The 72,089-nt window shown below is 38.1% G+C and overlaps 1 protein-coding gene and 1 long non-coding RNA gene across 2 annotated transcripts; both read right to left on the bottom strand.

Moving 5' to 3' along the window:
• Nucleotides 1-16,960: 16,960 nt before the first annotated feature.
• On the bottom strand, nucleotides 16,961-17,896 carry LOC118803873. The gene is made up of 3 exons (XR_005006935.1): nucleotides 17,832-17,896; nucleotides 17,602-17,665; nucleotides 16,961-17,507 (listed from the first exon to the last, which is right to left on the bottom strand). It is a non-coding gene; the product is annotated as an uncharacterized LOC118803873 (long non-coding RNA).
• A 43,032-nt stretch (nucleotides 17,897-60,928) lies between these two features.
• On the bottom strand, nucleotides 60,929-69,617 carry LOC118803874. The gene is made up of 3 exons (XM_036564404.1): nucleotides 69,377-69,617; nucleotides 61,355-61,519; nucleotides 60,929-61,257 (listed from the first exon to the last, which is right to left on the bottom strand). Exons 1-3 carry the CDS (start codon nucleotides 69,615-69,617, stop codon nucleotides 60,995-60,997), a joined length of 669 nt encoding a protein of 222 aa, XP_036420297.1. The 3' UTR covers nucleotides 60,929-60,994.
• Between the last annotated feature and the right edge of the window lie 2,472 nt (nucleotides 69,618-72,089).

The following is a 72,089-nucleotide window of genomic DNA, read 5'->3' as shown; positions in this document are numbered from 1 at the left end:
TTCTGAAATTTGATTTTTTTTATGAAAAAAACTGTTCTGCAAATATAATAAAATAATAAAACAAGTTGTTGAATGAAAAGATGCAGCCCAACATAACAGATATGACAGTAACGTAATATAATCTACTTACTTACATTTACCACTTATAATTAGCCCAATTTAATGAACATATATGGCTGGACTGAGACTAGCTTCAAGTTTATATGTATAGTTTAAACAGCAATCCACATAAAGTCAGTAGGTGGTGAAAAAAAGTCAGTTGTAGTCTAGCTTGTCTTTTGTCACATTTGCCATAGTGTCTTTTGGGTTTGCCAAACACTGAGCTCCTGTGTGAGTCCAAAAGGAATAGATGAATATTGGGCAATTGAGTAAAATCACAGTTTGTAATTTTTTTTTTTATAATCCATTTTATATAGAAGAATACATCAATTTCCTGAACACAGAACAGCATACAGCTTTTTAAAAGCACTGTTATATTTTTAAGCGTAACTCCAGTTATAGGACTTATATATAACAGTGCCTCATGTACATTCATGATGTCAGTCAGTGCAAACCACTTCACTTCACAATGAGCTGATCAGCTCGCCAAACAGTCAGCACTCAATAGCAGTAATGCCAACCACTCAGAACTCAGTAGTAGGAATGCCAACCAATCAGCACTCAGTAGCAGGAATGCCAACCACTCAGAACTCAGTAGTAGGAATGCAAACCAATCAGCACTCAGTATCAGGAATGCCAACCAGTCAGGACTCAGAAGCAGTAATGCCAATCAATCAGCACTCAGTAGCAGGAAGGCCAACCAGTCAGCATTCAGTAGAAGGAATGTCAACCATTCAGCACTCAGTAGCAGGAGTGCCAACCAGTCAGCACTCAGTAGCAGTAATGCCAACCAATCAGCACTCAGTAGCAGTAATGCCAACCAGTCAGCACTCAGTAGCAGTAATGCCAACCAGTCAGCACTCAGTAGCAGGAGTGCCAACCAGTCAGCACTCAGTAGCAGTAATGCCAACCACTCAGAACTCAGTAGTAGGAATGCCAACCAATCAGCACGCAGTAGCAGGAATGCCAACCAGTCAGAACTCAGTAGTAGGGATGCCAACCAATCAGCACGCAGTAGCAGGAAGGCCAACCAGTCAGCACTCAGTAGCAGTAATGCCAACCAGTCAGGACTCAGTAGCAGGAATGCCATCTAGTCAGCACTCAGTAGCAGGAATGCCAACCAGTGAGCACTCAGTATCAGTAATGCCAACCAGTCAGCAATCAGTAGCAGGAACGCCAACCAGTCAGGACTCAGTAGCAGTAATGCCAACCACTCAGAACTCAGTAGTAGGAATGCCAACCAATCAGCACTCAGTATCAGTAATGCCAACCAGTCAGGATTCAGTAGCAGTAATGCCAGTCAATCAGCACGCAGTAGCAGGAAGGCCAACCAGTCAGCACTCAGTATCAGTAATGCCAACCACTCAGAACTCAGTAGTAGGAAGGCCAACCAGTCAGCACTCAGTATCAGTAATGCCAACCACTCAGAACTCAGTAGTAGGAATGCCAATCAATCAGCACTCAGTACCAGGAAGGCCAACCAGTCAGCACTCAGTAGCAGGAATGCCAATCAATTCACTATACAGTGCACTATTTTGGGGTTCTGCCATTTTGTAGTGGTGTCCGAAAACATAGTGCAGAATATCCAGTGCACTCAAACAATCTCACAGTGCACCGCAATAAGTAATGTACAACTGATGTACCCTAGCAGACAGGGGATACCCTTAATATCAGTAATGAGCAAACCTGCATAATGTTAGTGTCCGAAATTGTTTACTACCATCAAAAATTCTGTTTCCTAATGTTGTTCAATATAGTGATTCAGATTTTTGAATGTGGAGTTTAGTGATTTAGGGGACCATTTCAGACACAACACAGCTCTGCAACTACAAGAGTTGAGCGATAACCCACAGTAGGGTTCCTGGAACAAGTTGCACTCTGGTGCCCTCATTTGTACAATTCAAGAACAAAGTGAATGAAAACCCAGCCTGTTGAAATATCAATTGTTCATTGGATATTAAATTAACATTTTTAACCGAAAGCATTGTTCAAATACTTATGCATTTGTGGGTTAATGGTTAACCAGTTAATTACTAACATCCCTATTTTCAACATATAACTTTTTATGAGGACAAAGGAGATGGTTGTTGACTTCAGGAGAGCACAGAGTGACCACTCTCTGCTCACCATCAACAACTCCCCTGTGGATATCGTTGTGAGCACCAAGTTTCTTGGTGTTCACCTAGCAGAGAACCTCGCCTGGACCCTGACATACACCAGCTTTATAACCAAGAAAGCCCAGCAGCGTCTCTATTTCCTGTGGAAGTTAAGGAAAGCTCATCTCCCGCCCGCCATCCTTACCACCTTCTCCAAAGACACTATAGAGAGCATCCTGAGCAGCTGCATCACTGCCTGGTTTGGGAATTGCACCGCCTCTGACAACAAGACCCTCCAGCAAATAGTGAGGACAGCTGAAAAGATCATCGGGGGCCCCCTTCCCATCATCACGGACATTTACACCACACGCTGCATCCGAAAAGCCACTAGCATTGTGACTGACCCCATACACCTCTCATATGAACTGTTCTCTCTTCTGCCCTTTGGAAGAAGGTATTGCAGCTTTCGGGCCCTCACAGCCAGACTGAGCAACAGTTTCTTTCCACAAGCCATCAGATTCCTCAACTCCCACGGACCCACACACACATATACATAACAGTATGGGACTAACTCACTCCTCACTTCTTGCAGTTCCAAATTATGTCTGGAACGCTGTATTTAAATATAATTACTGCATTTCACTGAAATACTGCATGTGATATGACTGTACTTGCATTTTTGCACATTTTATTTCCCCAAGAATATCTGACTGTTACACTGTTATGGTTAAGCAGGGATCTCCTCCACCTCCACCCCATTATACGTTTTCTTTAACTACATTGTGGAGGTGAACAAAGCAACAGGGGTAATATTTATATCTGGTATCTGTGACACTATATGACACTATATACAATGTCTTAAACTGCTAATATGTTGGATATTTTATTAGAGTATTAATAAACTACTTGTATCTCACAGAATGGATGAGGAACTAAAGAGCTTTTTAAGACAGAGAAAAATTGATGAGGAGTCCATACAGAAACTTGAGAATGAAAAGGTCAGCCATTTTTACAGGGTATTTGAATGCATGGATAAGTGGTTATTTTAATAGTTTTACTAAGTACATTTGATTAAAGTGGTGAAGATCTAAATGGTATACTTTTGTGCTTTTATGTTTTCTGCAGATTGATACAACTGTAATCCCTTTGATGTCTGACAAAGACCTCACTAAATACTTTCCTAAAGCAGGGGACCGAGTATCTGTTGTTGAAGTTGATCCCAACTTCAAGAAAGAGTCTATTTTATCAAGATTGCGAAGTAGACTGAACCAAACAGAAGACACTGACAATCCATCTAAGAAAAAGAAGAATTTATGGATTGGTAATAAAAGTGCACAAAAACAACAAAGATGCATAGAAGTTGGATGGATGGATTTTGATACAAATGAGCAAAGATACAAGCAAGTTAAAGCAATAAATGGGGGTGGGACAAGACAGCTCACAGTAGAAAAAGGGAAAACTGGGGAGGAAATCAGAGACCTTGCTGTGAGTTTGTTTTTCCCCAAAGGTGTGTCCAAGAGGAAAAAGAAGCTAGCTTGCTACACAACAGAAATACAGTCATCTCAGATTGAGGTCAACAGCTCAGATACTGTTTCTCATTTATATGAGAAAAGTAAAGTTAAGATGCTGAGACTCTATCTCTGTACAAAAATGAGGAGAGAGGGGACACCCACTGAAGACCCTGACCTGCAAGATTTGCAGTCAACAGTTGACCTTACAGGTAGTGATGAAAATGGACAGAGCTGATGAAAACCTTGATTTGGAAGTAATAATTGGTGCAGCTGAGAATGATGGTGTATCATTAGATGACACTTTGCCATGGGAAACAACAGTTTACCATTCTGTAGTCCCAGAACTCAAGAAGAGCCAGTCACAGATGCCAGGCAAGTACAGCTATAAATCATGCAAAATATCTATTTATGTATGTAGTGTGTTTATGCATCTGCAGGTCTTTAGTTAAACATACTAGTATGTTTTAACCTTCTTCTTATAGAAGATGCTGTTCCTGTAATACTACAACTCGAAGATAACCAGCCCCAGATGCCAGGTGAATACAACCGTGAACAATTTAAAATGTCTTCATTCATGTACCTTCAAATTTTGGGGCTAGTATGTTTTATCTTTCTTCTTATAGAGGACCCTGTTCCTGTTAGACTAGAACTCGAGTGAATCTGCCACAGATGCCAGGTGAATACATCATAAACTATTAAAAAAACAAAACAAAACAAAAAAAAGAAAAATATGGAGACATATTTGCATGTCTCCACATTTCAGGTTTGGGTTATAAAACAGTAATGTTAATTATCAAAAGCAAACTACAAACAAACATAAAATATTAATACCATGTTTTCAGTCTTGTGTTGCAAATTCACAGATCAAGTCCTCAGGTGTTCCCCCTATCCATTGTGAACACCATTTATGTGGACTAAATACCTTGTCATATTAATCAGTGCTAGACCAGGATTCTTGTTTAAGAAACAAACAGTTTCACTAGGGGAAACTTTTGGATGCGTGAAAAGAGCAATAGATAATAGAGCTTAATAGAGCGTCTATAAGTTGCCTTGGGTAGGGGAACAGGTCTCTTCATTATAAATGTTCTTTATTAAACACTGTCTGTAGCATTGTTTAGTATGACTAAGCATTTCATCCACATGAGTAATGAAAAAAGGTATTATTCTGGCACTTGGCAGAAGCTTGTTTTTAGTAGTGAACACAGATCCTGCTTAGTCACAGAATAATTGTTTAGCAGTAGGGGTTTAATCTCTACAAATGGTGTTCAGAATGGAGCATCTGAGTTTCATTTGGTAAGAGAAGCAGATTTCAGCATGGTATTTCATGTGTCTTCAGTGTAAATAAAAAAGAAATGTAAATATTAATATTGATTATATATAACCAGGCATTTAATGGTGTTCACAGCGGAGCTTCTCTGAGTGGTATTTGGTAGGGGGACCAGATATTCATAACCCATTTCATCAGACTATTTCATCTAAAAGCTGAAATGTAGGCCATCTTTCAGTCTGTATCATATTAATAATAGTACATCCAGTAATATTTGTTAGTAAAAGCAAATGTATTATTTTCTTTTCACATGATATTGAGATGGTTAATAAATATATCACAATTGACATTTTGTGAAAGGATACATATTCTATTAAATTATAATATACAGGAAACAGTCGTGCCGAAAAATATATTTTCAGTGTTAGTGAAATCATGGACCATACAAAAGTACAGTATTACTATATTTTTGTCATAGGTGACCCTATGCATGTTCTTGCACTTGCAGAAGTCACAACGATCCAGCAGCCACAAATGTCAGGTGAGTATGGCTGTGCATCAATACTCTGCTCTATGATGTTATGACACTCCTTGAGGCAAGGCAAGTTATGTTGGTTATTGAAACACATTCTGTATTGCATCATCTAACTGCCTTGAACACCACAGTGATGCATCCAGTTCATGTTCCTGCAACGCCAGAGGTCACGATGATCCAGCAGCCACAAATGCCAGGTGAGTATGGCTGTGCATCAATACTCTGCTCTGTGACTTACTTAAGGCAAGGGTGCTGAATCCTGGTGCTGGAGATCTTCCACCCTGAAGAGTTCAGATCCATCACACCTGGTTCTAATGTTCAGACGTCCTGATCCAGGTAACGAAGGTATTCAGGGCATCTGAACATTTCCATCCCTGCCTTAAAGCAGCAACATGTAAAATTTGGGGATTTGGAGCCCACCCTAGAGGAAAATGTATGGTGGCCTGCTGAATCATATGACCACAGCATTTACAAAGCAAACAAAAGCTGAGAAGACAGCAACATTTAGAGAGAATGCAAATACGAAGTGGGAACGCAAGTACAAAAGAAAGAACGCATATACCTGAAAATGAAAAAAACGCAAATACATTACCAGAAATGAAAAAACTCTGCATTTGCAAAAAAGAAAAAACAGCTCACAGAAACATTAAGCCAAAACACAACAACATTAACTGAAGAAACATTTTGAAAAATGCTGCATTTGAGCGTTGCTCACATTGGAAATGCTATTGGCCACTAGGGGTTGACAGTTTCCTTATGTAGGAGGTGTGTATATTCAAAGATCAGTCAGCCGTGAAATTGTCAGTAAAGCATTTGCCAGTAAATTTGTCTCAAAGTTCCAGTGCTGTGAGTTTTTTTTTTTTTTTACAAATGCAGCATTTTTAAGTGCTTCATTTCTGGTATGTATTTGCATTCTCTTTCTTGTATTTGCTTTCTCTCGTTTGTATTTGCATTCTCTCGTGTGTTCGTGGTTTCTCCTTTGTATTTGTGTTCTGACTTTTGTCTTTACATTCTCCTTTTTGTCTTTGTGTTCTCACCTTTGTATTTGACGAGCACATGAATCTTATGATTGCCAGTGCGTTGAGAGTATTGAAAGAGAACATCTTGTTGAAGGAAGTGCCAGATGTAAGTGAATGATCTACTATTGTTATCATCTCTTCTTTAGTATAATGTTGATTTCACATTTGAGACCTAAACATCAAGCCAGACCTTCTTTTTGAGCCTGTGCTTGTGATGTTAATATGTAAAGACATGTAATGTGAACCATCCATGAAATCCGTCCTGATGCCCCTGACTTTTAAATGATTATTTCCAGCTTTACAGGGTGACATGCAGCAGTGCATACTCACCATATTTTATTGTGTTTTTTTCTCCTGACTCAGCGATGCTGCTTCATTTAATTTTAACCAAAAAAATCTTACATAGTGCTGCTTTAAAGCAAGGCAAGTTACGTTGGTTATTGAAACATGTTCTGTATCATGATGATATTATGTAACGTTACTTGATTAAACCAGCAAGGTGTCCGAACATAGTTTACAGTGGTTTTAGAGTTGGGCCATATAAAAATAACGTGCTACTCTCTGACAGCTACTGAAATATGTAGGATAGGTGTGTGTGACAAAAAAGCAAAATTTTGATGTCAGTTAACGCTGCTTAGTTTATTTAATTTACTTAATTTGGGACATGAAATTTTATTTTCTTACCCCAGAATTGTTTTTGTAGAATTGTAAACACGTCAGCATTTCACAAAAAATCAATCAACTTCTACTCTCGGTTTGGGAAGGTGGTAAGCATGTACAACAGTGATGCCACCACCCTAGCATATTTTTTATTAATGAATATGAATATTAATTATGAACATTAATTTATTAATGAAAAATATGTAATTGGGCATATAGCATATTCACTGTATTCCAAGAACTTAATCATTTTTGCCTTTTAAGGAATGTCTAAATCACCAAAAGTTTATTCACGTGTTTATTTGTTATGTCTTTTCTCTACTCATAGATGATTCTGTTCCTATTGGTCCAGCACAACAGATACCTGCTGATCCTGAACCTGCAGTTGCAACAATAATCATTAGACGGGGACATTGCCTTCTCGACCTGATCCATGCTTTCAAAAATCCAGCCATTCTACACTCGAAGATCTGTGTGAAGATGCGTCTTCCCAATGGACAACTTGAAGAGGGTGAGGGAATTGGTGTTTTAAGGGATTGTTTAACAGAATTTTGGACAGAATTTTATGAGCGATGCACTTTGGGCATGGATGTGAAAGTTCCCTTTATTCAGCATATTATTTATGTTGGCGTCCTATTGTAACAGAGATAGCAAATGATCTTCCTCCACATGCTTTGCATGTTATCCTAAAGAAGAAAATTCCAACTGGAAAGGCCGTGAAGGATCTCCTCATCTTCCCAGCAGAAATGAACCCACCCCAAACCTTAGCAGCTCGGTATCTAAAGAGATACATAGGTGAACTTGATTTGCATACACTTCAGCTGTTCCTCCATTTTTGTACTGGTTCAAATTTGATTGACAGCCCAATCACTATTGAGTTTATCAAAACATCCGACTTTCAGAGAAGACCACAATCACACACATGTGGATGTGTTTTGAAGTTGCCAGTGGGATACCACAATTATCCTGACCTCCGTAGTGATTTCAATAGCATACTCACAAGCTCTGTGTGGGTTATGGACATCATTTAGATCAGATGCAGTGATGTGTGTGTGTGTGTGTGTATATATATATATATACACACACACACTGAATCACTTTATTAGAAATATCTACTAAGAACTGCAGGACCAGGGTTGGGAATCACTGCTCCAGTCTTTAATGCGAGGTCTGTATCTGACCATGTCTGGATATTTTTGGGAGGCTGTCCACTGAACCCAGCAGTGACGCTGATGTTCCTAAAAATCCCAGCAACACATCTGTACCTGTTACATTCATATTGGTGTGTTTGAACATGTTCTACCAACAAAATAATGTCTAGTAAGCAGTGGAACTGTGATAAAAAAATCTGTCCATTGATAAACAGGATGAGGGTGGGTCTGTACACATACTATACATAATTGTACACCTATAAAATACATCTATAAGGTAGGTGGACCATAAAGTTACTAGTGAGAATAAGTACAGGGTAGGTGTTTCTAATGAAAAAGTTTGTAGAATGTCTCATGTCAAGAAATTGCTGTTATTTTGAGGTTCCTGTTGTTTCACTTTATCCTGTTTGACCAATTTCAGTCTTTAATATGAATGTTTTCTAATAGAAGTTCATAACATTTAATATTGAAAATTACATATGAGAAAATGTGATGCAGTAATAAAATCTGAGAATAATGCTTTTATGGAATTATAGTTTTATGGTATACAGTGTATTAGACATGTTTTTTGTCTATGAAAAGATGCCCACTGCATTTGTTTTTCATCCAAGTTTAATATTGTAATACCCATGTGTTCAGTGAAAAGTTACAAATATATCATGGTTCATTGCATCCATCTGTATTTTTCATTCTTAACAGTCAAATGGACAACAGTTTTCAGAAGTAAGAAGTGTTACAAAATGTGTTAATAAAAAAAAAACTTTGACATTTAATTGTCCTTTTTTGGTTTCTTAGTGATTTCTTACTCATCGGGCAATTTGTTATTTTGCTTTTAACTGTAAGAGCATGACAAAGATCAAAGAAACTGTTGGCATATGAAAGTGTATCAGTCAATCTGACTGGTTAGTGCTCAGATTACTGCTCTCTGATTTTAAACTCCCATTACACTAGGAATATTATTGTACCTTCATCAAAAGTTTAGTGATCCTGTAATTGGGCCCGGACCCAATCCTGCAAAGAAAAGTACAATTCAAGTGCCTGTGATTCAGTGGCTGGGAATGCTAAACTTGATTCCTCCAAAAATATGGAACACAGGTCAAATACATCTTCATCGCACGGAACTGAGGTCAAAAACTCACAGCACTCTTTGCAGGTGACAAGTTCATCTTCACAGACTGGAATAAGAAGGTCTTCAGCATCCCACAGATGTGGTGCAAGGTACATGATGTTAGGTATCCCACTTGGTATGTTTGTGTTTGTCGAAGGCCAGATGCGGTGGGCATTCCAAACATCACAAATCTCATTGAGCTCTTCCTGCAAAGACAGTGCAGAAAGTGGAGATGGTGGTGAAGAGTTTTACACGTTAAACCTCTGCCTTTCTTACAAACTGAATTGAACTGAATAGCTTGGTCCAGGTTTATTGCCTACCTGTCTAATAACAAGCAATAATCTGTTATAAACTATTTTTTTGAGAAACCTTTTACAATAGGAGTTCCATATAGTCAGTTAGTCAAAATAAGTCGGAAAATAAGAATTTTGAGTATTTTCTGTGGAGGTTTCAAAAACAACAAGCTGGAAGATCTGAGTAATAGGTGCAATTTACCACTGTCTACTGCGCAGAATAGAGGTAATCATAATCCCATTTATATCACAGCAAATTATACTAATCTTAAATAAACTTTACAAGGAAAGTGGTTCATAAAACATCTTACCTGAATGACTGCCATAAAGCAAAACTGCACTAGAGCTTTGTCCAAGAAGTCGCCTCTAAACAGTCCTTCGTCTTCAAGTTCTCCAAATAGCTGGATCCAGTGCTCCATGCCCGCTTTTCGTATCTGCCCCCACCAGCTTTCAATTCGTTGATTTGCTGTGCTTGTTCCTGTGCTGTAGCTTGCCTCGCCAGCTCTGCTATCCTCGTCGTTTCGCCGCAGAAACGTCTGGATGTCCCTTATTGTCACGTTCTCTGTGCCCATATCAGTACGTACGAGGCGCGGACAACCGCCAACACGTTCTATTGCCTCCACAAAAAAGCCTCCAATAACCTTGGGGTCGTTGTTGGTATAGGATGCCTTTAACCAAATAATCCTGCGGGAGAATCCATCAATACATCCATTAATGCATATACCATATGGTTTGGGTTTGTCATACGAATCAACGTGCCATATAAAGTTAGGGCCCTCTGAGAAATACAGTCTTCGACTGAGACGACGTCTTTGGCGAGCTTGAGAGTTTGTGGGGTCAAGAAGAGCAAGAATAATCCGCACATCTTCTTTCCTGACCCGCATGCCTCTTTCCATACATTTAGTGTACATCCACCGGTAGCCATGAAGTCTTCCAGGACCTTGCAACTGGTCAATCACTTCTTCGATGTTAGCATATCGTCGTCGATAGAGATTATTGACCCTAAGAATCCTCTTTTGCTGCCGTTTACTGATTGTAATGCCGCGCTGTGCAAGGGATGCTACAATGTCCTCATAAGACATACCCAAATCAAAATAAAACCTAATAAGCGTATTTCTGTTCATTATAGTATAAATCTCAGTATCTCGTATCAAAACCTGTCAGGCAGTTTCAGGTAACTGTTAGCAGGACAAATAAACTGTGCGCAGGACAAATAAAACGACCTGTCTCTACCACATTCATTTTATTCCCGCACAATTGAAAGAAAATGAGAGTACGAATTAAGAAAACATGGCCACGAATAAAAGAAAACGTACCCACGAATTAAGGAAAGCGTGCGCACGATTAAAAGAAAACGAGGGAACGATTTAAGAAATTGTGACCACGAATAAGAGAAAACGTGCGTACGAATTGCAAAACGTTCACTCGAATTATTATTATTATTATTTTTTTTACCTCCGTCCCCTCCGGGGCTCCGTACCTTAACAACAGCGCCATGGCAGAAAAAAATTAAGAGAAAATTTCCTCAAAAGTGTGGAGCTAAACTTAAAAGTAAGAAATAAAGGTTGTCAGCTGTGCTGTTTGTAAGTCGACATTAGCTGGCACGGTGCACTTCCTCCATGCGGGAGCATGTGAAGACGAACCTCGGCTCACTGGATGAAGGCGCAAGTAACTATTATTCACAGCGACCCTGTTCACGTTCCAGATAACGGTTACAGTTTTAAACGCCGCATCGTAGTCTTAGCGTCGAGACCACCGGTGCGTTCAGATTCGGCGAACACAGGAGAGCGACCGCAAACAGTTTTCTGTTCTCCGCGAACATTTGGCTACACTCGCTAACAGTTTAAGGAGGTAGTTCTCCGTGAACACACAGGGCAGCTGGACGAAAGGTTGCCGCTGGAATGAAGCGTTTACACAAAATCGTTCACATTTAACTGTTTATAGAGAGGTTCGCCACAAACATTCGCCACTTTCCCATCTGCTCCGTCAGAGCGCGCCTCCTCTGCAGCGGTTAATATCTGCTTTCAGAGGAGGGCGAGACTCTCACAGGAGCACAGAGAGATGATGGCTGTCCTCTGTTTCCATAAAGACCTGTGATTGTAAAATTTAGTTGCAGCAGAGTTTAGACAGATCGCAGAATGCACAGAGCACAGCCTGCACTGTTTATATTTAACATTTAAATTCAGTTTTCTTTTTTATTATTGTTTATTTGATTCAAGAAAAACTGATTTAGTTTTGTCATATTTTATTGCTGCTACTTGGTACATCCTTGGTTATAAATTTTGAGAGGAAAAATACATTGAAGTTTTTTCTTTCTTTTGTTCTAGCAGGAAATTTCATTAAAACAGTGAATTCTTGAATGTTCTTCATCTTTATTGTCTTCATTGTAAGTTAGCAAATGTATAGAACAACCTCAAGATAAAATTAGTCGTTTGTTGCAGCCCTAGCGCTCAGTAATTGCTTATGTATACACTGTAAAGAATTTTGGCAATTTCTACAATAATGCACTGTATAATGTACTGCATATGTTTAAAAATGTTATACGGTATTCCAGCATGCTGATTTCTGGGAAACAATAACAATGCAGGCAGATTATATTGTATCTTATTGTATGGCTACTGTAATATCATTGTAACAATATTATAATAACACATCATAACATACAGTACCATTAGCTAGACTTAGCTTTTAACCTAGAACTCCAAAATGATCTGTATGCATTCTGGACACTCGCCAGTTGTCAGCACACAAGCTGCTCACATATAGCCGTGTGGAGCTAAATGAGGCATGACAGATATTCCAAAAAACTAGGATCATCATCCACATTGCCTGCAGTAATGTTGAGTGTTTGGGAAAAGCTTTTCCTCGCAGCTTTAGTCAGCTGACAAATCCTAAGCTGTACTGAACCAAATTTTGATGAGTCCACAGTAAAATGCTCACTATAGACTCCTGTACTCGGTGTCACTTCAACCAAAATCCAAAATACAGATAATAAGCCACTTAGACCCCCAGAATGTCTTCAAATGGAAATTCTGAGGTGTCTTTGAATATAAACGCATTATGTTTTGTATGATTAATATGTGTAAGGCTGCATTCCCAAACTAGAAAAGAGCATTTCTTAAAGAAGAATTGGTAAACCAAACATTTTGCTTCCATTAAAGCTAGCATCAGTGAGTAGCTGCTATGGCAAGTGAGATGCAGACCAGCCAACATGGGACCTGAATACCAGGGGGTATTTCACACATGGACATGGCCAGTTTGCTTTGATCTCATTATTAAGGATGGACTGCAGAGAGTTATTGAGCTCTCACACACCCCAAAAATTGAGCATTTGAAATCAGAGCCATCATCTAAAGAATTTTCACCTTAAAATGACAATGCTGTCACTGTACAGATGAAATTAAAGTGTGCACATGCTAAATATTTGCATGTGTAGATGGCCAAACGTTTACATCAACAGATGACAGTGCCTGACACCTGTGCATGAGAACTGTTGTCATGTGCAACAGAAATATATTGACGTTAATAGTGGCAAGATTTTATGGGTGTCATTGCTGGTTTAAAGGGGAAATCCACTGTTTATCCTAAATTTCTTTATAAGTCACTGGATAAGATGTAAACAAAGCCATTCAGAGTGGTTTCATGTGACATGCTCCATTCTAGAGAATCCTATCCAGTCAGAAATGTTCACAGTGGTGGTGATAGGAACCAGACATCTAAAGAGTTTGATGCCTCTAAAAGCTACATCACAAAGTTATTACATGAATGAAATGATTATGAACACACTGCCTCATGCCCAAGCCATTCTCCTTTGATAGTTTTTAGATAAACCTTTGAGCTTCAATGTACTGTATTAAAACCATCAGTGGTAGGGAGGTACATGCTATTTTATCTACATCAGCATTAACATATAAAAACTCAGAAAACACGCGTAGGTTCACTGGTGGTTTTGGATAGTAAATAAAATGGCTACATCTGTGCTGTAGGTTTCAGGACCACTAGTTCCCATTGCCACCACAGTAAGGAAATAAGTACGTTTCTCTACAAAATAACCATTTCACATTAAACTACTCTGAATGACTTTGTACATCTTTAAAGCTGTACGTTCTAAAAACGAGTTACCCTGGAATTGCACAGAAGTCCGCTGCTGCTCCCTGCTGGACCAAAGAGGTACTAAAAGCATCTGACCCGCTCATCACATGTATATATAGTATATTAAATGTAGCACATGCAAATTGTGCTCAACAGTATACATACTCAAGACAGCACACAGCATATTTTATGTAAAAATAGGCTTCTACCTTCATCGTTCAGAAAGATGAACAGTGGGCTCCTTATTCATGATTACTTATATTTGAGTGCAGTGGAGGATATATGAGCTGCACGTTTACGTACTACAGTAAACACTGCAATTTATTTTAGGAAGTGAGGAAGAATATATTTCTTTATTTTTATATATTCTTTTTATGTTTAATTTTCCACAATTTTCCAAAACTTCTTAATGCCTTTTATTTCATTTTGTACCCTAAAAACTTTTAATAACACTCTTAATCTGTAGGAGAATCTCTTACTCCTCATGTCTGCTGTGTTGTATGGAGGACCAGATTTGCCAAAATGAAAAATAAATACAATTAAAAATAAATGACTTAGTAAATTAATATATGAAGCAGAATTGCAAAGAATAATGATGATAAATCTAAAAATAAATAAATATACATAACAATTAATATATTAATAAATAAAATCTTATATAAATTAATGTCTGCATTTATTTATATGTCTATTTAGTAATTTCCCCTCCTCACTAATTTTTGTATTTATTTTTTTGTTATTTATATGTTTCTTTATTAACAGTTTTTTGGTTTTTCTATTAATTTATTTTATTCATTTATTTCCATAACTATTAATTTCTATATTTATTTATTTCTCTATTTATTTCTGTATTTCCTTGTCCTTATGCTAATAAAGGGGCTGTCAGTCAATGATGTCACAGCGTCTTAATATTCCTATTGGCTGATCGATGTCAGATTCTGGAGATCGATTGTACATGTCTTGCTCTCTCAGCGGTAACTAAGGACTAGACAGTACAGTAACGGCTGCTCACAGCAGCAGACAGTCAGAGATCTGAGAGTCTCGGCTGATCTGGCTGAAAATGCAGGTCTGGATTATTGACTCTTCCGTTGGAGGCTGTGGGGACAGTTTGCTCCATTTTGCTGCCTCTGCTGATACAGAGGTCGACCACGTAGTGTTCAGAACTTAGGAGGAGGTGGTTCAGCGTCTTTTTCTGCAAAATTCAGATTAAACTCAGACATTTGGACGCCTTTCTCACATACGGCCTGTGGAAGCCATCGAGAGTTATTTATCGGCAGGTGTGTCTGTTCGTGGCACTGCAGCTCTTTATGGAGTTGGTGAAAGAGCAGTTTAACCAGCTCTTCTCTTCTTGGTCTTGATTGCTAAGCCTGAACGTGAAAAACACGCCCCCTCATTATCATATGAACGAAGAAATACAGAAATAAATAAATGAATTAATGAAAAAATAAACGAATTAATGAAATAAGTCAATAAATGGATATGTGAATCAATGAATAAAGTGAACAATTGTTAAAAATATAGATATGGAAAAAATGTAAAAATGGCATTAATAAAACAAAATAAATAAATTGAGAAATATATAACTTCAGAAAAAGGAAATGTGTATAATTACAATCACAATAAGCAATATATACTTTATTTAGGTTTTTTTATTTATTGATTAATTTACTGAGCCATTTATTTTTTTATTTTATTTATTTTTTTTTATTTGGCAAATCTGGTCCTTCATACACATTAGCTGTTCAAGCAATAGAACAGAGAGGGAGTGTGTTATCGCGAAATAACATCACCTGTAGACCATCACAGCAGTGATGTTATACCGATAACACACGACCTCGAGTGTTCTGTTGCTTTTATACAACAGTTAAATAAATAAAGTAATAAATTAATAAACTGGGCCGTGAACGCGGCGTTTCATATGTTTTAATGTTCGCGATTCCTTCCGCCAAATTATAGTTCCTTAACAAGCAGCTCATTGCAACGTCACAGTAACGAGCTCCGCCCACTCGCTGCACAGCCGGCAGTTCGCTCTCCAGCTCCACACAGACCAACTGACAGTTTGGGAATTTGGTGTCGTCTGATCTTCAGAGTCTGACCAAATCGGCTGTCGGTCAAATGTGATCTTAAAAGTGTCCATTTTCTGTTTGTGGCAAAGTAAGCAGTAAAAACATTCAAATGGCTTGAGCGTCACCTGTCAAAGTCGTTGCTTAGCAACGGCGTCTCAGCGGAGTGATACAGTGTTTGTGAAAAACCCGTGATGTTATGGCGAAATAACAGCGCGGTTAGAACGCCTCTCAACCAATCAGCTTGCGTGGCCGGAACTAACTGTTGTATAATACTAGTCAAGACACCACACTTACCTTCTCTGGAGATGAATCTCAAGTTTTAATCGTCTTAAATACGCTTGATGTTTTTTCCAGGGCTTCTCGTCTCTGTGTGAATACCACACAAAGTGAAGTCGTGTATGAGCTTCAATCGGACAAGAGCTCCATTCATGGAATTCAGGTGAAACAGTGTGTTAATTATTCTGGTATAGATGTTTTTGAATCGAGCAGTGAGAGTACACTTAAAGATTTTCAGCCTAGACTGAGTAAATTAAAGAACATATTCAATTGCTGGCTGAAAAAGAGATGTAAATGAAAAGGCGGCCTTGGTGTAAAACTGTAGGAAATCCATAGAACTGTGAGCGGGTCAGATCCTCCGTGTGGAGCTGTAATACCTCTGCGGTCCAGCAGGAAGCAGCAGCGCACTTCAAGAAACTGCAGCGTAGATCATTTTAGACCTACAGCTTTAAAAGGGCGTTAACACTAACAATTCTTCAGACACTCAGGAACTCCTGGCCTTTTTCATACATTGCTTATTTTTTATATGTTCGTGGACTGAACTCCTGTTATTTGTTATCTCTTACCTCTGGTTCTGTTTCTCCTTTTCTTGTTTCTGTCGGGTTATTTATTTATTTTCTTTTACAAACCAAAATATTTTAATAGAGAGCTCTAAATCCAAAAAGGGTATGTGGCAAATGCAGTCATTTTTAAAAATATTAATCTTTGTTGTAATATGTAACCAACACCAAATGAACAAAACTACATATACAAAGCAACAGAAAAAACAAGACGAACAGCAAAAGAATTAAGGGGGGGAGTTGAATTTTATTAAGAATTTGATTGAATAGGGGAAATTTAGCATGTCCAATTGGCCTGACTGCATGTCTTTGGATTGTGGGAGGAAACCGGAGTACCCGGAGGAAACCCACGCAGACACAGGGAGAACATACAAACTCCACACAGAGAGGACTCTGGTCGCCCAGGCCCTTCTTGCTGTGAGGCGACAGCGCTACCCACTGCGCCACCGTGCTGCCCGAAGAGCAAGCAAGAAAATGAAAATAAATCAACTACTGCAACTAACTAATAAACCTAAGGATTTATAGTCAAGAGTAAAATTTAAAAGGTCAAAAATAAAATTGAAATAGTCAAAAGTAAAATTTATATAGTCAAAGTCAAATGACATGAACTACTAAATATCAATCAGTGAAAGAACCCTAAATGCCGTAAAAGTGTTAGAAAGCAAAGGGCAACATTGTATATGTCTTTTGTCTGAGATGTTAAGTTCTTGAAGTTTAGGCTTTCCCCTTCCTTCCAAATCAGCAGCACAGCAAACACCACAAGCACAGCTGCACCTAACAATTTGAAAACATAGCTGTACATAGGGTTCTAACAAGTTTAAGTGATTTCATATGCAAACAAACACAATACAAAGACAGTGTTGCATACCAGCCAACAATAGAAAGGCACGAAAAGGCCATCCATCAGAGCCCTCAAGATTAAGATTTGAAAGCTTGATGTTGAAAGAGAATTCAAAGAGAACTCAGTCAAAACTTGGTAGTCATTAATATTATTAAAACATTTCTAAAAATAGAATTCTTTTAACATAAAAAGCTTGTTCCAAAGTCTGAATTCTAACTTTCTGAATGTACCGTAATGTCTAAGAAAGCTGTTCTTACCTTTAAAGATAGACTTTTTTCTTCATTTTTTACCATTTTATGTTTTTTTTTGTCTTTTTTTTTTTTGAACAGGTTTCCTGTATCGGCGAGCTTTTATACTTTACTGGACGCTGCCCTTTCAAGTTAGATGGGTTGTACAACCAATCAAATAATCATGCATGAAGAGGCGGGCTCATAGGCTGGTGAACTAAAGGGACAACGCCTTAAATCCTGACATGTCATAGCAATAAAAAAACATTTAATGTACTTGTTTTTTAAATGGTTCAGAGCTTTTTCCTGTCATAAACTCAGTTTTGTGCTGCTGTTTTGTGAAACATGAAAAACTGATCATTGTTGCATTTTGCTGAAACAAACATGATATGACTGTCAAAAGGTTCCAGATTCCAGCCTGAACTGCGTGAGAGTGTGTTTAACAGAACAAACTGGCTCATCAGGTAACACCATCATCAAGTGTCAGGACCTCCGCGTTCCCCAGCTTAACCTTCCAGGCACAGCAGAGTGGAGTTGTATAGAGACACTTAGAATGAATCTCAGTTCAGTTTATTTATTTCTCTCTAAATTTACTGTCACTGAATATTCTAACCATCATGTAACTCTGCCACTGGTCTGTGCAGCCAACTCTGGTGTCCTTCATGCTCTGTACTGTCACACAACTTTAATATTATTCTCAGTACAGCTCTCTGTCAAAGTAAAGCTATTCAGCTAAATGAGACTCAAATCTCATCTATGGCTAAAAAGCAATGAATGTGAATGTGGACTGTTCTAAGAACTACTAAAACAATGAAGTATTCAGACCTGGGATATTTATAAGGATTATGTTATGATCTATTTAATCCCAATTAATGAATTAATTGAGATAGTAATAATCAAAATATATACAAAATCATCATTTACAGAGTATTTTCTAATGGGAGCTGTCTGTCCCAAACCCTAATGCCTAAATTTACATTTGTGAAAATAATCAGTTTTTCTTAAAGATCTTTTTTGAGTGAGTTGAAAGATTTAGATTTATCACAAATTAAACTTTTAAATAAAAAAAACTTTATTCAAAAATGCTGTCTCACGTTTTCATGTCACTACAAAAACACAAAGAGTTTCATTCTATAGGCGGAGCCTTCTTTTAGCCATGCCCCTGCATCCCTGTCCCTCATGATGAGCAGTTAGAACCCATTGTTTTGAAGTAAATGTGTCCCAAAGTCTGAAAATCTGTGTGTAACGTTAAGAATCTTCACTACTGAAACACATACAGTCTCCTCCACAAATACAGGCACCCCTGAAAACGATGAGTAAAAAGGGTCAAGAAAGAAATTCTGTTTTGCTGAATTAGCAATAGAAGTCATTTTATTCTAAATAAAAATAAAAATCAATAAATATTTTTTTAAATCATTTTTACCAAAACCACATGTGCCACAATTATTGGCACCCCTAGAAATTCTTAGAAACACAATGTAACTGAAGCATTTTTTTCCATTCATATTTTCCTTTTTTAAGTTGATCAGAGAGTCTAGGAAATTTCAAACAGTAATCAGCGACTTCCTGTTTCACTGGGGTATATATGTGAGGTGACATAGAGGTCAAATTCCCTTGTGTTCGAAATGTCATACTCTGTACTATATACTGCATGTTGCGTCAGTACTGAATACTGCATGCTACTCTTCATCAGTAGTGTACAGTACAGTATCCAGTATATGACACATGCCATGTGCCATACTACAGGGCAGGTGTGCAAATAGCCTTCCAACATCCGGCACTGAGCCAATCAGAACCATTTCAAGACCTGCTCCACTTTCCTCAGCCCTCCAATCACTGCTTAGTAACCGCTGCTAGCTGCTTCTGGTCAAGAGATGTGTGACTTTTAAAAGACACCCCAAACCATGACATAGAGCAGGACATTGCTTTTTACTCATCTCCAAACCACTAATAAACTTTAAAAAATGTCACCTTTGCATTCATCGGTGTGGTAAACCTGTGTGGTTTCTAAACACACCTGTTTTCCTCCATTTGTGAGTTATTTCATTTTCATTACATTTGTAGTTGGTAATCTGAGCTGACTGAATAATAAACAGTGTGACACACGAGCCTGGAAATGTCATGCTGAGTGTATTGTTTGGCAGAGTTACTGTTTGGCCCACATTATGCAGAATGCAGGGCTGGATCATTAGTAGGGGTATGGGGATGAGGAGACAGGGTTGGTTCATTGGTAGGGGTATGGGGATGAGGAGACAGAGTAGGGTTCATTGGTAGGGGTATGGGGATGGGGAGACAGGGCTGGTTCATTGGTAGGGGTATGGGGATGAGGAAACAGGGCTGGTTCATTGGTAGGTGTACAGGGATGAGGAGACAGGGCTGGTTCATTGGTAGGGGTATGGGGATGAGGAGACAGGGCTGGTTCATTGGTAGGGGCATGGGGATGGGGAGACAGGGCTGGTTCATTGGTAGGGGTATGGGGATGTGGAGACAGGGCTGGTTCATTGGTAGAGGTATGGGGATGTGGAGACAGGGCTGGTTCATTGCTAGGGGTATGGGGATGAAGAGACAGGGCTGGTTCATTGGTAGGGGTATGGGGATGAGTAGACAGGACTGGTTCATTGGTACAGGTATGGGGATGAGGAGACAGGGCTGGTTCATTGCTAGGGGTATTGACTTGGGGTGTTCAAACTATTGCATATGACTGTATTCTATCAAAGTGAACAATATGCAACTTTTCATCCACAGCTGCTGATGTTACAGGCAAAAGAAGGAATTTTGAATCTCCCCTCTTTCCACACACTGGATTGTTTAGTGGATCATCTCTGTTTGGCCTCTATATTTCTGCACTCAAAGTCTTCTTTGAACAGTGGGCTGCGATATCACCCCTGCCCTGTGGAGGTTAATGGTGTTGCCAGCAGTTTTTCTTTATAGCTGTCACAATGTCTCACAATGGCTTGGTTTTCTCGCATAGACAGCTCTCTGGTCCGCATGTTGGTTCATCCTTTTCAATAACAAATGCAGTCTTCATAGGCGAAACCCAGGGCTCAAACCACCTACCAGTCACATATTCCAATATTTCTGCTCACTTGAAAGATGGGGTGGGTTCAACCAAACCATGTCATGTTCTGAGTTGTTTAACACATCTTGATGTAAATATCAGGGGATAAATACTGAAACAAGTGGCAAACTTTCCACGTCTTTCCACTGATGAAGTCCTTTGCTGTGTTGGCAGTGTGTTTTGCCTTCTTGTCTTGCTGCATGATGAAGTTCTTCTTGATTAGAGGAACGCTGTGGAGGTTGTTGGTGACATCAATGACTGTCTTTCTCTTCACAGCTCTTACAATGTTTCTGTCATCAACTACTGTTTTCCTTGGCTGTCCTGTTTGACGTCTGGTTGTCAGTGCACCAGTGGATTCTTTCTTTTGTCAGGACATTCCAAATTGTTGTTGTTTGAGCTACGCCCAGTGCTTGAGCAGTGACTCTGACTGATTGGCTTCTCATAAATGGCTTGCTTCTTTCCTAACAAGAAAAATCTGTCAAATAATTGGCCTTGCCATGCAATACTTTCAGAAGAGAATTTTATGTACACACCCAGCTTCATCCAGCACACTTTTGGTTTCAGTGTACTTTGTGTAAATTGTTGGATTCACAGACAATTTACAGAAGTTAGAGTCCACCTGTACACGTGGCATATTTAATTGGCTAGAATGTTTTCACTGGCCAAATATTACAATTTTTCTCTGCTGTAGTCTGATAACATTTGGGTTTGAGACCAACAGATAAATATGAGACGATTGATCAGAGTTTCAGCTCTTATTTCTTGATATTTAAGTCTACATACATTAAACAACATATGGCACCTTTGGTGACAAACCACTCAATGTTCAGTAATAAAAATATAAAACTATCTGTTCCTGTTTAAGTTAAAGTAAATAACACTCAATGTTCGGCTGCATATCCTTTGCTTGCAACAATTGCATCAAGCCTGTGACCCAATGTCATTGCCAAACTTGGTTTCCTTCTGTTGGTATTTGGCCTTTAGTCTCCTCTACAGGAGTTGAATTGCTGCTCAACTGGGATTAGGTCCGGCGATTAACTTGGCAAGTCTAAAACCTTCCTTGTTTTTCCACTGATGAAGTCCTTTGCTGTGTTGGCAGTGTGTTTTGCCTTATTGTCTTGCTGCATGATGATGTTCCTGTTGATTAGAGGAACGCTGTGGTTGTTAGTGTTGTTTATTTAGTGGCGATGGTGTTTAGATGTTGTGAAGAAAAACTCCGCCGACACTGAGTTGCTAGCAAAAGATTTATTACATAGTAAAACAGCATCATATCAAGCACTATAGAGCACCTGGGAGAGGATCCGTGCCAATTCTAAATGTCCTCCCCCGAACAGAATGACCAACAGCATATATATATGGTTCTTGTTGTTGAAACAGGAGACAGAGCATATGGTTCTTTTTAACATGATCTCATCCATTTGGACCTGAGAGACCAAGGGCCCCCAACTCACATTCCTAGCCCCTGCACAAACAGAGCACACAGGGAACTCCTAGATACTTGGAACTTCAGACATCAGCTTATACTCAATGTTAAGAGTGTTGTTGCCTTCTTTTATAAAACTACTTTTCTAAATACACCTCATTAGCGACATCCACTGTTCTTTTTTGGGTTTTTCTTCACAGCTCTCACAAAGTTTGTCATTAACTGCTTTTGTTTTCCTTGGTCATCCTGTTTGATGTCTGGTTGTCGGCACACCAGTTGATTCTTTCTTTTGTCAGGACATTCTAAATTGTTGTGTTTGCTATGCCCAGTGCTTGAGCAATGGCTCTGATTGATTGGCTTCTGATCAATAGCTTGCTTCTCTACTACAGACAGCTCTCTGGTCTTCATTACAGTTTAGCCTTTTTAACATCTAATGCAGTCTTCACAGGCAAAACCCAGGCCTCAAACCAAGAGTAGACATTCAGAGATATTAATTGTTAAGCCATCAATCTAACAGGGCTCACCTGGGCAACTAGAAAAACCAGTTAAAGATCTGGCTTGTCATACAATACTCTTGGACTATATGTCTACACCCAGTTTCTTCCAGCACACTTTCGGTTTGAGTGTACTTGAAAACTGTTGGATTCACAGAAGTATGACTTCACCTGTACAAGTGGCATATATAATTAGCTGTTTTTACAGCCTAACTGGCCAAATATTACAATTTTTTGCTATACACTGAAGACATTTGGGTTTGAGATCAACAGATGAATATGAGATGACTGATCAGAATTTCAGCTGTTATTTCCTAATATTTACATTGATCAGGCATAACATTATGACCATAACATTATGATGGTGGTCCTGACCACTGAAGAACAGGGTAAAAGGGGGCCAACAAAGTATGCAGAGAAACAGATGGACTACAGTCTGTAATTGTAGAACTACAAAGTGCACCTATATAGTAAGCGGAGCTGATAAAATGGACTATGAGTGTAGAAACAAGGTCATTATGTTATGCCTGATCGGTGTATATGTTGATGTTAAACAACTTAGAATATGGCTCCTTTGGTGGCAGATCACCAAATTTTTAGGTAAGCAGAAGTACAGGACCAGATAGAATTAAAGTAAATAACACTTGATAGTTGGTTGCATATTCATTGCTTGCAATGACTGCATCGAGCCTGCAACCCACTGACATCACCAAACTGTTACATTATTCTTTCGTCTTCACAGGCCAGACCCAGGGCTTATACCAAGAGTAGATATTCAGATCTATTAATTGTTTAATCAATCAATATAACAGGGCACACCAGGGCAACAAGAAACACCTGCCAGTCACATGCTCCAAGATTTCGGCTCACTTGCTCAAAACGGGTGGTGTCAAACAAAAGGTGTTGTGAGTTGTTTAACACATCTAGATGTAAATATCAGGAAGTAAAAGTTGAATATATTCTGATAAATCATCCCATATTCATCTTTTAATGCCAAATCCAAATGTCTCCTCTGTGTAGAAAAAAAAACGAAAGAATTTGTCAGATTATTAACGGATTATTGAGCTGCATTGTAAATGTAACTAATGACACACTGTATTCATTTAAAAAAACTTAACCACAAAAAAGAAATCCTGTCCGAATAGGGCTTAAGGCTACTCTCAAAAAAATCTCAATAACATTGTGTCCCATGACTGTTTTATTTATCTTATTTGGTGGCATTACGCTGAAATGGGGTGACAAAACTATTAATGTTAAGGTTAACACTGAGGAAGTTCTAGCGTTACAAGACAGAGACTTGCGAGGCTGCGTCCTAAACCACACGCTTTCCCAGCAAACACAGTTATGTTGTGGCAACGGTGTGACAACCTATTGTTTTGGTGCCCACAAACTGTCACAATGTTGAAATGTAATACCGCAGGAAGTTGTGACAACCTGACAACATTGTGAAACAACATTGTAGCAACGTTGCAAGAAAGTAGACAACGTTGCGACAATGTTGTGTGTTTACTAGGTTGGGACTTTACATACTACTCTACTCAAAGCATTTCTAATTGTGGTGTACTATTTTTTACACACTACTTAGTGTGACAGTGGCAGTTTGGGACAAATAAATAAACTGAACTGAGATTCATTCTAAGTGTCTCTATACAACTCCACTCTGCTGTGCCTGGAAGGTTAAGCTGGGGAACGCGGAGGTCCTGACACTTGATGATGGTGGTACCTGATGAGCCAGTCTGTTCTGTTAAACACACTCTCACCTAGTTCAGGCTGGAATCTGGAACCTTTTGACAGTCATATCATGTTTATCATAGCAAAATGCAAAAATGCCAGTTTATGACAGGAAAGGCCCAACCTCCTGAATAAAACAAGTACTATGACGTGTCAGAATTTAAGCTGATTTTCTTGATTTCTATTTAATATTTAATATTATTTGACTAGTTGTACAACCCGTCTAACTTGAAAGGGCAGCTTCCAGTAAAGGATAAAAGCTCTCTGATACAGGAAACTTGTTAAAAAAAAAGTAAAGAAAGTAAGAACAACCTTGTTAGACATTATGGGTCATTCAGAACTTGGGAATTCAGGATTTAGAACAAGCTTTTTATGTTAAGGGAATTCTATTACTTCATTATTAATTAATTATTAACTGTGTTCCAGGCAAACACAGTTACATTGTGGCAACGTTGTGACAACCTATTGTTTTGCTGCTCACGTCGTCACAATGTTGAAATGTAATTCCTCAGAAACTTGTGAGAACATTTTCAGCAGGATGTCACAACCTCCTAGAATCCTCATAATAAAGCAATAATTCAGGAGAGGCCTAAAACTCCCTTCCCCATGATAAAATCGCAGTAACACACAGCCTCGAGTGGCTTATTGCTTTTTTAAAACGGCGGCCAAAATAAAATGTATTAAAATACACAGTGTCCAAAATGAACATTTGTTTAAGTTTTTTTTATTAATAATAATCGACATAAACAAGTATTCCGCCTAGAAATGTAGTTACTTTAGAGTAGGGTATTGTTGCTAAGCAACCATTGGCCACTGAATGAGGAGAAGGACGTTCGATTGCCAATCACTGTAAACTGCAGACATTTCATAATTTTTTAACAACTTTTTTCATACAACAGCGAATATATGATAACACAGCACTGTTTAATGCAAAACTTTCAGTTTATTAGTACTTTTTGGTCACCAAATCACCACCGTGAGTCTTCCGCCAGTCTGAGGACGCCACTTTTCTCACGCTGGGGCTGAATCTCAAACGGCTCTCTGCTCCCTATGTAGTGCACTAGGTAGGAATTTAAATACTGACTCCTGAAACCCCAACAATGCAAAATATCACTAAAAATGGCCATTTGAGATTCATCCACATTCATACTCGACAGGCAGTCACTGTTTGACAGCTGAAGCTAGAATTTCTAAACTTAATGTTACACAGCGCACTATTTAGCTAGGGAGTACGGAGCCGTTTGGGATTCAACCTGGGTTTGATGCTACTTCTGACTCAAACACGGACATTTGAAGCGTGTAAGACATTCAGGTGACATTCTTTAGTCTTTTATACTGCCATATAGGAAGGCTGAGGGTTACAAACATAGATATACATACGTAGATGACACCTTCCTTGCCTGTTGTTCTCTATCTGAGATGATACGTCTGCGCATCCGCCATGTTGGTGCGGTCAAGATCCGTTGGTGAACAAATTCACCTGTACTGAGAGACGATGAGTCTCAGGATTATATCAGCCACAACTTCCTTATTACTCAACCGATTTTCACCGAATTTGTTCTGTTATAATCCTCAGGTATAGATTAATCTAGACTGCACAGACTGCTCTCTGTAGTTTTTATTTCTTTAATAACAGATCGTGCTAATTAGCCGTCTGGACCAGCAGGAAAGTATTCAGTCTGCACCTGAAAAATCGAGATTAGCCCGAGCTCCGGTAGAAACATCAGCAAACCCATCAATGTGTGAATCACGTCTAATCTTAATACACATTAAAATAAAATAAACTCCCCAAAACACAGTAAGAAGGAGGAAGCTGAATGTCTTCCTATTCGCCAGCTTCTTCGAGTTTTAACGTTTCACCTTAACTTTTTGGCTGCTGAAGCTGCACCATTTAAGGTGGAACGGAAAAACTCGAACAAGAAGCTGGCAAATAAGAAGCTGACTTTAGGTTCATGAAAGAAGGTGCTAACGTTAATCTATTATGGATATCTATAAGGATTAAAGAATGCTATAATTTACCAACAAAGCAATAACCATGACTGTAAATAATAACTAATACATAAAGTTAAGATCCCCTGAATAGACTATTCAATGAAATAAGCTTAATATAAAACCAGAGGAAAAACAATCACATCAACAGGTTCTCTTTGCATCACCAACCACGCGGCCATATCTACATAAACACCACACAAACAGTACACATCACACAAACATGAGCGTGGATCACTGCGTTCCCTCCGTTATATAATCCTATCCTGCTTTCTGAGAGCAATATTCATGAAATAGTATAATTTTGGACAGTATCTTTCTTAAACTGCTGCTCTGTAACGATACTGAATGCAGCCCAGCAGCGATGTTGACCGCCCTAAAATGGCGGCGCTGTTGACGTGCCTAACTGGACCCAACGCGACCCAGCAGAAAGCTTAATATAATGCTCAGTTTAAGCCTGGTTAAGGTAAAGTTTCATTCGTGTGCATGTAATGTAAGTGTACACATAAAGCCCTGTATTAAGGGTAAGTTAACTGAGCTATATCTGTACATAACCCATTAGTTTACCCAGAGCCACATCAGCTTTAGCTCTTGTAATATTTACCCTGTGAATCTCTGTAGGCGTTCAAACCAAAGTTTGTTTTAGCCTAAAGTTTAAAATATAACGTTAGCCCAAAGCAAATGTATTGGAAACCCACATACAATGACTGTAATGTTGATTATCCTTAAGTTCGCTAAGAAAAACCACAAGTGTCGGCGCATGCGCTGAACGCCACTGGTTTGAACCTGCTGGAGTGAAACTACTGGTGTGAAACTGTGGCCAGAGAACTTGTAAAGATAAGAATTTCCACTCTGCAATGTCTTTTGGGTTTTTCTGGAGCTAGAGTGCGCTCCCGAGTGAGTCCAGAATGAATGGGTTGATATGGACCATTTGAGCAAAATCATAGTTTATAAATGCTTAAACATTTTTAATGTAAAAGAATGTAACCATTTCCTGAACACAGAACAGCATAAAACATTTAAACACCGCTATTATATTTTTAAGAGCTTTTAAACTCGAATTATAGGAGTTTAAAACGGCGCCTCATGTACGTCCATGACGTCAGTGAGCGCGAACAGTTAATGAGTTGCTCCGCTCACCAGACAATCATCACACTCTAGCACTAATGCCCGCCTTCTGCTGCCCAAAACCCGTTTGCTGTAGAAAAAAGGAAATACATAGCTAAGATTTCTCTGTTTTTTAGTGAAATACATCCTTCTACTTTCTAAAATTAAAGAAACGTTCTGGATGAGTGATTAGAAACTATTTTAACATTTTTAGCCGTTGAGCTCCGTTTACTCCCATTCATTAAGGACTCACTCGCGGGCGCCCTCTGCTGTTTAGCAGTCTTGTTTTTGATATAACGGGGGAAATAGGAAGTGGCCAGGCTCCTCATAAAGTGGCTTTGCTGTGGCTCTGCAGCCAGATATAATTGTTGTAAATGGAACTCCATGGAATTTTAAGTTGCTAACAGGTGGTCATAACGCCGTATGGTGACATTACTTCATAATGAGGTTGTGACAACATAGTGACAACCTCGTCCAGACAACCTGACAGCGACACCTTTTGACAATGTCGCTATTTTGAAAGAAAGCAGATATATGTGACAATGTTGTGACAATGTTGTGTGTTTGCTGGATTGGAGTTCTCTTCAAATCCTCTTTCAACGTGAAAAAAGATTATCATAACTACTAAAATAGGGGAAATGGGGGTGATGGTTGACTCAATGGGAGCAGCCGTTGGGGGCTGTGATGGGTTGCATTCTCATGTCTTTCCATTGTTGGCTCTTCTGCAACATTGCCTTTGCATATAAAATCACTGAAACTTGTTAGAACCCTGAACTAAAGCAATATTTTTAAAGGACTGGAAACGTCTAAGCGTCCAGCATAAGCTACACTAAAAGAGATACTCAGTGCTGCCCTGCTTGTGAACGTGCTCGGGTATTTTGGGACGCCTTAACTGAGAGATATTTGGTAAAGAGGATGAATACAATCATTCTGTTCATTTAAAAGCCTTTTTATTTGCACGTTATTGCTTATTTGTTTTATGTTTCACTTTGCCTGTTCATCTTATGTTTAAATTGTATTGATTGGTTTATTATCTTGATTTTATTTTATATTTCTCTTTCTTAATCAGATCTTAATTTTTCTCTAAATTATTTTGCTGTCTGTTTGTCTGGTTGTTATTTTAATTTGTTTATGTAGTTTTAGTCTATTGGTGTTGGTATTGTGTGATTTACTAGTGGGTGGAATGGAATATGACTAAACTGGGAAGAAAAACGTTAACAAATGTGAACAAAATGTATAATGTGGTCTTTGTTCTTAGTGTGCTGTCCAACAAATATGCTAGGCCGAATAGATCGATTTCCAACTAACCATAGTTGAAAAATCTGTGCTTTACTTCAGGATGGACATGATTTCATTGACTTCATCGAAAGAATCTTTTTAAGCACCATTCAAACTGTCACACTAATGACAATGAAACAAGTTACATATTATAATGCAGATTAGTATTTTTAAAACTAACAGTACATGTTACATATCCCTCTTTTTTACTTTTCATATCTTCTCTATTGAAATGTTTTGGTTTGCAAAAAAAAACAAAAAAAAACAAAAAAAAACAAAAGAAAAACAGAACAAGACAAGAATGAGATAAAAAAACAGAAAATTAGTCCACAAACATACAGTGCGCTGCTGCTCCCTGCTCGACTGCAGAGGTATTACAGCTCCACACAGAGGATCTGACCTGCTCACTGCTTTATGAGAATGAATGGGAGCATTTGAGTAAAATCATAGTTTGTAAATGCTTAAACATTTTTAATATAAAAGAATACATTTATTTCCTGAACACATAACAACATAAAACATTTTAACACAGCTGTTATATTTTAAACACAGCTTTTTAACACAGCTTTTAAACTCGAATCACAGGAGTTTAAAACAGCCTCATGTACGTTCATGATGTCAGTAAACGCAAACAGCCAATGAGCTGCTCTGCTCGCCAACCAATCAGCACTCAGTAGCAGTAATACTAACCAGTCAGCACTCAGTAGCAGATACTATAACAGTGTGTTATAGGTCATAAGAGACAGTATGTTAGGTATTATGGAACAGTATGTGAGGTAATGTGGGACTGTGTGTTAGGTCATAAGAAACTGTGTTAGGTCATAAGAGACAGTGTTAAGTATTATGAGACAGTATGTGAGTAATATGGGACTGTGTGTTAGGCCATAAGAGACTGTGTGTTAGATATTATAGGGCAGTATGTGAGGTAATAGAGGACAGTGTGTTTAGTCATAAGAGACTGTGTTAAGTATTATGGGGCAGTATGTGAGGTCTTACAGGACAATGTGTTAGTAGGTACGATTGGACATTGTGTTAGGTATTATGTGACAGTGCCTGAGGCAATATGGGACAGCACGTTAGGTCCCCATACAAAAAAGTGTAATGTACTGGAAATATATTGGAAGCATATTTCAGTTATTTTGAAGGGGTTATCTGAGACAGTGTATTAGGATATGGGATGTGTGATGTTTTGGGACAGTATGTTAGATCAGAAAGAAAATAAATAAATGAATGTTTCTTCTTTGATCTGATAGTCATTATACCTGAGTTCACCATGGTTTTGAAAATGAATATAACTGTACGACCCTGCTGAATGCTGCAGCCTGATTTGGATTTTCTCACTTGGGTGCAAATATTCAAGAGTCAGGGACTCGGTCAACCCTACAGGAAAATACCCTGTAAACGTAACATAAAGAATAACCCCCATGAATATGTCCCATGAATGAACACAGTTTGTTATTAGACACTTAATGGCTACTTCTCCTAATCCTAGCCTCATTAACTAATATTATATTATCAATGTATTATAAGCAGTCAAGGAATTGATCTCAATAAGCCCCGTCTAATGTGCAACACTGGAAAAGTATGCGTTAAAAGAAACTTCCGGTTAAGTCTACTGTCTTTACATTTTACATTATGGCAACCCTGTGCCTGTTTTCTCAGGAACTTTAATATCAAGGAGAACCAGTTGCAATAAGGCAAAGAATCCAAGAGGGTGGAGCAGAGCACCATTTCTGTACAGCTATGTCAAGACTCCATTAAAAGGCCATATTTAATGAAAATTTAAATTTTCCTCATTTTTAAAAAAATGAAATAGTTTGGTGTCAGTATGTAAACGTTGTTAAAATTACAAAATATATTGTTCACTTCCCAGTCCAGATATGGAAACTAAGCTGTTTGTATGTTTACATACTATATAACTAAACTTTTAATTTAGAGGGCCCATGTCAGGGAATTAAAAGAGTTTGATATAGTAAGTAAAGACTGTTGAAGTGCCATTTACTCTCCAGTCCATTCATGGAAACTAAGCTGCAAACAGCCTGTTTTGAATTCACTGTTTTTGTGATGTCACATAAACATCATATTTACATATATGCATCTATTTAACCTATAGCAGTCTGGCCCTGCACAGTCATATTGAAGTAATAAGGAGTATTTCAACCTGGACTGCTTTTTGGCACAATACAAGACAGCCAGTCAGAACAGAGGTCATTTACATACATCAGTCACAGTAATAAAAACAGCCTGTTGAATTATAAGAGATGAAAACAGGTAAAAATGGATATTGACTGTTTTTGGTACGTAAAACACAAACCACACAAACATTAGAAAGTGAACCTTAGGGTAAAAAAAAATACAAGAATCATGCAGGACATGGGAAGCAGATGCTGGTCAGTTTTGGTGAAGGTCTGACGGACAGGCTTGGTCATAGTGTAATAAGTAGGGAAACACACGCCTGATAGTAAAGTATACGTGACTCATTGTGCTACATAGCCAGTCGCGTTTTACTTTGGATGTTGCATTTATTGATTCATGTACTTATCTGTATCTTTGCACTATAATAGGTATGTAATGGATTAGGACCCTCTATAAAAATGCAAAGTTGTGCAGGAGGAAGCGCTGTGTGGTTCTGGATGATTTCACACTCTAAGCCTCATGTAAAAATGAATGATGATTGTTTTTGGTACATACAACTACACAAATGTTCATTCCTCATGATATGGGCCCTTTAAATTAACCAGGCTGCCTCAAAATGTTAAGTTGATCAAACTTCGAATAATAAATTAATAGAACAAGTAATCTGTGTCTTACATTGTGTTTATCTATTACATTGCAGAAGAATTGTAGAAGAAGTATACTGATGTGTAAAAGCAACAGAAATTTCATGTGTGTCAGTGCCATTTTAAAGGGGAATTCCACCAATTTATCTAAATTTCTAACAAAATGGCTAAGATGTAAACGCAGTCATTCAGAGTGGTTTGGTGTGAAATGCTGCTCCATTCTAGGGAAACTTACTGAGTCTGAATTGTTCACAGTGGTGGTGATAGGAACCAGACGTCTGAAGAGCTTGTAAAAGCTACATCACAGATGACTATTACATAAAAATCCACTGTTTTATCATCATCAACATTACTTATAAAAACCCAATACGTGTGGGTTCACTGGTGGTTTTGATTAGTGCATAAAATGACTATATTTGTATTGTAGACATTGCGGTCCCTGGTACCTGTCACCACCACTGTAAAGAGATCTGGGTTAGTCAGTTTCCCTACAAGTGAACCATTTCACACCAAAAGAATCCGAATGACTTTGTTTACAGCTCAATAATCAAATTATGCATACATTTTCAAAAATCAGTGGACCTCCCCTTTGAAGCTGTAGGTCTCAAAATGATCTACGCTGCTGCCCCCTGCTGGACCACATAGGCATTACAGGTTATTTGTTCGCTTTGTTTTTTAGCCAATGACAATTGGTTTCAGTAAACTATTAATGAATAATTGTAATAATAATATCAGAAATGGGATGCTGGCCAGTATTGAACAAGTAGCCCAGTGTGTACAGTGAATATACAGTTTGTACTCTCCTGGTCAAATGACACGTCACACAGGAATTAAACTTAAGAACATAAATATGGGATTTTTCTACATTTTAATGCACAATTTGTATTTATTTGCTAAATTTAATATTATACAACATAATAAACTGATATAGTGCATATTTGTAAGTAATGTTTAATCTATTTTTTATGTTCAGTTCAGAAAATACGAATTGTGCTTTAAAACGTGCAGAAAAAGACCATATGTTGAGCTGTAATACCTCCACCAGGGGGCAGCAGCGCAATCCGGGAACCACCAGTGTGGCTCATTTTAGACCTACAGCTTTAAAAGTCGATTTAACAGTTCCTGAATATGTATTATAAGCTCTGCTGTTGCAATCAAGTTGAAAAATCTGCTTTACTTTAGGCTCCGCATGATTTCATTTAATTCATTTATAAGATCAGTCAACAAACAAGAAATACTAAATTAGACAGAGTTCAAATTTACAATGTGCCCACTGTAATGTTTATTCATGACATGTTGCACTGCATTTTTGGTGCTAACATGGTTTACAAATCCCATAGAGACTGAATCCCACAGCTAGCTGGAAATTAACATTATTGCAGCAGTGCTGATCACATACTCACATGATGCTTAAATGATACGTCTGTAATACCTCCACCAGGGGGCAGCAGCACACTTCGAGAAACACCAGACCTTTAGACCTACAGCTTTAAAAGTTGATTTAACAGTTCATGAACATGTATTATAAGGAAATCTGTGATTGGCTGTAGTCAAATTGAATAATATGGAATTTTATGCCACAAAACGTTAGTGTAACAATATTTATTATTATTATTATTATTATTATTATTATTAGTATTATTATTATTATTATTAGTATTATTAGTATTATTATTAATAATAATAATAATAATAATAATAACAATAATAACTTTTTAGGCATTCCTAGCTGATTATATAGCTAGCATATGTAGCAGCATACTAGCATACCTTGCCCCGCCAGTACTAACATAAAATAAAATGTGAGTTAGTGGATTTTGTCTGTTTTGTCGCATGTGTCATTATATAGCATTATATGGCATGTCGTATGTGTCATATATAGCATATAGCATTTTAATGTAGAGATTTTGGAGGTATCATTTAAGTATCCTGTATGTGATTAGCACTGCTACAATAATGCTAATTTCCAGGTAGCTGTGGGATTCAGTCTCTATGGGATTTGTAAAGCATGTTAGCACCAAAAATGCAGTACAACAGGTCATAAATAAACATTACAGCAGGAACACTGTAAATCTGAATTACAGTAACTGGCTGGTAACTCTGTCTAGTTTGGTATTTATATTTGTGGGCTGATTTTCTGTTTTCTTTTATCTCATTCCTGCCACTTGATATCTCTGTCTTTTCAGTGAACCAAATGAAATCAACTTGAAGTAAAGCAGATTTTCCAACTTGATTACAAGAGCAGAGACCAATAAAATCAGTCCATTAGCATATTTATTAGAGAGCACATCAAAAACAAAGGCCATGTGTCACTTTATGAACCATTAGTTATAGATTTATTCATTTCTGCATTTGTTTGAGAACTTTGGCTATTCCTTTACATTCTCCTGCTTTACCATCACTTTCAGTAAAGACAGGATCTATTAAACTGTTTGTTGTTTGGAAGCTTTAAAAACGTTATCAGTGAAGTAATTCACACAAGCCCAGGTCGCCTCCTGAATCAGCCTCTGAAACTCAGCAGAGAGGATCTCTTTTGTTTCAGGAGTTAGTTTGCAGATGTCGGTTAGTTGCTCAGGACTCCAGCTCAGGACCCCCGCCATCAGACCTCCAGCAACAGCACCTAACAATTTACACACAGAGTTCAGAGCTCGGAGTTTAAAATACAGTGATTTTATATGTAAACATATACAGCTGAGAAACTGTGCTGCACACCTCCACTAAAACCTCCAGAGCCCCCAAAATACCACCCAACTGTGCCCCCGATGACTGCCCCCTTTATAGCGTCCATCGTCGCTCCCTTCAGTTCTTCTCCTTCTGCGACGACACATAACATATATGTATGAGAGAGAGAGAGAATGAGAGAGAGAGAGAGAGAGAGCGAGAGAGAAAACTCCTAGAGCTAGTTTCCTGATGATGTGTGTGTGTACGTGGGTGCATATGTGTGTGTGTAGTGAGCTACCGAGCTACACAGAGCGGGACAGCCCCAAACCACAGGTTTACTGAGGACGGGTCCCAAGACTGCAGCCCTGAACTGCGAAAAGTGCACAAACCATGTACTTGAGTTAAAGTAGAGAGACCCAAGGTAAAATATTACTCCAGTAAAAGTGGAAGTTCCTCCCTTTAGACCTCCACTTGAGTAAAAGTACAAAAGTATTTGCCTTCAAATGTACTTAAGTATCAAAAGTAAAAGTACTAAAAGATTAATTATGGCTCTAATGTCCTATTATCATTTTTGTAACAAGACTCTGCTTCATTAACTCATTTTAGGACAAAATACTCCAGTGTCACTCTTGGTAAACCAGTCTTTTAATAGAATGTCATTAATTAGTGACGCTGATGTCTATTAAAATTATCATAAGCACAAAACACTGAAGGCAAACAGTTTCCATCAGGTAGAACTGAGTGGCTCTAAAATAACTTTTTACAAACAAGCAAAGTTTCAGTTTACGATTTATTTGCAACTCAATTACAAGTTTAAGTTGAATAAAAACTTTAATTTCAGATTCACAAATGAGTTTCCTTTATTAAACTGCATCTGTAGGTCTCTGTTCATAAACATAAACTAGACAAAACTAATTTACTATAAAATGAAATGTGTTTAAAAAAATTCAGTAAAAAGACACGTCAGTCACAACTGCATATGTGTACATATCTCTATATTGTGGTCTGTTTACACAAAGTTAGGTTAGTTCATCATTTATGTTGAATAGACTCTCCCAACATTTTACACTACTGCGCTGGCGTTGAAGCGTGTGCTTGTACTGGGTCGGTATGACCAAAACGTCAAAACAAGCTAAAAAACGAAGTGTGCGCTGTGCTCTGATTGCTGTTTTTGCTTCGCGCTTCTTTCGTTTTGACATGTTATGTTTTTATACACACATAAACCAAAAGGAACGACAGATTTCGCAAAATGTAGTGGAGTAAAAAGTGAGATATTTGACTTTGAAATGTAGTGGAGTGAAAGTAAGAAGTCTCCCAAAACGGAAAAACTTCAGTAAAGTACAGATACACAAAAACTACAAAAGTACAGTAACGAATTACAATTACATTTACAGTTACTGTCCACATCTGCAGCAGCTCTGTGTAGGTTCGCACGTATAGACTAGTTGTAACTACACTGTAAGCCCGGATAAGTTGAATTTACTTAAAAAATTTGAGGAAACTGGTTACCTTAAAAAAGTTAAGTAATGTCTTACGAAAACGAGTTAATTCAACTTAAAACTTCAAGCTGTAATGCCTAAATGGCAAGTTGATTTAATAAATTTCTTTTTGTTAAACCAATTACACTGCCCAATAATTCCGCTTAGTATCTTAAGTCCAAGGTAATACCATTTTGATTTATCATGATTTATTTGTTTAAGTTCATTTAACTAAAGTATCAAATTAGACATATTAATGGAAAAACAAGAATAAAATTGTTTTTGTGTTTTATTGCAGTTCAGATGTATTAACATGAGAGTACAACATAGAATAATGGTCAAGGGAACATCATTGTCCTGATTACTCAAACACTAAGTTCCAAAAAAATAAATAAATAAATAAACCTCAAATGTCAGAAGTATGACCAATCACAAAGCTCAACAGTGTATTATAAACAGGCATTCGTAACAAAATGTTAACAAATAAAAGCCATATTTCTCTACTCCCCCATCTCAAAGACTGAAGCGAATTCAGTATTTTTTCTAATGTTAATTTGAACAGTGTAACAGTAAAAAGCTTTTACACTTTTAAATTTAAGGCATACATTGCCAAACAGTGCAACAGAGTAACAGCATAAACAAAGCACTCCGTCTGTGGTATAGTAACTGTCCTGAACCCAGTTTCAAGCAAGCTGATTTTTTAAGGTTTGAATTTTGGGTGCCAGCTCACGACTACCCAGGTTGAGCATTACCTGCTGAATAAAGTAAAATGTGTTTTTCATGCCTTCGGGCTAGTCTAGGTGGAGGGCATAGATCAGGCTGAAAAGTAGGCAGAAGGCCTGAGGCAGGCTGGTTAGGTCATCCATCACCACACTCCCTTCCAAGATGATCCCCACTTTGGATGGGTTGTGCTGAAGATGCTCCTGATCAACACAGAGGAGTCCCACAGGAATCTGAGTCCTCGTCAGTTACATCCTAACAAAGAAAGAAAGAAACTTACTTTAGTTATGGACAAACCTGCCTCAAATCACCACTTTTTTTTTTAACAGCCCCAATCTCAGAATTGCTTTGTACTATCTGAAAACTATGTAACTGTGTTAAATAATAGTGTACAAAAGAAAGTAGAAAAAATTTTTGATTTTTAAGTGAACTATTCCTTTAAAGTGAGTAATTCTGTTTCTTTTCATTTGTACTGCCACAGCAAAAAGCCACACAGACCAGTGGGCGAGTGGGGAGTGCTCGGGCGCAGTACAAGTCAACCCGAGAGAACACCATAAAACTGGGAAAGAAAAAAATTACAACAAATTCAGTTACTTACGGAGCATATCTTGAAGAAGTTCGAAGGGTCATCCCCCAAGATGATTGGCAGCCCCCGAAGACAAAGGCACCTGATGTGTGTTGGCTCAGTGGTCTGCAAGGTAGTGGGTATAGTGGAGAACACAGCAAAAAGTTGTTAAGGATACTTATGTGTAGTCATCAAAGAAATAATACGAAGAGATGAGATGAAAGCAGAAGATGTGGTGAAAGGACAGAAGAAGAGGGATAAAACAGTGTACAGGAAAATGAGACAAGATATAAAGTAAAAAAGAAAGAGAAAAGAAGAGGAAGTGAAACCAATGGAAGAGAAGGATAAATAAGAAAAAATACCTCTGTCTGTCGTAAAAGCTCAGCCAAAAGCTGGCTGGTAAGTCCTTTCTTCTTTCTAAAGAGATCAATCAGTTTTGGAGCAATATCATCAAGTGTACCATAGAAGCTGTCTCTGAGATTTTTCCACACCAATCTGGTGAACAGTACACCTGAAACATAGCACAAAGCAAACTATGTACATGCCTGTGGTTAAATGGTCCTTATCTGTAACTCTCTACATTAAATGTTGTGTCACAAAGCATTAACAAATGCAAAAAGTAGTGCAAGCAGAATTAAACATCTGCTACAAAAAAAATAACATACTGAACATTCAGAATAAAAACACCTTAATCCCTTTTTGCAAATACTTAAAACAAACCAACCTGATTTTCTGTGAAAAGTGCTGGCCAATGATATACCATCTGGCTGATGGCAGGCTTGTCCTGGACCACTTCTTTTCCCCGAAGAGCAAATGTCACATCCATTTGTTTCTTAACAAGAGAGCCATTTGGCTTTGTCTTCATCATTTCATTGATGAGAATCTGATGATCTGCTTCAAGGATGTGGTCATCCATCCCTTTTGGATATTCAGGTAGATAATTTATTTCCCCCTTCCTTGGCTTCTTGATGTTTTTGTTGAGAGGGTCTCCATTTGTAGTGTGCTTTCCACGCTTACCAGCATTGATGGAGACATCAAGTCGACCCAGCTGGCGCATTTTGGTTCTGTAATTACCCATTTTAAACTTGAGGCTGTTCTTCCATCCATCCCAGCCAGAAGGTGATCCTGATTCTGTAAGAAATGGGTGTGCTTAGTTATTAAATATTTACCCCTCCCACCTGAGCAGGTGTGTGTTTTGCTGTACTTAAGTAGTTTTTTGTGTATCTGTACTTTACTGAAGTTTTTCCATTTTGGGCGTTTTTTACATTCACTCCACTACATTTCAAAGTCAAATATCTTACTTTTTCCTCCACTATATTTTGCGAAATCTGTCGTTCCTTTTGTGTTATGAGCGTAGAAAAACGTAACGTGTCAAAACGAAAGAAGAGCAAAGCAAGAACACCAATCACGGTATTACCTGTTGGTCATACCGACCCAGTGCAGCACATGGTTGAACATCAGCGCAGCAGTGTAAAATTTTGGGAGAGTCTATTCAACATAAATGATGAACTAACCTAACTTTGTGTAAACAGACCACAATATAGAAATATGTACTCATATGCAGTTGTGACTGACGTGTCTTTTTACTGAATTTATTTAAACACATTTCATTTTATAGTAAATTAGTTTTGTCTAGTTTATGTTTATGAACAGAGACCTACAGATGCAGTTTAATAAAGGAAAACTCATTTGTGAATCTGAGATTAAAGTTTTTATTCAACTTAAACTTGTAATTGAGTTGCAAATAAATCGTAAACTGAAACTTTGCTTGTTTGTAAAAAGTTATTTCAGAGCCTCTCAGTTCTACCTGATGGAAACTGTTTGCCTTCAGTGTTTTGTGCTTATGATTATTTTAATAGACATCAGCGTCACTAATTAATGACATTCTCTTAAAAGACTGGTTTACCAAGAGTGACACTGGAGTATTTTCTCCTAAAATGAGTTAATGAAGCAGAGTCTTGTTACAAAAAACAGATAACAGGACATTAAAGTCATAATTAATCTTTTAGTACTTTTACTTTCAATACTTAAGTACATTTGAAGGCACATACTTTTGTCCTTTTACTCACGTCTAAAGGGAGGAACTTCCACTTTTACTGGAGTAATATTTTACCTTGGGTCTCTCTACTTTAACTCAAGTACATGGTTTGTGTACTTCGTCCACCGCTCATGTTTTGGGGAAACCATCAGAAACAACACAGAAAGCACAAAAAGACCAAAATCATGACTTTTTTGGTTAAAAACTCTAAACGCTGTACGCTGTGATTTTACCTACAGCTCTAATCATCGCCCTGGTTTAAACTCCGAGCATGAAGCTAAACACCCACAGCTCCAGGTCAGTGAGACAAACGGCTAAACCGACGCTGCTGTTGTGTCGGTCAGCCAGAAACCGTCGTTTAAAAAGATGCATATTCGGTTTTGATCGGGAAATATTAAAGAATAAACACACAGTGGATATAGATAATAGATTTTATTAAGTGTAACCTGTACACATTGTTCTCTTATGCGCTGGATATTTTTTCCAGTGGAAAAGTCGCCATGGAAACGCAATGGCCGCTGTGTTTCCATGGCAGCATGTTTAACTACCTCAGTTAACTTATTTTTGATCATCGCAAATTCTTATTTTAATATTTTTTCTTACTTTTTAAATAAAAATCATACGTCAAATTGAATAAATTTAATTTTGTGCCACAAAGATTCCAAAACGCCGGTTAGAGGCAGTGTAACAATATTTAATAATAATAATAATAATAATAATAGTTTTTTGACACTTTTAGTTATTTATATAGCTAGCATACATAGCAGCATACTAGCATACCTAGCCCTGAGATATTCAGTTGAGTTAGTGGATTTTATATGTTTTGTCATATTTGTCATTATATAGCATATTTTAATGTAAAAACTTTGTAGGTATCATTTAAGTATCCTGTATGTGATTAGCACTGCTACAATAATGCTAATTTCCAGGTAGCTGTGGGATTCAGTCTCTATGGGATTTGTAAAGCATGTTAGCACCAAAAATGCAGTACAACAGGTCATAAATAAACATTACAGTAGGAACACTGTAAACCTGAATTACAGTAACTGGCTGGTAACTCTGTCTAATTTGGTATTTATATTGTGGACTGATTTTCTTTTATCTCATTCCTGCCACTTGATATCTCTGTCTTTTCAGTGAACCAAATGAAATCAACTTGAAGTAAAGCAGATTTTCCAACTTGATTACAAGAGCAGAGACCAATAAAATCAGTCCATTAGCATATTTATTAGAGAGCACATCAAAAACAAAGGCCATATGTCACTTTATGAACCATTAGTTATAGATTTATTCATTTCTGCATTTGTTTCAGTACTTTGGCTATTCCTTTACATTCTCCTGCTTTACCATCACTTTCAGTAAAGATAGGATCTATTAAACTGTTTGTTGTTTGGAAGCTTTAAAAACGTTATCAGTGAAGTAATTCACACAAGCCCAGGTCGCCTCCTGAATCAGCCTCTGAAACTCAGCAGAGAGGATCTCTTTTGTTTCAGGAGTTAGTTTGCAGATGTCGGTTAGTTGCTCAGGACTCCGGCTCAGGACCCCCGCCATCAGACCTCCACATAACATATATGTATGAGAGAGAGAGAGAGAGAGAGAGAGAGAGAGAGAGAGAGCGAGAGAAAACTCCTAGAGCTAATTTCCTGATGATGATGATGATGATGATGATGTGTGTGTGTGTGTGTGTGTGTGTGCGTGTGCGTGTGGTGTCTTCAACAGAGATAAACTGAGCGCGACAGGGCCGAAACACATATTTCCTGAGATCAGTGGCCGGTGGCAGCAGTTCTGTGTATGTTCACACATTTAGGCTAGTTGTAACTAGGGATTAACCAAGTTCAGCTTTATCCATCACTAAATCAGAACGGGCTGCACCGCAAAAACTCATTTTAACATTAAGCTTAGTTATTAAATATTTACCCCTCCCCCCTGAGCAGGTGTGTGTTTTGCTGTACTTAAGTAGTTTTTTCGTGTACTTTTTCGTGAATATCAGAGACTGTGAGCTGTGTTCAGACGATGGAGGGTCTGGAATCTGTGTAACTTTAGTAAAGCGGAGAAGGAGCAGAGTGAAGCCTCCCACTGTCCAGACTCTCCTTTCACTCATTTCTCTCTTATTTTAGTCTTTTTCTGGTTTTAATTGTGCTCTTGTGTTTTGCTCATAACAGAATCGCTGAGAAGCAGTGATTAAACCGAAAAATATGTTTGTTTGTTTTTTTTACATACAAAGCCTTTTCTAAATTCTGAATCTCTGAATGTACCGTAATGTCGTATAAAGCTGGTCTTAACTTGCGTAGCTCCGTTTGTATCTGAAAGTGTTTGCTGCGCCCACGAGCTTTTATAGGGGAGTGAGCGGTTGGCTCTGACTCTTTCTGACAGCCTGGTCACGATGCGTGTATTTCCTCTTGAGAGATCTCTGGAGGAATCTCTGTATTCTGCTGGCAGAGTGCCATGTGAGTGGTGTCTGAAACAAAGTAGCATTTGGTTCCACCCAGGCTTCTTTGGCACACACTGCTGTGTCAGAGAGCTTTTTGTGAGGCTTCGTGTTAGATGGGTTGATACAAAGAGGCTTTGCGATGCTTTGAAAATAGGCTAACACGTCTTAGCAAAAAAAGCCAAGTCATGATATCAATTATAATAACATTACCGAAACTCAACCAATTTTTTCAGCGGTGCCTGTTTCAGCAAAGATAATTTTAGCAATTTTTTTTCGAATCTTTTTATTGCATTTTGTAGAATCACAAACATATTACATTGTTCAAGTGAAAGAACAAAAGGTGTGCTTCTGCATCAACCCCTTACCCTTCGACCTTAACCCACCCACCCCCTTAGAACACATACTTCCCACTAAACCTGGTCCCGGGAATCTGACAGAGATGAACAGAACATCTACCAGAACAGGAGTGGTATAAATCAATATGTAAATAATAATAAATGTAAATGATAAATTACAATATGTACAAATGTATAAATAAAACTAGGGGGGGGGTAAATTAATAAAAAAAAATATTAATAAAAAAACCCTCTCAATTCACATATTTAGGCATCGCTATCTTCAAGTGAAACAGAATTGTTTATAAAATCAAGCATAGGATCTCTTGTTCTGTGAAAGGATCTCAATGAACCTTTCAGGGAGAATCTTTTCGAGCTTGATGCATAATAGGACATCCCGGATCCAACTATCATGCGATGGTGGAGAGGCCTGTCTCCATTTAAGAAGAATGGCACGTCTGGCCAGCAGGGTTGTGAAGGCAATAAAACATTGTGAGGTGGCAGGCAGGCACAAATCAGGGGTGACGCCAAATAGGGCCGTTAAGGGATTAGGGCCTAAATTACAGTTCAGCACTTGATTGACAGTGTCAAATATATTAGACCAAAAACTAGTAAGTCGGGGCCACGTCCAGACTGTTTACATCTCTCACAAGCATCAACAACAATCTATGGGACAGCGGTTAAACCTCAGTTCTACACAATTCTACACAACTGTTATATCACCAAACTGCATTTCAGCTGCAGTTCAACCAATTAACTACATTAAATACATTACATACATTACATATAATGTATACTTAACGTCAGCTCAGCAGCTCAGAAACTGAGCCCAAGCATTAATGAACTTGCAGCAAAGAAAGGATGGCAGGTGTCTAATTCAGGAGAACAGGTAGGTTTAAAAGACTGAAAATTAAATTTAGAATATTTCGAGTATTTATGTAATATTTCAAGGTTTATTATAAGTGCTTATATTTTACTGGTGAAGTTTTGCATGTTTTGAATAAACAATGGTCAGTTTGGGTCATAACATTAATGAAAAGGAAGAAAAAAGACAAAATAGATTTTTAATATGACCTATTAGTGGTTGAGACTGACACCGCTGGTCTGTAGCACGTGTGCTGAACATCTGAAGAAGTCAAGGTTACTCCGGTACTCAGGACAGTAGCGTCTCGTTCAGAGATAAACAGAGCGGGCAGCTCAGTGTGTGACCCACTCACAAATTTTATCACCCCAGAAATTCATTCTTCCCGTTTTACACACCTTTGCAAACCTCTGCATACATACATACATCAACTAAACCGCTTATTTTTCTGGATCGCGGTGGGGTGCTGGAGCCTATCCCAGCTGTCATTGGGCGGAAGGCAGGATACACCCTGGACAGGTCGCCAGTCCATCGCAGGGCAGACAGACAGACATACACAATCACACACACATTCACACACCTAGGGGCAATTCAGCATGTCCAATCAGCCTGACTGCATGTCTTTGGACTGTGGGAGAAACCCACGCAGACACGGGGAGAACAGGCAAACTCCACACAGAAATGACCCTGGCGGGAATCGAACTTGCTGTGAGGCGACAGCGATACCCACTGTCTATGTTTGGTTGTACAACCCCATTTCCAAAGAAGTTCTGAAGCTGTGCAAAATGTGAATAAAAACAAAATTCAATGATGTGCAAATCATTTAAACCATATATTTCATAGAAAATAGTACAAAGACACCATATTGTTATTGTTTTTTTGAAAATATTTGCCCATTTTCGATTTGAAGCCAACAACATGTTCCAAAAAATTGCAACAATGGCTGGTACAGTTTGTGTGCTCGTTCAGAGATAAACAGAGCGGGCAGTTCAGTTTGTGACCCAACCACAAATTTCATCACCCCGGAAATTCCCTGTTCCCCGCGTGACGGAGTAGCACAAAATCGCTGGACTGTATTATCATAATGGCGATGTTTCTATATTTAATCTCACTAATAGAAGAACGTGAAAACACCTATTCTGAAACTATACGGTGTCCTCATGTTACGGTCCTGCGCATCTCTAGGTCTATATGCACAGCGGCCCTGACAGACAGCTAGTTTTCCGCACAGTTTGGGGACCTGAAGGATTCTTCAGAGCTGTTGCGCCAAGTTCGTTACTTACAGGCAGAAAATCAGTTATCAGTGATAATAAAATCTTCTCTCAGCAACATGTTCAGCCACTGCCGGAGAGCTTTAGAACTGCGGTTTTGTTTGATAACTCACAGCAGAAGAGGCTCATCATATTGTAGCCTGTTTTTATTCTTTCTAAAGTGGTAAAGCAGCTTCTCTTCAGTTTCACGCTGGGGACATTTTCAAACTTCAACATTTGCTGTAAATTTTGAGATTTGATGTGACTTTTCCTTCTTTTAGCTAAACAAAAATAAATCGATGTTCAGTGACGGACAGTCTAAAATAGGTTTGGTTGAATAACTCCATTTCCAAAGAAGTTCTGAAGCTGTGCAAGATGTCAATAAAAACAAAATTCAATGATGTGCAAATCATTTAAACCACATATTTCATAGAAAATAGTAAAAAAAACAGCATATCAAATGTTGAAACTGAGAATTTGTTTTTTTTTGCTTGATTTGCTTGATTATCATTTCCAGTAAATTTTCAAAAAAGATATTAAAGATATTAATGATTAAGATATTAAAATGTGTTATTTGGAAACTTTAAAAACGTTCTCAGTGAAGTGATTCACACAAGCCCAGGTCGCCTCCTGAATCAGCTTCTGAAACGCAGCAGAGAGGATCTCTTTTGTTTCAGGTGTTAGTTTGCAGATGTCGGTTAGTTGCTCAGGACTCCAGCTCAGGACCCCCGCCATCAGACCTCCAGCAACAGCACCTAACAATTTACACACAGAGTTCAGAGCTCAGAGTTTAAAATAAAGCTCAGAGTTTACAATTCAGTCATTTTAAACAGCTCAAAAACTGTGCTGCACACCTCCACTAAAACCTCCAGAACCCCCAAAATACCACCCAACCATGCCCCCGATGACTGCCCCCTTTACAGCGTCCATCATTGGTCTCTTCAGTTCTTCTCTTTCTGCAAAGACACATAACATCTGCATGATTTCATTTGTGGATGATGTGACTGTCCTGCCTGTAAAACCAGGCTCATGTTAAACTGCACATACGGAAGTGTTGATCCTCAACTGAAATTAAAGCTGAACTATGTAAGATTTGCTGCCTCTGTGTGCAAAAGAGTATTTTGTAATGTGGATGGTGCATTTCGTCTATATGTAAATCTTCAAATTAAATAGAAAATACATGAGTGTTACCGCAACCATAAGGTTCTCATTTAGTTTTTTTTTTTTCCAAAATCATTTCTCCTTATTACCCATAACTGTTATGTTCCTTTTCCTTTCATTCGCTCCTTCCTCATCCCTCCATTCTTCCATAAACTGCTATTACTGCTCTGTAAACTGATTTGACTTCTGTTTACGCCTATTTAAATAATCATTCAACTACTTTTTGTGAGTTCATTTACTATATTTATTATAGAAATTACATGTTGAAAGCAACACTAAATCAAGCAATTGTTTTAAATAGGTTTTTTTCCATTTACCTCTTTCTCTCTCTCTGTCTCTCTCTCTCTCTTTTGTTAGCGTCTCTGTCGTCACTGGTTACTGTAAAAACACATTAAACTTACGTTATAAAAGGCTGTCGGTACCAAACCCCAACTAATGGGACAGACAGCAACTCATACAGTTAATAAGACATATTACAGCCTAATTGCAGGGATGTTAAACCCAACCACCAAAAAAAATAAAAATAAATAAATAAATAAATAAAAACACTCAGCAGATCTGAGGGGCAGAGAAAGAAATGTTTTTATTACATTTTTAATTATTGTTGTGCTGTAACTCAAACCGGCCATTGTTTATTCAAAACATACTAAAACTTCAGCAGTAAAATACAGACACTGATAATAGACTTTGAAATATTACATGAATACTTGAAATATTCAAAATTTTCATGTCCCCAGGAGCTCAGTCTTTTAAACCTGCCCATGCTTGAACTAGACACCTGTCATCCTTTCTTCGCTGCAAGTTCATTAATACCATAAAAAAATAAATTTGCATTTTACAAACATTATCTGCCCACTATGTATATGAACTTTTTTTTTTTTACATTTTTACTATAGAGATGTTTTATGTTAGTCTATAGCTCATGTGTCAAACACAAGGCCCGCGGGTCAGATCCGGCACGCAACACAATCCAATCCGGCACGCAAAAGTATTTAAATTTTCTATTAATATTAGCCCGTTTCACAATGTGCTGCACTACAGTCCCCAGCATGCACTGCAACGTAATGTGCGCTCACTCCCAACAACAATCTATGGGACAGCGGTTAAACCTCAGTTCTACACAATTCTACACAACTGTTATATCACCAAACTGCATTTCAGCTGCAGTTCAACCAATTAACTACATTAAATACATTGCATACAATATACACTTAACATCAGCTCAGCAGCTCAGAAACTGAGCCTGAGTATTAATGAACTTGCAGCAAAGAAAGAAAGGCAGATGTCTAATTCAGGCAAACAGGTAGGTTTAAAAGACTGAACTCATGGGGAAAATTAAATTTAGAATATTTCGAGTATTCATGTAAAATTTCAAGGTTTATTATAAGTGCTTATATTTTACTGGTGAAGTTTTGCATGTTTTGAATAAACAATGGTCAGTTTGGGGTCATAACATTAATGAAAAGGAAGAAAAAAGACAAAATAGATTTTTAACATGGCCCTTTAGTGGTTGAGACTGACTCCGCTGGTCTGTAGCACGTGTGCTGCTACTTGAACATCTGAAGAAATGAAGGCTACTCTGGTACTCAGGACAGTAGCGTCTCGTTCAGAGATGAACAGAGCGGACACTTCAGTTTGTGACCCAACCACAATTATCACCCCAGAAATGCGGCATAATAAATACTCTGTCCCTGTTTGACTGGGTGGCCCAGAGATACTGCGGCTGCGCCCTTGAGTGGACTGTATTATCATAATGGTTTCTATATTTAATCTCAGGAACAGAAGAAAGTGAAAAGACTTCCTTCTGAACTGCGGTGTCCTCATTTTACAGTCATCTCAGAGCATCACAGAGCGTTTCATTAAGGAGAGAAAGCTGAATATCAGAGACTGTGAGATATAAAGCTGAGTCAGTGTTCAGACGGTGGAGGGTCTGAACTGAATAATCTGTGTATCTTTAGTAAAGCGGAGAGTGAGCCGCATTTTACTGCTAACAGAATCGCTCAGAATAAACAGATCGGAATAAACTCTCCACCTGATTTCAGTAGCAGCGATTACACTGAAAAATATATTCTTTTTTACAAACAAAGCTTTCTCTAAATTCTCAACTTCTGCATGTACAATAATGGGTGTAAAGATGGTCTTACCTTGCGTAGCCCCGTTGGTTTCTGAACTCCCCCACGTGCTTTGTAGGGGAGTGTGGCAGACTTGCAAAAGAGGACTATTTATTTATTTATTTACTATCACTTACATTCGCAGGCAATGGACTCTCGAGAAAGGTTTGTGCGGCAGGAAACCAGCCTGACACGTCATAGTGAAACAAACAAACAAGGAACTGCATCTGGCCCGCATAGTGTGATTTTACTTGAAAAAAACTTGAAGACTGGAAACAAAGCGAGCTCACCAAAGTAGCTACGTGTTCCAGTCAGTAAACCATCTGTTGAGCAGTTTCAGTGAAAATGACAGTAAAAGTAAATAAATATACATTTTTGTTTTTCTCTTTTGAGCGTCCCTTTAATTACACCGGCTGCTCTGAACAGACTTAAATCTGATGTTACGAAGATGGTTTAATAAAGCAGTAAGCCATGAGAGGCAGTGGGTCACTGCGATTTTGTCACGGGGAAGGGTGTTCTTTGGCACGACGTGAAACGGATTGCCTCCCCCTGATTAAATCACAGTAACGCACTGCCTCCAGTGGCTTATTGCTGTTATAAAACGGCAGCCAATATAAAATATATTAATATACTAAATGTTTTAGATAATTATTATTAATAATAATGGACATAAACGCGTATTCCGCCAAGAAAGTAAGGTATCCAACCATTGACCGCTGAATGAGGAAAAGAACGGTGAACATATGCAATGTAGAGGACTAAAAAATAAAAGGGTTTATTAGTTTCAGTAAAACAGGGACCCTCACATTTTTTTTTGTTATTTATTTATTTGACTTGATTTTATTACATTTTGTTTATTATGAACATCAGTACACCGTTGTTCATTTTTTGTGACAGTGCTGAGAATGTCAAATCATTTAGTCTTTTAAGACAAAGGAGTTATATGTATTTCACCCAGTAGAGGGCGCTCTTAGGTTGAACCGACAGGAAAACGGGCTGTATGGGTAAAATGTCCAGAATAAACCTTGCACCCCAGGCTGAGGTCACATTAACTTCTGAGTTGGTTTTCCTTGTCATTTTAGAGTTACAAAACACTCTTTTATACATGCGAAGTAGTTCAACTGTATGCTAAGATGTTCAGGAAGCATTGTGTCATACCATAGTTCATATAAGGTGTGTTTTTGTGACGTTTTATCGAGCGAATGTGGTAACGTGAGAGACGCGAGTGCCAGCTGAGCTTAACAAAAGAGTTGTTCTAGTCTGTTAAGTAGCAGAAACAAACTCTGTTTTTCATCTATATTTTCTGTAATTCTGTGTTCTGCTGAAAATCCAATGTATGTACTAGAAACATCAGATATATTGTTTAGAAAGTAGTTTCTTTTAGTCGTTTTTATTGCAGCTGTGAAAGCAACGTTTACTTTCTAAAACCCATCGCTTAGCTATCTGTTAGCAGCTTGTTCTGAAATGGCGGCGCCCGTGAAAACAACGAGGTTCTTTGTGCTTAGCTTTTACTATGGTGATGTGTGTTCCAAATGTTTGTTCTTAGTAAAAAAAATAGCTCAGCCTTAGAAATGCAATATCAGCTTTATTGCTATTTGAAACAGTGATGTGGAGATAATTGCTTTACAGTCTTAATTTCAATGCAGAGTTTCTCAAACTTAAGGGAATTAAGATGAACATAGCCTAGACTTCAGATATGAATGAAATCTGGAACAGCATTTTCTGGAGTTACAAACGGTTTTGTGTATTTAATAGCACTGAACATACAGAAGTCCTTTCTAAGTTGGTAAAAGTTCCAGAATAAACCTTGCACCGCAGGCTGACGACACATTCACTTCTGTGTTGGTTTTCCTTGTCGTTTTAGAGAGAGAGAGAGATCGACCATCTCCCGCCATCATACAGCCATTCACTGTTATGATACCATATTGTGCACTGCTCGGGTTCCTCTAGGCCTGAGGCCGGCGACACAACATAGCACTGTTTAATGTAAATACTTTCAGTATGTTAGTACTTTTTGCTCACCAAATCACCACCACGAGTCATCTGCCAGTCTGACAACGCCACTTTTCTCACGCTGGGGCTGAATCTCAAACGGCTCCCTGCTCCCTAAATAGTGCACTAGGTAGGAATTTAAATACTGACTCCTGCAGCCCAACAATAGACAATATCACTAAAAAATGGTCATTTGGGATTCGTCCACATTCATGCTGGACAGGCAGCGCACTATTTGACAGCAGACACTAGAATTTCTAAACGTAATGTTACCCAGCGCACTGTTTAGCTAGGGGGTACAGAGCCGTTTGGGATTCAGCCTCTACTTCTGACAAACACGGACATTTGAAGCGTGAAATCCATTCTTTAGACTTTTATATTGCCATTTTTCAGTGAATCATATCGTGATTATTTTAATTCAAACCTGTGATATTAATGATGGAGTTGTTTAGCCTATTGGCTAGCTGACTAGCTAGCTAATTAAGAAAATAAGTTTTTAGCCTCTTAGTTTAAACAAAAAACGGGTCTTACTTCATCAGTACACTCGGCGCTCCATGCCATCAGCGTTGGAGTCAAATATTAATCCATGAACAGCAGAAAGGTTTTTTGTGCCGTGGCGCAGTGATACAGAGTTGTTGTGAGGAGGTCATAGCTGTGGTATATAATGGAATTTACAACAGTATCGAACACGGCTCAGCCAATCAGATTTTAGGATTGGATTTATCCGTTTATAATCCTTATTGAATTACATACAATGTTATATATTGTCTGTAGTTCTTCGCTGCTGCGCCCATGTTCCCAATCCCAGTCCTTATGACCCGATGCTCTGCAGAATTCTGTGCTTTGTCTCATCAAGCTCACCTGATTCACCTCATCATTAAGAAGCATCTGGTTGGCTGGCTAAGGTGTGCAGAGTAGAGAAAAATGATGTGATGGCAATGTGGAGGGCATGTGGTCGCCAGGAGAGGGATTGGAACCATTCTACAAAATTGCTTAGAAAAAAATATTTTTCTATTAATTTACATTGAAAGTAAAGACGGTTTTTGCCGTGTAAAGTTTCTATTTTGGAGTTTTTGTTACTTGTTTTTCATCGGACAGTGACAATATGTATATACAATATGTATGGTGAGAAATAAAAGTATTACTATGATCATTCACATACATCAAATACATTATGTGTCCAAAAGTTTGTAGACACCTGCTTATCCAACGTTTCTTCTGAAATGAAAGGTGTTAATAGGTTTTTTGCTACAATAACAGCCTCTATTCTTCTGGCTGGGCTTTACCCTAGATGTTTGGTACATAGCTGTGAGGATCTGATTGCATTCAGCCACAAGAGCATTAGTGAGGTCAGGTACTGATGTTGGATGATCAGTTCTAGACACTCCAACTCATCCCAAAGGTATAGGATGGAGCTCCGTTACTCCTGAGAACAAAGTTCCACTGCTCCACAGCTCAAAGCTTTGATTGGCATTGACCTTTTAGGCTAATTCTATTGGCAAAGCTTTTCTATGGAGCTGTGTGTGCGCAGTAGGTTAGTGTAGTGTCTCAGAAAGGTGGTCTTAACTTTATAGACTCCTGGTCGTACACGGTGAACTAGACTCCTATATCAGAGTACTTTTAACCTGTTATACCCCTTAACTGATATTTGATGTTCTAGTTAAGGGTGTACAACTTTTGCAGAGCCAGGTTTTTATTGCTGTGAATCTAACTAGTTTATCTTCTAATGAGATTGAAAATGTATATACTGAATGAAACTGAATGGATACATAAATGCTCTGGGACAGCATATTTTGGAAAAAGCAATAATAGAGAAGTGTTTGAATGTCTGACACCATTTAAAGTCTTGACATGACAAGTCCAAAAATGCTTTGCAGTTTGGATGATTGAATGTGTGAGTGATTGATTATTATTCAGAATGTAGGACTGGTTGTGACAAACAAAACACAATCATGCTATAACATTTTCATTATTAGTGTTCAGGTACCTTCGTCAAGTACATATTTAATTGTTATATTTATGCCATTTCATGACTTTGTGGAGACTGGGTTTTGTTTTGGACCCCACAAGTTCATGAAATTGTCCAAAAATATGACCATTAGTTTGAAAAGTTGCTGGTTTCAGGGCCATCACAGCACATTGTTGTGTCTATTAGATGCTTTTCTATATGATTATGAGAAACATCCTCATTATGAGTAGTTATTCCATCATAATTATTAGCAATGTTCTTATTATGACTTACTTAGTGACGGAACTGGCTTCCATACTTTTGAATCATGTTGTCTGGCCCCTGACTGGTTCTCAGACTGTAGACAGAACTTATAGTTTCATATTCAAATTTGACTCACAGTCACAGAGCTGGCATCAGCAAAGCGCATAAAAACAAAATCCTTCAATTTGACAGAAAACATAGAAGCCTGATGTAGATTTTGTCTAATTAAAATATAGTTTAGTGAAATTGCAAGACATGGGAAATAAACCAGTTAAGCCCAGGCCTAGGTCAGTTACCCTGTGTCCTCTAACTGTGCACTGCACTGTTTCTTTCTGTTTGTTTTACTCACCATCAACATGTGTTCATTCCACCCAGGCTACCTTTTCCTCAGGCGTATGCTTTTCGTATATGCTTTGCTCAGCCGTCTGACCTTGTGTTGTTGGCCAAAAGAGTGAATTATCGTTCTCTTTGCTGTGTGTTGGCAGGTGACCACGTTTACAGTAAGGGTTAATCCTTCAATGTTTGGCTAAGAGGTCAATATCATTTAATCAGAAAGTTTCTTAATTACTTGATGAAATGTGTAATTAAATTGGGGCTTTAGGTTTGACTAACTCAAAACATTAAATTGAAATAATTAGAATTTACGTTAATCTAATGTATAGAGCACTGCATCACATTTTCTCCACTAAAAGCGCACTCATAAAAACACACTATCAAATTTTCTTGCTCTAGAGGGCACGTGATCATAATTTTGGCATGACGGGGCACCCAAGAGGGCACTTCCTCTCATTTTTGCCACTGTAGAAGGCACTTTAGTGATACTTTTTCAGAAATGCTTATATTCCCAATGTTTTTCCTTTTGTCCTTTGCTTTATACCATCACTGATGGCTGGCTAACAGTGCAGAGCGCTAAATTACTGGTTAAATGAATGCGATTGATGTGTTTTTTTTTTTGTTATTTATTATTTTGAAACATATTACATATTCTTATATGAGGACATAAAGGAGATATCACAGGGAAGAAGAGCGGTACGTCATAGCTATAACGATTTCTGGTAAATCTTTAAGCATTGCAGGGCCATCAGCACTCAACACCTGAATCACATAATCCAGAAATGGTTGTGCAATAAATAAATCAATTTATTTCAATTTGTTAATTCAATTTATTAATCATTTTCCATACATTTATACATTGCATGTTTTTGTCAACTACAGTGTACTACTGTCTCTTGAACTTTAAACTTTACACAATGTAAAAAAGGTATTACTGTATTGTATTGAAATTGTTTACAAATCAAAACATTAAATAAAGAAACAAATGGCATGACAAAAATCCAATTTCTGAAGTTTTTTCTTTTATTATTTACTATACTATTATGATTAAATTAGTCTATGAACATATTTGTTGGAGAGCATATCAAGAACAATACTTCAAACAAGTAACCCAAAACCCTTGTTATAGATTTCATTTCAGTAAGTTCTGATAGACTGTGCTCGTTTCGATATTTACACTCTTTCTTTAGTGTTTCCTTCTCACTCTCATGCTTTTTTCTTGATTGTCATCTTATGTGAATCCTCAAAAAAAGATCTGATGAATTCCACTACCACGTTCTTTAACTTTGTATCTCCCAAAAGCATCGCAATCAAGACATCCACAGCCCAGCAGACCAGCTCCTTAAGAAACTGCCAAAGCCCAGCACAGAGTTTCTCTTTCGTGTCAGGTGTTAGCCCCTTGAGGACGTCGGTTAGACATTTAGAACTCTTGCTGAAGCAAAGTCCCAACACAGCTCCGGCAGCAACACCTAAAAATTTAAAGACACAGCTAAGTTCATGCTTCTAACGAGATCAACGGATTTTATACACAAACATGCAGCAAAAGACTGTGTTGCATAAGAGCCACTATTGCACCTGTGCCACCGAGAACTACCCCAAAAGCAGCGCAGGCCACCCCGATGAGTGCTCCTTTTGTAATGTTTGTCTCCTCTACCTCCAATTCTTCCTCTGCTACCAAGGCATATAACATTTGCATGATTTCATTCGTGAATGATGCCATTGTCCTACCTGTGAGAACAGGGTCATGTTAGATTACACACACTTTTCCTCAACTGAAATTAGTTTGGAATGAATGCAGCTCGTTCAGTATTTTCACTGTCAAAGTACTGTAAAATTACCATTAAAAAAGCCTAAATGCATATGTTTATCAGTATTTACAGAAGGAGAATGTATTCACAAGAACAATCATCTTTATTTCACAGACATTTGCATTCATTTTAATGGTTGTTACTGTTAGTATTATGGTAAAATACTGCATGTCAGAATATGTCAGTGAATATGTCTGTAAAATTAAAGGCAGCATTTCCAAGAAATTAAATGACTGTAATTTTACAGAATTTTTTATTTATTTTTTTTTTTTAACAGATTTTTGCTTTACAGTGTATCACTGGAGAGCTCAGTGTACTTGGGGGAGATCACCAACTGCTCTTTGTCTAACCTGTTTGGTAACCCGTGTATTGACACAGACTCTCAATCCATTCTATTCTATATCTATTCTTATCGTCAGTTGAGAATGTGGAACTTGTACCCTTGTGGAATCGCTGGGAATAAAAAACTGGTAATGATCAACTCTCGACTTATTGAAACAGCCACTTGATGTAAATCTCACCTGTACGTTTAAAATAATATGATCACTCAATTTACAGTACTTTTACATAAAAAGACTGAATGTACCATAATGTCTCATAAAGATGTTCTTACCTTTACTGGCTCTCGGCCTGTGAAGAAGAGTCCTGTATCAGAGAGCTTTTAACTTTAATTGGAACCTGCCCTTTTCAGGTTAAGGGTGCTGTATAACTAGTCCAATAAGTACACAAGGAGGCAGGTTTAATGTGTGCTAATTTGGATTGTGGAGAACAGCAAACACCTTAAATCCTGACACATCTTAGCAAACACACACACCCACAATTTCAAGGCTCATATATATACATATATATATATATATATATATATATATATATATATATATATATATATATATACATATATGAAATTGATCCCACACACACACATCATCTAAATCGATTATCCTTCTGGGTCGTGGGGGGTGCTGGACCCTTGAAATTGATCCCTCTCCATTTAATTCTGAATATACCATACTGTAATTAAAAACTTTGTTTCAATGCATCCAGGTTACTTCCTTTTTTGAATTTTAAAAAGAATTAATAATTGTTCTCTTAAATAATATAAAATATTTTGTGACTGTCAAAAAACAGTACCTTTATTTTTGTCATGTTATTTTTCTGCACAAATCGAACAACACAGCTGCCCTTCACATTGAATTTCATTGAAAATTGAATTTACATTAAAATTTCATAGAAATGAACATTGCTTGGAATAAAATCTCTTTACATTAACTTACATTAAAAGTAAAGAACAATTTGCCGTCTCCTGTAAAGTTGATATTTTGGAGATTTCTTTGAACAGCGACAGTATACCAAACGCTGTTGTACCAAAGAAAGCTAAGTAAATCTATCTGTATGCATTCTCATATGTAGACCACTGTGACAATGCTGCATTGAGAAAACAGTTTTGTGTTCATAATTAATTTTTTCTACACGTTTTCATTGCTAGCCATAACTAGCGTAGGTCGACTAAATACAGGGCCGCCGGAGCCACGGTGGAGAGCGGGCATTTGACCCACCGCTTTTCAGAGCACCGGAGACGCCCCGTTACTTTTGAGCTCAGGATGAATAAAAACCTCGCTTTCACTAAACTGCACGCAGCGCTGACCAGCAGCAACAGACAGAGTAAAACGAAGCGGCAGAGCCAATCAGAATCTCAGTTTCAGCTGGGAGGAGCTTTCAGACCCGCCATGGCTGGTGCAGAGCTGTCCGACTTTTTCTTTGGTTTGGTTTGACATGCGACTCCACCCGAATTCAGGCAGCTCCAAACAACTAAACCGCACTAATTCGGGCGAAAATTCAACACCATTGAACGTTTTTCACAGTGCCCGTTTTTGCTGTACTGTCTGCACAGTCTGCTGCTTTAACATTTCACTGTTTACAAACACTCATATCGTTCCTGCACTGCGAGCTGCTGAAAATAAGGAGAGACATGCAATAAAATAATGTGTTAGATTTTATCACATGGATCTGAAGTTATAAGACTTTAAAACAGCGCCTCATGACATCAGTGAGCCTAAATGGCTTCACTCAGCCAGTGTGCTGATCAACTCGCCAACCAATCAGCATTCAGTAGCTGTAATGCCAACCAATCAGCACTCAATAGCAGTAATGCCTACCAATCAGCACTCAGTAGCTGTAATGCCAACCATTCAGCATTCAGTAGCTGTAATGCCAACCATTCAGCATTCAGTAGCTGTAATGCCAACCAATCAGCACTCAGTAGCTATAATGCCTACCAATCAGCATTCAGTAGCAATAATGCCAACCAATCAGCACTCAATAGCAGTAATGTCAATCAATCAGCACTCAGTAGCTGTAATGCCAACCCATCAGCACTCAGTAGGTAATGTCAACCCATCAGCACTCAGTAGCTGTAATGTCAACCCATCAGCACTCAGTAAGTAATGTCAACCCATCAGCACTCAGTAGCAATGATGCCAATCAATCAGCACTCAATAGCAGTAATGCTAACCAATCAGCACTCAGAAGAACACTATCGTCCTGCCCAAAACCCGTTTGCTGTAGAATGAAGTAAATAGACAGGTAAGTCTTCTTTGCTTTCTTAGTGAAATACATCCTTCTACTTTCCAATTTTGAAGGAAGGTTCTGGACATGTGGTTAGAAACTATTTTAACGTTTCATTTCTAGCTGTTTGGTTCCATTCACTCCTTCTTTGAGGACCTGCTCTCACACTCAGGTTTTTGATATATAGGGGGAAATATGAAGTGGCCAGACTCTGTGGAATTCCCCTTCAATTGCCTGTTGTAGGATTTTGTGTTTTTATTCGACTCACAGTCACAGAGCTGGCAAAGTCAGCAAATAAAAAATGATCACAATTTGACAGAATACTTTTTTTTTTTTGCAAAATACAGTTCAGTGAAATTGCCAAACTCTGCAGGGAAATAAACTAGCCAAACTTAGAACTAGGTCAGTTGTCCTCAGTTAACTCAGTAATGGCTTATGTACACAATCTAAATAATTTTTACAATAATATATGTTTAACAATTTTATACATCATGCTGACTTCTGGGAAACATTAACAACAATTGTTGTATGGCTACTGTAATATCAGTGCAACAGTATTATAATAATACATTGAAACATACAGTTTCATCAGCTAGACGCACCTTTAAACCTAGAACTCCCAAATGATCTGAATGCATGCTGGACGAATCACACTTCTCTATCTTTCAGTCTGATGGTCGAGTTTGGCGAATGGCAGGAGAACGTTACCTGCCCAACTGTATTGTGTCAACTGTAAAGTTTGGTGGAGGAGGGATGATGCTATGGGGTTGTTTCCAGGTGTTGACCTAGAACCCTTAGTTCCAGTGTAGGGAAATCTTAATGCTTCAGCATAAGACATTTTGGACAATTGTATGCTTCCAACTTTGTGGGAACAGTTTGGGGAAGAACCTTTTCTGTTCCAGCATGACTGAGCCCCAGTGCACAAAGCAAGGTCCATAAAGGCCTGGCTGGGTGAGTTTGGTGTGGAGAACTTGACTGGCCTGCACAGAGCCCTGACCTCAACCCCACAGAACACCTTTGGGATGAACTAGAACGGAGATTGTGAGCCAGGCCCTCTCGTCCAACATCAGTGTCTGACCTCACAAATGCTCTTTTGGATGAATGGGCAAAAAATTCCACAGACACTCTCCAAGATCTTGTAGAAAGAATCCCAGAAGAGTGGGAGATGTTATAGCTGCAAAGGGGGACCAACTCCATATTAATGCCTATGGATTTAGAATGGGACATCATAAAAGCTCCTGTAGGTGTGATGTGTAGGTGTCCCAATACTTTTGTCCACACCGTGTATTTTGATGTTAATAGTGGCAGGATTTTATGGGCGTTAGCACTGATTTTAAGGGGGGAATTCCACCACTTTCTCCACAGGTTATTAGTTAAAATGTAAATAAAGTCATTTAGAGTGGTTTGGTGTGAAATGTTCTGTTCTGGCGAAGCAGAGTCAGAATTGTTTACAGTGGTGGTGGTAGGAACCAGACGTCTAAAGAGCTGAATGCCTCTAAAAGCTCTCTCACAGAACGTTATTACATGAAATGGTTATGAATACACTGCCTCATGCCCAACACTTCCTCCTCTGATAGTTTTGAGTTAAACCTTTGAGCTACAGTGTACTTTCTGAAACCCACTAATGGTGAGGAGATACATGCAGGGGCTTATAAGGAAAGGCAGTCCTCAAAGAAACTTTTTGGGGTCAGATTTACCACCATTTTACAATCATCAACATTACACATAAAAACTCAGAGGACTCGTGTAGGTTCGCTGGTGGTTTTGGATAGTAAATAAAATGGCTATATTTGTGCTGTAAGTTTCGGAACCCATGGTTTCTTTCACCACCACTGTAAAGATATCTGTACTTTGTTTACATCTCAATAAATTGAAAATCGGTGGAATTCCCCTTTAAAGCTGTACGTTCTAAAAACTTTACTCTGGACTGGAGTTGCACCGAAGTGCGCTGCTGCTCTCTGCTGGACCAAGGAGGTACTACAAGCTCCACAAAGCGGTTCTGACCGCTCACCACTTTGAGTGTTTTAGTAGAGTTTTACACAGACTTTTATATGGTGTATATATATATATATATATATATATATATATATATATATATATAATATATATATATATATATGCGCGGGGGCATCACTGGCACACAGCTCCCTGCCATCAGCATTCATATATATATATATATATATATATATATATATATATATGTATATATATATATATATATATATATATATATATATATATATATATATATAGTAATATGTCATATGTATGCCTGTTATTTCACATTTGCACTGTCTGTTTTGCACTATTGCTACTGTTTGCATTTCTGGTAGATGCTAACTGCGTTTCATTGTATTTGTACTGAGCAATGATAAAACTAAATCTAGCATCTCTTACTCATGTCTGCTGTGTTGCAGTACCACACTTTCACCAGCAGATGGTGGCATTGAAAAATAAACCACAGAATGAATCTATGTTTGAAAGTTGAAAAGTGAAGTCTGTTAACTCGCCTAAAGGTTATTTCTTATAACACAGATTTTTCCAATACTACTCTGGACTCAGAGGTGAACATTTTTTACTGCCTATAATGCAAAAATGCAGTCCTGTAATTCTTTGTGGTACATTTCTAGGCTGTTGTCCTACTGTGTTTTCTGTCTATTTCTTGATAACTGTGCTGAAAGGTGCTGTATAAATAGAAATATTTTCATTATTATTATTATTATTATTATTATTATTATTATTATTGGTAGTGGTATTAGTAGTATTGTAAGGCACTGCATTTCATTTTATTCATTTTATTAATTTTAGATATTTTTCTCTCCATTGCAGGGGCACTTGGAAGGGCATCTAAGAGGGCACTTTATGAGTTTTTTCATCAGACCGGCAGCTGTAGGGAATGTCAGGCTTATCCCATTGTGACACACCTGTATGGCACCAAATTACATTTTTCCACTGAAGGGGCATCAATTAGGAAACTTCCCTACATTCTCACACATGTAGCCACAACTTTTACAGCGCTGCATCACATTTTATACTCTGGAGGGGCACTTCTCCATTAGAGGAGCACCTAACTGGGCACTTCATCATGTTTTCTCACCTGTAGGAGTTCTCTACACAGCACTGCACACCATTTTCTCTACACTGTATTCTCACATTTTGTTTTAACTCAAGTAAATTAAGTCTGTCTTGCATAAAACTGAATATATCCCATGTATTAGTCAACTGTTTTCAGTTAAGGGAACGTTTTTGATGATTTGTTATACTCAAATGACATTTTTGAGATGAATCACCTTGTTACAACTTAGTCTAGCTTTGAAACTGCCACATTAAAACATGGAACTGCACTGCTGATGGTTTTAATGATTTCTCATTAAAGTTACTCTACTAATGTGTACGACTGAGTGAAACTCAGTAAACTATGTCGTTTAAGTGAAATACAGTGGCATGTTTGTTTCGTTAGCATGATCTTGTTGGGTAAAGCTTATTTCTTTCTAATTGGTTCTTGGCTCCATCTGTGTGTATCCTGGGTGTTTCTTTCTGTTTGTTTTACTCACCATCAACATGTGTTCATTCCACCCAGGCCACCTTTTCCTCAGGCGTATGCTTTTCGTATATGCTTTGCTCAGCCGTCTGACCTTGTGTTGTTGGCCAAAAGAGTGAATTATCGTTCTCTTTGCTGAGTGCTGGCAGGTGATCACGTTTACAGTAAGGGTTAATCCTTCAATGTTTGGCTAAGAGGTCAAAATCATTTAATCAGAAAGTTTCTTAATTACCTGATGAAATGTGTAATTAAACTGGGGCTTTAGGTTTGACTAACTCAAAACGTTGAATTGAAATAATTAGAAATTACGTTAATCTAATGTATAGAGCACAGCATCACGTTTTCTCCACTAAAAGTGCACTCATTAAAACACGTTATCAAATTTTCTTGTTCTAGAGGGCACGTGATCATAATTTTGGCATGACGGGGCACCCAAGAGGGCACTTCCTCTCATTTTTGCCACTCTAGAAGGCGTTTTAGTGATGCTTTTTCAGAAATGCTTATATTCCCAATGTTTTTCCTTTTGTCGTTTACTTTATACCATCACTGATGGCTGGCTAACGTTAAATAAGTGCAATTGATGTGTTTTTTTTTTTTGTTATTTATTATTTAGAAACATATTACAAATTCTTATATGAGGACATAAAGGAGATATCACAGGGAAGAAGAGCGGTACGTCATAGCTATAATGATTTCTGGTAAATCTTTAAGCACTGCAGGGCCATCAGCACTAAACACCTGAATCACATAATCCAGAAATGGTTGCGCAATAAAAAAATCTGGTAATCGGGGCAAATTCAATTTATTAATAATTTTCCATACATTTATACATTGGGTGTTTTTGTCAACTACAGTGTACTACTGTCTCTTGTAAAGACAGTACTTGTTGTTGGTTGGTATAGTGTAGTAGGTAACACCTCTGCCTTCTATGCTGCAGACTAGGGTTCAATTCCTCATGTGGGTAAGCACCCTACACTATATCAATAAGAGTTCTTGTAAAAAAAGGTATTATTGTGTTGAAATTGTTTACAAAGCAAAATATTTAATAGAGAAAAAAATGGCATGACAAAAACGTTTTACTACTTTACTATTACGATAGTGGAGCATTCTTGAAAATTTGTCTATGAGCATATTTGTTGGAGAGCATATCAAGAACAAAACTTCAAATAAGTAACCCAAACCCCTTCTTACAGATCTCATTTTGGTAAGTTCTGATAGACTGTGCTCGTTTCGATATTTACACTCTTTCTTTAGTGTTTCCTTCTCAGTCTCATGCTTTTTTCTTGATCGTCATCTTCAGTGAACCCTCAAAAAAAGATCTGATGAAATCCACTACCACGTTCTTTAACTTTGTATCTCCCAATAGCATCGCAATCAAGACATCCACAGCCCAGCAGACCAGCTCCTTAAGCAACTGCCAAAGCCCAGCACAGAGTTTCTGTTTCGTGTCAGGTGTTAGCCCCTTGAGGACGTCGGTTAGACATTTAGAACTCTTGCTGAAGCAAATTCCCAACACAGCTCCGGCAGCAACACCTAACAATTTAAAGACACAGCTAAGTTCAGGCTTCTAATGAGATCAACTGATTTTATACACCAACACAAACATGCAGCAGAAGATTATATTACATACCTGCCACCAATCCACAAGGGCCACCGAGAACCACCCCAACAGCAGCGCAGGCCCCGCTGATGACTGTTCCCTTTGTAATGTTTGTTTCTACCTCCAATTCTTCCTTTGCTACCAAGGTGTATAAGATTTGCATGATTTCATTCGTGAATGATGCCATTGTCCTACCTGAGAAAACAGGGTCATGTTAAATTACACATACTATCCCTCAACTGCAATTAGTTAGGAATTAATACAGCTGCTTCAGTATGACACAGTGGTATTTTCACTGTCAAAGTACTGTTAAATGACCATTTGTTTGCTTAACGGTATTTACAGAAACAGAATGTATTCACAAAAACAATCATCTTTATTTCACAGCCATCTGCATTCATTTTAATGGTTGCTACTGTTAACATTATGGTAAAATACTGTATGTCAGAACATGTCAGTGAATATGTCTGTTGAATTAAATTAGGCAGCATTTTTAAGAAATTAAATGACTGTAATTTTTTACAGATTTTTGCCATCATTGAGAAAATACACTTTTACTGTTAATTAACAGGTTTTGTCCCACAGCACTGCTTTTGGACTTTTCCTTTTTTTGCTTTACAGTGTATCACTGGACAGCTCAGTGTACTTGGAGGAGATCACCAACTGCTCTTTACCTAATCTGTTTGGTAACCCATGTATTCTTACCTGTGGATTACTAGCGGTCGCTGGGAATAAAACTCTAGCAGTGATCAGCTCTGCACTTGCTGAAACAGCCACTTGATGTAAGTGCTCACCTGTACATTTCAAATAATATGATCACTCAAATTACAATTCTTTTTACATAAAAAGACTGATGTCTGAATGTACTGTAATGTCTCATAAAGATGTTCTTACCTTTACTGGCTCTCGGTCTGTGAAGAAGAGTCCTGTATCAGAGAGCTTTTAACTTTAATTGGAACCTTCTCTTTCAGGTTAAGGGTGCTGTACAACTAGTCCAATAAGTACACATGAAGAGGCGGGCTTAATGTGTGCTTATTTGGATTGTGGAGAACAGCAAACACCTTAAATCCTGACACATTTTAGCAAACACACACATGCCACGGTGAAGAGCGGGCATTTGACCCACTGCTTTTCAGAGCACTGGTGCATTTAAAAAAGTGATTTTTGGCCATCATAAACATTAAGCAAATATTTTACATAAAACTTAACATAAAAAAATATATATACTTTACTTATTTATATTTATTAGAAGCAACCCAATTTGGATAAATCCAAAACTGATTTAATTGAATTGTATAAGACCCATTAGATTTTTCCACTAAATGTGATTAGGAGGCAGTGCGCATGTGCAATAGTAACGGGAAATGCATCATCAACTAGGAAATTGCTTCAGCTGGCATGGTGGACATTAAATGGCTCTTTTTATTTTTACAATCTGCTGCCATCTTCTGTGTTTTTAATGTTTTTGAACATATTAATGTTTCATTTTGCTTATTTTGAGAGAGGCTCTAGACAACACCAGTGAACTAGCTAGCTAGCATCCTTGCTGGGTCTGCTGTCATGGTAACGGGTACAAAGGGTAGATTAAATAAACGATGGGAGTGATTTACTGTGAAGCAGTATATAAAGATGTATTCCATTAAGATTCAAATCAGTTCATGGTTTTTGTAACTGTGGGTGACCTCGACATGTTAGCATGGCATGAAGTGACAGATAGCATTAGCTGCTAACTTGCATGATGGTTAGCATGAGAGCTGCACCTCAGTAGGAATGTTGTGCACATAAACATTTGCTTTGATTAGTAGTTCAGTTGAGAGTGAATAGAAATTCTAAAGCAGGAAATTTGATCACAGCTGAAATAAATAAAGTTATGTTTATTTTTTTCACATTAGACTTTAAAGTTTATGTGTCTTGTAATGTGACAAAATACTGTTATATTTGTTTGGACTACAGTAAATGTTTGTGAATTTAACATGTTTTGTCATTTAATGCATTTACACAGTCTAAGTAATTGTGCTGTGCATACAGAAGGTACTATTAAGTCTTTAGAAATACATAAATGTTATGTAAAAAAAACTCTTCAAATCCTACAAGCACTTCTAATTTAAACATTATTTAATTCATTCAGGTTTATTGAACATGATGGAGAAACATAAATTATAATACCAATTTTTTATATTGGATTTATTTATTTAAATTGAATGGAAAATTGAACAAGTGGTATTCTTGAAAATATTATTACAGCCTCACACTTGTTTTAGTCTGTAAGAGTTGACAAGGTCAGCATCTAAATTTATCTGCTTCCCCACTCCTGACCATCCTTCTCTCTTGCTTTCCACCATCACTCCACAATTATTGTATTTTCCAAGGAGGATTTTTTTTCTGTTGGCTGTTTCTTCCACCATCACCTCTTGTTCTTGTTTGCAATTTTTTTAAACACTCTGTTTGATTCCCGCACCCCATTTTGCTCCTCTGAGCATAACAACTTAATAACGCAAATAACGGTTAACACAAATTCAAAATGCATCTTGTGTTATTTATGGTAGGGGGTAAAATGTAAAGTAGCTTACATAAAAAAATAACATTGGGCCTCATTTACCAATATCCTCCTAGGTTTGTTCTTAAATTTATTCTTGAGAAAGATCCTTAGAAACAGTCTACATCAGATTCATGGCGTGTATTTAAACCGCGCCTTTGTTCTCTGTGTGTGTGTAGATTCTGTTCTTTCCCAAGAACAAATCCCAAATAAGAAAATGCTGGTGAATGTCAGAATCTTCGTACAAACTGCGTAGGTGGGTTTTAAGAAGCAATTTCTTCTTACCAGCAATGAATGAGGTAAATGAGGCCCAATGAAGATTTCCTCAAGAAAATATTTAAAAGCTTACCTTCAGAGAATATTTGGGAACTTCTTACGTTTTTCTCTAGAACTTACATTCTATTTAATCTGAAGAGTCCTCTTGCATGATTTTTTTAATAATGCAAAGAGTTCTTTGAGTGTTCATGGCTCTATATAGAACCTAACCAGAGAATCTTTGAAGAACCATCTTTCACTTGTTTAAACAGTCCATAGGTTTATCAGCAATCTACACTGTCCAGATAATGTAATCACTCCATTTAGAGTTCTTTTAACATAAAAAGTGTTCTTACTTTTATAGGCTCTTGATCTTATGTGTGATTGAACCGGATTCTCATATCAGAGAGCTTGACTGCAACTGGAATCAGTCTTCCAATGTGAAGGAGCTGCCCAGCCTATCAAATAAGCACATGCAATCATATGCAACGGTGAGTGAAAATACGTTAACACACCCTCTACAAAGAACACATGGCTGCACATTCAGTGGACAATAGACGTTTATTTGCTCAATTTAACACACTGAAAAAAGTGGCCTGTGCAAAAGTACAAATTAGGCACATTTTATATTTTTACTTTTTTACCAGCATTTAATTAGTGTATTAAAATATGCTAAAAATGCCATATTCAAGTTTGTAGAGGACATGTCAACTTATCTGTAATGTCTAGTTTTCAGTCAATGATTGGGGGTGTTCAAACTTTTGCTGTATGTAGGACTGTATGTAGAGGTGGATTTATAGGTCTTACATGTTTAGCTGTGTTGACTTTCATTGACAGTCCATTGAAAACTGCATAAATCTGATCACATTGGTGTGATTTCTGCATTAAATATGAAAGAAAATCATGAAATCATTCATAATTCTTCATACAGCAGTAATAAGCTATATTAGGGGTGATAAGTGTGACTCTTTTTGACTGTTTGTTGATCAGTTCTATATTATTCTATAGTATATAATACAGCACAATGAGGATAATGTTAAAGTCTTGTGGATATGCAAGGCTTGATAAAGATGATACCTCATAAGTCAGTTGTCCTGCATATTAAACACACACATGGCAGCCAAGCTACAACCATTGGTACCCTTTAACAATAATGCTTGCTTCTGGCTGTGCATAAAGAAAACACACAAAAGAAAAAGCTTCTGTCATCGTCAGAGCCTTTCTTACTTGATATAATAAACATATTTGGCCACTTATGCTGTAAACAATTGTAGTCAATTGTGCAATGTGTACTCCATTAAGGTGGAGTCTTAATTCTGTGAAGCCAGCAGTTTTCAAGTACACTGAAACCAAAAGTGTGCTGGATGAAACTGGGTTTAGACATACAGTCTCCTCTGAAAACATTGCAAAGTCTTTTGTTTTTTTCTACATAGAGGAGATATTTGGATTTGGCATTAAAAGATGAATATGGGATGATATATCAGAGTATATTCAGCTTTTACTTCCTGATATTTATATATGACATCTAGATATATTAAACAAGTCACAACATGACACCTCTTGTTTGAACCCACCCGTTTTTCAAGTGAGCAAAAATATTGGACTGACAGATGTTTCTTGTTGCCCAGGTGTGCCCTGTCAGATTGATCATGCAGCAAGACAATGAGGCAAAACACACTGCCAACACCACAAAGGACTTCATCAGCGGAAAACGAGGAAGGTTTCAGACTTGCCAAGTTAATTGCCAGACCTAAACCCAGTGGAGTAGCAGTCCACCAACCTAAAGAGAAGACTGAAGTGAAAACCCCTAAAAACCAACAACAGAAAGAAGCTGCACTGAAAGCCTGGAAAGGATGCTGATGTCAGTGGGTTGCAGGCTTGATGCCGTTAATACAAGCTAGGGGTATGCAGCCAACTGTTAAGTGTTATTTACTTAAATACTATGTGTTCCTGTCCTTATTAGCCATATTTTAAGTTAACATCTATGTGTAAATATCAGGCAATAAGATCTTAAATTCTGATCTATCATCTCATATTCATCTGTTGGTCTCAAACCCAAATGTCTTCAGTATATAGCAAAAAAAGAAGGTCATATTTGGCCAGTTAGGTTGTAAAAACTTTGTAGCAAATTAAACATGCCACATGTAAAGGTGAAGTCTTACTTCTGTTAATCCAACAGTTTTCAAGTACACTGAAACCGAAAGTGTGCTGGATGAAACTGGGTGTAGACATACAGACACTTCTGAAAGTAAAGCATGACAAGGCCAATTATTTTGTTGTTACACTGTGGACATTTACCATGCTATACATGAAAAGATTTCCTGATATTACATCTAGATGGTTTAAACAACTCGGAACATGACACCTTTTGTTTGAATCCACCCATTTTTCACATGAGCAAAAATGTCAGAACATGTGACTGGCAGGTGTTTCTTGTTGGCCAGGTAAGCCATGTTATATTGATTGATAAAACAATTAATTACTCTGAATGTCTAATCTTGGTTTGAGGGTTCAACCTGTGAAGACTGAATTTATTGTTAAAAAGGATAAACCAACATGACTACCAGAGACCTGTCTATGGGGGAAAGGCAAGCCAGGAGTGCAGAAATATAGAGGCCAAACCATGAGATGCAAACCACTCATCGACAGTAAGAATCAGAAGGCCAGACTGGAATTTGCAAAGAAATACAGAGATGAGCCACTAAAGTTCTGGAATGGAGTTTTATGTACTGATGAGACTAAAAGATTGAACTCTACCAAAGTAGAGGCCAAAGTGTGGAGAATGAAAGCACTCGTGATCCAAAACATACATGATCATCTGTCATGGAGGTAGCGCTATGGCTTTGGCTTGCATAGCTGCTTCTGGAAGGGGCTCACTAACCTTTATTAATTATGTAACTCATGATGGTAGCAGCAAAATGAAAGCAGAATACAGAAACATTCTGTCTGCCGATCTACAGAGAAATGCATCAAGTCTAATCAAGAGGAACTTCATCATGCAGCAAGACAATGACCCAAAACACACTGCCATCACAACAAAGGACCTCAGCGGAAAAACGTGGAAGGTTTTAGACTTGCCAAGTTAATCGCCGGACCTAAACCCAGTTGAGCAGCAATTCAACTCCTTTAGAGGAGACTAAAGGGAGAAACCCCCTCCCCCAAAACAAACAACAAGAGAAAGAAGCTGTGGAAAAAGCCTGGAAAAGCTTCGCAAAAGAATAATGCAACAGTTTGGTGATAACAGTGGGTTGTAGGCTTTATGCAGTTATTGAAAGCAAGGAATAAGCAGACAAATATGAAGTATTATTTACTTTAACTTAGTTAAAAACTATTTGTTCTTGTTTTTTTGTTACTAAAATTTGTCACCATAGGTGCCATATGTTAAGTGTTTAACACATTATGTGTAAATATCAATAAATAAGAGCTGAAATTCTGATCTATCATCTCATATTCATCTGTTGATCTCAAACCCAAATGTCTTCAGTGTATAGCAGAAAAAATGGTCTTATTTGGCCAGTAATTTTCTAGCAAATTAAACATACCACGTGTACAGGTGGAGTCTTACTTCTGTGAATCCATCAGTTTCCAAGTACACTGATACTGAAAGTGTGCTGGATAAAACTGGGTGTATACAGTCTCTTCTGGAAAGATTGCCTGGCAAGGCCAATTCTTTGACAGGTGTTTCTTGTTGCCCAGGTGTGCCCTGTTAGAGTGATTGTCTTCAGTGAGTAGCAAAAACAAAAGAATTGGCAGTGCCGTGAAACACTTTCAGAACAGTAAGTTAAAAAAAAAACAACAACAAAAAAACATATTTCATTTTCATATTTCACACTGATGTTTATGACACGTCTGAGATATATTAATCACAAAGGAAATTCATGATTCTTTGTTTTATTTTCCCCCTTCATTAATTCTTAATACACCGTCAGTGTGTGGAGAGAGGGGAGATACAACATTCCTTCTTTTGCCTGTAACATCAGCAGCTGCGGATGAAAAGGTGCATATTGTTCACTTTGATAGATTACAGTCATATGCAATAGTTTGAACACCACTAGTCAAATTACATTGTGTTGATTTAACACCTCTACAAAAAATAAACAAGGACTATAGGTAAGTGAAGGTCTGGAAGGTCAGTTCAGTCCTTTGATTTATCAGATATGAAGGCTGCGTTTTGGGCTGCATTCGAAGGATCGAAGAAGCTCTGTGGGTAGTGGTTGATCAGAAATGTTTTAAGGCTCTCAACTGAGAAGGAAACTGCCTAAAGAGAGAGAGAGAGACCAGGGTATGAGGGGTCAACCAGTATTATCCCCACTCTTTTCTTATTCCTCAATGACTACAGGTCTTGAAATATGCAGCCAAAGATTTTCTCTACACACAATACAGGTTGCGGTGGCTTTTGCTTGGTGAGTGAAGATGCAGAGCCAAAGTAGACAGAGATGGAAGATCCTATTGCTGATGGTTTTGGCAAAACTGTATCAGTAGTGCTTGAGGCAGCCCGAATTTCTTGAGCTGTTGCAGGAAACGCAGGCATAACTGCATGATGTATTTGTCTTATTTGAGGTCCTGCTGAATGATTATATTCAGGAATTCATTAGAACCTGCTCTGTGGAGCTCTAGTCTCTCCAGTGGAGAGACTGGTTTGGATATCCTTCTGAAAACAAAGCTTTTCTACACCGTTTTGGAGGATTTTTTTTGTGTTTGTTAGCTTTACATCATGAGATCAGGTTCTTACTTTCCCCCAGAATGTTGTTCAAGATGGGACCAACTACGATGGTGTCATCTGCAAACTTTTGGCGTATACCACTTAAAAATGCACAGTGATATGTATCTCTGGCCTTGGCTATCATCGGTATGTCCCATCTTGTCAAGCTGACTGACAAACTGAAAGCTTTAATGTGCTCTATAAGTGAGATCCTAGCTAATCTGCTCCCAGGACAGACTGTCCAGTCATAGCTTGTCAATGGTAACCAGGCCCATGCATTTAGATTAAAACACTTAACGTTACAAATAACATTTTTTTACTCGGCTTGGATTTTAAGGCCCTGCTGGACTGCAGGAGCATGATGCTGGGCTTGGAGGCAGTACAGGTGCAGAGGGTTGCCGCAGCTAGTGGTGGAGCCGAGGCAGAGGGTCAGGGCAGCGTATGCAAGCAGTACCCTAGCCTGCGTCAGTGCTGCAGTGGATGAAAGATTGCACTTCTCTCATCACTTTTCCAAAATATCCTGCCCAGTCCTTTCTCTGCCATCCACTGCAGCACTGACGCTGGCTAGGGTACTGCTTGCATACGCTGCCCTGACCCTCTGCCTCGGCTCCACCACTAGCTGCGGCAACCCTCTGCACCTGTACTGACTCCAAGCCCAGCATCACTTTCCTGCAGTCCAGCAGGGCCTCAAAATCCAAGCCAAGTATGCACACATCCCATATGGGTGGCAAGGAGCATGCCTGGTCATAGCATGGATATTGACGAGCCTGTGTTGACAAGCATGGTGAGATCCCTGCCATTTATGCTTCACTCAACCCAAAGTGTGCAGCGGCCATCGATCCTCCAGGCTGTGTTGCTTGCCACAACACTTCCAACAGCTGCTTTTAGGCCGGCCGATACGCCAAGCTGCACATGCCATCTCAGCTCCTCGTCCTGTGCAGTCTTTTTGAATGCTGGGTATGCCTGCCAAACCATTGTACTCAGTTCTGCCACCAGCATGCTTATCTGATTTCTTTTGATAATATTATGCACCGGAGAGGGTAAAATACAAAAAAATCGCAGTTTGTTGAGGAATATTGTTCTTCATCTGTATTCTTCAACTGCATTATTCACTGATGCGTTTTTTTTTTTTGGCAACATGGTGAGCCTCAACCCAGTTTCATGCAGCATACTTTCATTGTTGCTTTATTTGAAAGCCTACGCAACTGAAATGACACACCTATAAACCCGTCTCTTCATATGTGCTTATTTGATTGGTTGAGCAGCTCCTTTAAATTGAAAGGCTGATTCCAGTTGCGGTTGAAAGCTGATACATGAACCTTGTTGACTCACAGATACGATCAAGAGCCTATAAAGGTAAGAATACCTTTGTGAGACCCTACAGAACATGCAGAATTAACAAAATCAGAATTTAGAACAATCTCTTTTATGTTAAAATAATTTTAAATGGAAAGATTATAATATTAGAAAAGTCTAGGCTAACAACTGAGGAGCGTTTCAATAAGTTTCAATAAGGTTATTCAAAGCAATTCACGTTGTTCAGTGAGTCATACTGACCTGGCTTCGTGTGCTATGGACAAAGCACTAACCCTTCCAAACAGGTAACTATTGAGGAGGTGTGATCTACACCAGGAGTTGAAAAAGTGTGAAAATCATTAGTTGAAAATGTGTTAAATGTCAGTTGTGAAAAAAGTGTTTTTATGCTGCATGTGGAATTTCGCATTATCTTGTTTTTGTAGACATGACGATGACATTATGTTCGGATGATATAATGCAGCTGATAAATGACTTGGCAAAAAACGAAAGAGTAAAATTAGTGGTGACCAACGCAGCCAAGGGAGCAGCCATAGTTGGGACCTCCTCTGGTGTTGGAGCGCTTCTTGCTGGCCCTACTGGATTTTGCAGCAGGTATGTTACAATACATTTCACACACAAAAGTAACTCTGGAGGTGCGTATGTAAAGTTGCATACAAAAGTTTGTACATCCTCGGGTAAATGTGCAGTGTGTGTGTAAGGCAAGTGTTTCTTTGCATACAGTAAAACGACTTGAATTCAATGGTCCCCCAAACTTACCTCTATTTGGACTTTTTTAGGTAGTGCTGTGGGAACTGGGTTGGCACTTTGGATGAGTAAGACTTCCGAATCTCTAATTGACGTCCTAAAAGATCTGAAAGCTGAAGAGAGAGAGCAACTGTGTTCTGGAGTCAAGAGTCTGCTTAAGGATTTGGACTTGCCTTCTAAGGATTTTCTGCTAGAGAAAGTTCTTGCAAATGAAAAGTTAAAGAACACAATAATTGATTTCATTTATTCTTTTTTAACACAGAACCATGAACGTCAAGCAAAATCATGAAAATGTGATGCATGCACCTGGGAAACACTGAGCATTGAAACAGAAGCAGTCTGTCAGTAAATAATTCCCTGTTAAATTGATGAGGAAATGCTGATAATTTGGAAAAAAAAAATAGGTACATAGGTTTTGACATATATTACATTAAAAACAATGCAATAGCACATAATTTGATTCTTCGAATCTACACTTATTTCTGTTTTGATTTGATATATACAAGTACACACTGTATCTTCTATATATCTTGCAACACGTTTTAAGGTGTGCAAGAGCATGGGGTCTTCGTTATCACACTTTTAAAATGCGCCACACATTTTCCACTGGGGACAGGTCAGGATCACAGCCAGGCCAGTCCAGCACCCATACCCTTTTCTCCTGCAGTCATGCCTTGATAATGTGTGCAAAAGGTGGTTTTGCATCGTCTTGTTGAAATAATCATGGGCGTCTCTGGAAAAGCTGCTGTCTTAAAGGCAGCATATTTTGCTCCAAATCCCTTTGTATTTTTAGGCATTAATGCTGCCATCACAGGAGTGTACAATACCTTTGCGAAGGGCACTGACACAACCCCATACAATGACAGATCTGCTTTTGGACTTGTGTCTGATAACAGTCTGATTGGTCCATTTTGTCTTTGGTCTGGCACACACAGCATTAGTTGCCTCCAAACAATAAAACAGAAATACTGATTCATCTGACCATGATACACATTTCCACTGTTTAATGGTCCATCCCAGATGCCTCAGAGCCCAGAGAAGTCGACGGTGTTTCTGGACACAGTTAATATAAAGCTTGGTTTGCCAAAGTAATCCTGAGCCTATTGGTTAAATAGCATATACAATAATGACTGTTTTTGATGCTGTTCTGTCTGTGGGATCGGAGAGCACATTATTCAGCTTAGGCTTGTGCCATTGCCCTTTACGCACTG

Source organism: Colossoma macropomum, unplaced genomic scaffold (genome assembly GCF_904425465.1).
Source record: "Colossoma macropomum unplaced genomic scaffold, Colossoma_macropomum, whole genome shotgun sequence".
NCBI classification, from domain to species: Eukaryota; Metazoa; Chordata; class Actinopteri; order Characiformes; family Serrasalmidae; genus Colossoma; species Colossoma macropomum.
Note: the sequence above shows the minus strand (reverse complement) of the source record. Positions and strands in the feature narration are given on the sequence as shown.

What these genes read in the sequence shown, in the direction of transcription:
- LOC118803874 (XM_036564404.1), bottom strand. Translation starts at nt 69,617, where the DNA reads ATGGCAGGGATCTCACCATGCTTGTCAACACAGGCTCGTCAATATCCA. An exon ending in CAAGCAGTACCCTAGCCAGC is followed by an intron (nt 61,520 to 69,376) that starts GTCAGTGCTGCA and finishes CTGTTTTCTCAG; the next exon opens with GTAGGACAATGGCATCATTC. An exon ending in CCCTTGTGGATTGGTGGCAG is followed by an intron (nt 61,258 to 61,354) that starts GTATGTAATATA and finishes TTAAATTGTTAG; the next exon opens with GTGTTGCTGCCGGAGCTGTG.